Raw genomic sequence first — 70883 nt, 5'->3', positions numbered from 1 at the left:
CTTCCCTTCCTTCCCTTCCCTTCCCTTTCCTTTCCCTTCTGGCTTCTAGAAACCTTAGAGCTGGGTATATGGGCCATGTCTAGAAACTCAGAGTTATTTTTATAGCATATTTATTTTTTTATTTTTAATATTTTATTTTTTAAGTAATCTCTAAACCCAGTGTGGGGCTCAAACTCACAGCCCCAAGATCAAGAGTTACATCCTCCACCAAGTGAGCCAGCCAAGTGCCCCTGTAGCATATTTCTTTTGACTAATTTTTTCTTGGTAGCCAGCCACCTTCTAGGATATGTCCAAATGGCAGTGGTTTTGTAATGATCCCCCACCTTCCAAGTACCCTTGAGTGCATTTGATTTTGTGCATCTTTACAGAGCAATCTTCCCATAGGTGCCAGCAAAGGGCCAGCACATCCTTGTGGGATACTTCAATGGCTCTCTACCCATTAAACACCCAAGTCCTCAGTGGCATTCAATTTCCTCCATGATCTGACCCCTGTAATAATTACATATGGGATGATGTAGTCTCAGCAATTGCCACCTCATAAAAATAACATTCCAGGGGAGCCTGGGTGACTCAGTCGGTTAAGTGTCTGACTTGATTTTGGCTCAGGTCATGATCTCACAGTTCATGGGATGGAGCCCTGCATCAGGCTCAGCACTGACAGTGTGAAGCCTGCTTGGAATTCTCTCTCCTTCTTTCTCTGCCCCTCCCCTGCATTCTTGAGTCCTCTCTATCTGAAGGGAAAAAAAAAAAAAAAAAAGAGTGAATAATTCTAGGAGCTGGTATGCAAATACATTATTGATAAAAATGTATCATTTTCTGCTTTAATCAAAACCAAACCATCTCAGGATGTGAATTTGGAAGGATACATATTCATAATGGAAGTGGAGGGAGGGTGGAATGCATGGAGTCTTGAGAGAACAAAGGAGGTGACTGAGCATTTTTTCCTCTGCCCTCACACTGGCCTAAGTGGGGGGAGAGAATTGTTGAACCAGCTAATGCTAACATCAAGGCCACTTGACAGAATTGCAGTCCACAGGATGGTTAATGGAGCAAGGGTAGGAGGACATTAGTCTAGTCATGAAAGGGAGAAGTGGAGCAAAGGTCAAGGGACCTTTATGTCCTTCAAATGAATAGGATGCTCTATGCAGTAAACAAGATAGAAGGGGCACCTGGGTGGCTCAGTCAGTTGAGCATCCAACTTCAACTCAGGTCATGATCTCATGGTTTGTGAGTTTGAGCCCCGTGTGGGGCTCTCTGCTGTCAGCACTGACCCTGCTTCACATCCTCTGTTCCCCCCTTTCTCTGCCCCTCCCTCTCTCTCTCTCCCTCTCAAAAACAAATACACTTTAAAAAGAAAAGAAAAGGTCTCAGTGCTACAGACATACTCTAGAAATATTGGCTGTACTTACTGCTGTTATTATTTTTATTAATAACAGTATAGTTGTTGTACTAGCCTTTATACTTGATCTTAGCCAAAAGACCTAGAAACAGTGTGGTAGTCTTTATGAAAGAGAAAATATTCAGCTTGGTTTAGGATGTTCCCTTTCCCTTGATTTCCTGATACACAGGCTGTTAGCTTTTTCAATAGTCACTATTGCAGAAATATGAATGGAGGTTATACATTTGGAATTTTTTCTTAAATGTTTTAATTAAAAAAATTTTTTTATTGTTTATTATTTCTGAGAGGGAGAGAGAGAGACTGAGAGCAAGCAGGGAAGAGGCAGAGAGAGAGGGAGACACAGACTCGGAAGCAGGCTCCAGGCTCTGAGCTGTCAGCACAGAGCCTGACGTGGGGCTCGAACTCACAGACCGTGAGATCATGACCTGAATTTCTGGAAATGGATGGTGGATCCCCACCACACTGCCTGACAATGTGGATGTACTTAGTACTACCAAACTGGACACTGGAAAATGGTTAAAATGGTACATTTTATGTTATGCATATTTCACTATGATTTAAAAATTAATTAATAAATAAAAAATGTTGAAGAAACTTGCTGATTTGTTTTTTTATGCTCCTGTCCTTCGTGGTGGTTTGAGAAATCAATTGCCCCTCATTTTTCACACTTCATGGGTGGTTCTTAGGGAACAGAACTCAAGAAGCAGACGGATGAAATAGGTGAAGGGGAGTAAGAAGTACAAACGTCCAGTTATAAAAGAAATAAACCATAAGGATGAAAAGTACAGCAAAGGGAACATAGTCAATAATATTGTAATAACTTTGTATGGTGAAAGATGGTAACTACACGTGTCATGGTGAGCATTTTTTATTGTTATTATTTTTATTTTTTAATGTTTATTTTTGAGAGAGAGACAGAGTGTGAGTGGGGGAGGAGCAGAGAGAGAGGGAGACACAGAATTCGAAGCAGGCTCCAGGCTCTGAGCTGTCAGCACAGAGCCCAACATGGGGCTCGAACCCACAAGCTGTGAGATCATGACCTGAGCTGAGGTCGGACGCTTAACCGACTGACTGAGACACCCAGGCGTCCCCACGGTGAGCATTTTTTAATGTATATAATTGGCAAATCACTTTGTCGTACACCTGAAACCAATATAATATTGTATGTCAACAACTGTATGTTTCATCTTTAAAAAAAACCCCACAGATGTCTGTGTTCTACCCAAGAATTTCCTGTTGAATACGTCCAGTATTTGCATTTCTAACATGTTCCCAGGTGATGCTGATATAGCTGTGTGGAGGGGACCACACTTTGAAAACCATTGCTGTAGAAGTTTCTAAAGTATGGTGTAGAATGAGCCCAGCTGGATTCAAATCCTGTATAAAGCCAATGAAGGAGGGGTGCCTGGGTGGCTCAGTCGGTTAAGCGTCCGACTTAGGCTCAGGTCATGATCTCGCGGTCTGTGAGTTCAAGCCCCATGTCGGGCTCTGTGCTGACTGCTCAGAGCCTGGAACCTGTTTCAGATTCTGTGTCTCCCTCTCTCTCTGACCCTCCCCCGTTCATGCTCTGTCTCAAAAATAAATAAACGTTAAAAAAATAAATAAAAAAAAAAAGCCAATGAAGGAAATCCATGAACACGCTTGAGCTTTTGCTTGTTATCTGGGTAATGGAAATGAGAATGTAATATCTACATTCCAGGAATGCATATGAAAAGGAAAAATAAAGCACACAGCAGAGTATGTACTCACTGTTCATATTATTAATATCAGCATCACTGGAATTTGAGAAGATCCTGACACGATTCTTCCTTCTGAGTGGCATGTGTTGGAGGGTGTAGGGGGAAAGGACAGGAAGAATGAGGAAGTGGGAAGGAGAGAGAGAATAGCCATAGGGCAACATCGGTGAGTTGTAAGGAAGACCAACTTGAAAATTCTACTAGGACCCTTGGTTACATTTAGGGGCAAGCTGACTGGGGAGACTGGTCTCCTTTCCTTAAATCTCAGTGCCTCCTTCAAAGGATTGGATTTAGCATTAACAATGTGACCCTAGAGCAGACAGTTTCCCTTCTGTCATACCTGGGAAATAAAGTGGTGCATTGGAGCAGCCTGGAATCCTTAGAGAACTTTAGAAAGTTTCAGTTCCTTTAAGTAGGGCATCAGTCGCTGCAAACTTTGGGTGAGGAAAAGGTGTCCACAGAGTCAGCGGCAATTGTGAATCCAGTGCCAGGGGACTTGGGAATATGCCAAGCAGTTAATAAAAATCCGGAGTTCCTTTAGACAACTATTCTCAATCTTGACCGTGGATCAGACTCACCTGAAGGGTTTCTTAAAACACTGGTTGCTGGATGCCAGCCCAGAGTTTCAGCATGTCTAAGTGAGGACTGAGAAAGTGCATTTTAGGGACACCTAGGTTCAGCTAGTTGAACGTCCCAATTTCAGCTCAGGTCATGATCTCGCTGTTCGTGAGTTGGATCCCTGTATCAGGCTCAGGGCTATCAGCGTGGAGTCCACTTCGGATCCTCTTTTCCTCTCTCTGCCCTTCCCCTGCTCATGCTCTCAATCTCAAAAATAAATAAACATTAAAAAAAAAGCACTTTTAAAAAAGAGTGTATTTCAAAGAACTCTCCAGGTGATGATACTTCAGGTAAAAATGGCTGCATCATTTTCAGGTCCCAAGGCAAAATGAAAATGGGGGGCCCTTAGCTCATAAATTTCAGAAGGTGACAGCAAAGCATTAAAGCAAGAGTGGGGTTCTCTGTGACTGCCCAGGCTGTACACACATGAACCCAGCTCTGGCTGCTGGGCTGGAGACAACATTTTGAGAACCACTACCCTAGACTTCCTACTTATTTAACCTAGGACTAACTCTACATGGGAATAATAATAATAATAATAATAATAATAATAATAGTAGTAGTAAATTGTCCCTTTTCTCCAGAACTTACAAGCGATTTCTGTATCTCCAGGATGACCCCACAGAAGACCACAGGTGTTGATGGAAGATGTGGATGTGGAAGACAAATTGACTTTTGAGAATTTCAAGGAGACAGTTATGTGTAGAGTTTCTGGACAAGACACATTTTCTAAGAAGTGACACGGTGTCTTCCTTCCTGGTCTGGTAGGTGTGGGATTGTGTGGATAGGGGAGAGGCGGTCTATTTACAGTTTTTTCTGCCCCTAGAGGTTTTGTCTCCAAAGCTCATTAGCCGATCTTCATTCCAATCCAATTCCTACTTGCCTCGAAGGGAGGAAACTACTGGCTTGCTAATTACCTGGCTGGGACAAAAGGCATTTGTCCTTTCCCTCTCCTGCCTCCTCTGTCCCAGAGTTCAAGCTCACAGTCCGGGTCTGATGAAGATGCCCACAGCAGACACCGTCACCATTCACCATGTACCACTCGCTTTTCCAGGAGGCAATTTGCCAAAACTCAGCCATTTCTGATTGTCTTCATGGTTGTTGCCAATCAACTCTTTTTTTTTAATTTTTAAAATCTTTTTTTTATTTTTGAGGGGGGGAGGGGCAGAGAGAGAGGGAAACACAGAATCTGAAGCAGGCTCCAGTCTGAGCTGTGGGCACAGAGCCCGACGCGAGGCTTGAACCCGCAAACCGTGAGATCATGACCTGAGCCAAAGTTGGTCACGTAACTGACTGAGCCACCCAGATGCCCCACCAGGTGCCCCAATTAAGCAATTATTAATTGGCATAAGTTTAAGTCATCACAATCCTTTTTTTTTTTAAGTTTATTTCTTTATTTTGAGAGAGAGAGAGAGAGAGAGAGTGGGGGAAAGGCAGAGAGAGAGGAAGAGAGAATCCTAAGTAGGCTCTGTATGATCAGTGCAAAGGGCTTGAGCTTCCGAACTGTTGAATTCATGCCCTGTGCTGAAACCAAGAGTCGGAGGCTTAACCAACTGAGCCACCCAGGTGCCCTGGTAAAATTTTTTTTAAGGGGCACTTCAAAGTTAGTAAGGAAAGATTTTCTTAAGGGGGACTCTTGCAACGGGAAGATCTGCAAAGAATATGCAGAACAGGGGAGGGGTGGGTGAACAAAGCTTTCATATGCAGAGGCCGGTGGCTTGGGAAAGGGACAGGGGTGTGTCTTGAAACTCAGCAGACTGCGTTAAATACGGCACTAACAGGAAAGACGAGGCTGGAATGTTCACTTGGAGGCTTGTCGAGGAGGGGTGGGGAATCTGGGCCTGACTTGGAGCAAACAAGTTATAGGGGGGAAGTTCTCATAAAATTTAAGGTCCAGCCTTCTCAGTCGATTTATCCTAAATTATGTCAAGCTCAGAGTTTGATCAGTTTCAGCAAGGTCTCAGCTGGAACCTTAGCTCCTCAAAGGGTGCCTGTGTTGTCTCAACTACAGGTCAATTAAAAAAAAAAAAAAGCCTGCAATCGCTAGTTAGGCAGGAAAAAGAAAAGTTCCTGTGCTCACCAGCATCAATTACTCACTATCCCTTTACGATTTACTTCTCTTGTCCTCTGTGCAGCTTTCTTACTTGATTTTTCTGTATAATTATTAGTTGTTTCTTCCACATTCCCGACATTTAGAATAGTGCATGGTATACAGTAGGCACTCAATAAATATTTATTCAGTGAATGAGCGCTTGATAAAATACCCTGCAAAGAGGTGCAACGACTTAGACTCTCACAGGCAGCGAATCACTCTATTGAAATTTCTGAGTCGTTGTATCTTTCTGGATATTTAGGAAGTACCAAGTAAGCAGGAATTAGGTTAATTAGGGCGTATTCTTTGTTTTACCAATAAAGGCACCAATAAAGTGCCCTGTGAAAGTGTAGTCAAGGAGAATAGGGCGTGTCTTTTAATCCTTTAGCTCTTTCAGTTGCATTACCAGATAAAAGTCAGTGACCTTGGGAGTTTCTTCAGCCAGAAAGCACGCCGTAGCCTAGAAGTACGTGAACATCAGCCTGGCTCAAGCCCTTACCTTGACGACCTATGGATTTCTGTGTCTTGGTGAGTAATGGAACTTGCGGCAGGGTTCCCCACTACCCTTCACTTTGTAAGGGCATTTTTAATTTGCAGAACGTTTGCTCTTGACTGAGGGCATCAGGGTGAACTTTGAGGTTGGGGTACCTTGTGAGATGGAATTTTCCAATTATTTATGTTGGTTAGGTTTTGTCCACAGGGTATCAGGATGGGCAGTATATTATCTTTTAATCATGAGTTCTATTATCCAGGTCAGCTTTGTCCTTTTCAAGGGAGCTCAACTAAAATTACAATTCCCAGTGCTTGAAAATCAAGAGATTGTAAAAAAAATAATGTAACTTCACTAAGATGTTATCTGAAAGCAGAACTGAATTGACTACCTGAGATGAGTTTTGCCCAGTGTTAATGAAATAAAATTTATTTCCCAGATAAAACATAACAGGAAAATTAGGTAGTAGCTTTGGTTTTAAATGGAAGGGATTTGGTTATAAAAAGAGTACTCTTACAGAATTTGAAGCTGTTTACCTAGATAGAATTCATCTTATTTCAAAAACTCAATATATCTTTTATTGTTGCATATATTTTAGCATTTTTTATCTTTTAGTATGTTCACACTAAAAAGTTACTGGAGTGAGTTTTTGTTGCCCGTGAGTGGTCCACAAACAGTTATTACTTGCCTACACTGACCTTGTTACTACTGATAGCTCAGTCCCACAGATTTAATGACAAAAAAAAATTACTAAGTGTCAGGTCCCCTGGAGTTTATAGTCCAGCTATTAAGTGTGATAAATGAGAGTTGATTGTGAATTATTGTAAATGAAAGGATTTCAGGGGAGGACTTGCTTGAAGGGTTCTTCTTGGAAAGAAAAGACCTTAAAGCCGCCATCTTAGAAATGACTACAGGACAGCTAGGGAGGGGCTGGGGCCCTCGGGGGGCTGGGAATGGGAAAAGCATTGTAGCAAGACAGCTTGTGCAAAATCCCTGGAGCAGCTAGGAGCCTGGAGTGCTCAGGGAACTGAGCAAGACAGGACAGGGCTGAAAACAAAGCAAGAGAGGAGGAAGGTGAGCTAGATATGGAACCTTGAAAGCAAGATAGGGATTTAATTCTAAGGGTGGGAGGAAGCCATTGTGAGTAGGTAGGGGTGGCCCATGATTAGATTATCTTTTTTTTATGTTTTTCTTTTTCAAATTTTTTTTCATTTAAATTGTAGTTAGTTAACATAGTGTAATACTAGTTTCAGGAGTAGAATTGAGTGATTCATCACTTCCACAGATTTGTGTTTAGAAGAGCTAGCTCTTGGAGGAAGTGAGGATGGAGGGCAGGAAGAACAAGCTTGAGGGGATGGAGATGGGATTAAGGCTTAGTCCTAAGCATTTAGGAATGAATGACAGCGATCTAGATGCTTGGTTTCAAAGTAGAATGAGGGATGGGGACAGATGGTGGAATGGATTCTTTGGAGACTCATTTCTTTACCCAGGATTCTGGGCACTTGATGTGGCTAGTGATGTGCCAGTGACTAGGTATAGTGTTTAAATAAGAAAAGGCCACTCTTGTATTTTTGAACATTAGAGCCTAGTGGAAGAGAAAGAATGTAAGTAAGCAAAGAACTAAATATGTAATTATCAATTGTGAAGAAGGCTACTCTTAGTAGAATAGCAGCTCTTAGTAAGAGGAGACTAGCTTTACATGGGGGGCTCACAAAGGTGATTCTGAAAAAATGACATTAAAGAGACCGAAAAACAACAGAAAAGAATTATACATGTAGTTGGGGAGATTTTTCTCTAGAGAAAGCACCATTATATGATTGATAGGATTTGGGGGTTGAGAGGGGAGGGGGAGGGGGTGTGGTTTGGATTAGTGTGGGTTTTGACCAATTTCCCCTATCCGGAGTAGTTTTAGTTTCAAGGGATTTGTTGCTGTCTTTGGGGGTGGGGGAGAGAGTGTGACTATATTTTTATTTTATTTTATTTTATTTTATTTTATTTTATTTTATTTTATTTTATTTTATTTTGTTTTGTTTTACATTTTTTTTAAATGTTTATTTCCAAAGGAGAGAGAGAGAGAGAGCGCGAGAGCGTGAGTGGAGGAGGGGCAGAGAGAGAGACACAGAATCCAAAGCAGGCTCCAGGCTCTGAGCCATCAGCACACAGCCTGATGCAGGGCTCAAACCCAGAAACCGTGAGATCATAACCTGAGACGAAGTCGAACGCCCAACCAACTGACCACCTGAGCGCCCCAGAGTGTGCCTATATTTTAAATTTTCAACTGCTGTTGTGGGCTGAGGGAGAGGAATGGAGGGTGCTGTTAGGTTTTAATTGATTCCAGCCCATGGGGGACCAGAAGTGCTTGTCAAATGGTTAATCTTGTTTCAGTTAACTACAGCTGTGGGATGGGGGAAGGATGTGATGCCAATAATCCTTTCTGCCTACTTTGAGTAGCCAGGGAACTCATGCCTTACTGAGAGTGCAAATGTTTGAAATAAAACTTTCTTTTTTTAAAGTTTATTTATTTGAGAGAGAGAGAGCACAAGTGGGGGAGGGGCAGAGAGGGAGGGAGAAAGAGAGAATTCCAAGCAGGCACCACATGGTCAGTGAGGAGCCCAATGTGGGGCTTGAACTCACAAACCTCGAGATCATGACCTGAGCCAAAATCAAGAGTCGGATGCTTAACTGACTGAGTCACCCAGGCGCCCCAAAACAGTTTTCTGAAACAGATAGGAAGTTCAGTTTTTAAGTTTCATCAGAGGAGTCTATGAAAATTTTAGATGACAGTAGTTGAAAAGTAGCAGGATATGGGGTCTCAAGCATAAATTTGAGATCCCAAACTGGACATTTGCATGTTATCAACTTAGAGATGAAACTTAAGTTCAAGGGGATGGATGGGTAGATACAGAAGGCACAGAATAAGGCAAGAAACAGAGGCCAGGACTGATCCTGAAGGACAGTCAGCAGTGGGAGAAGAGGCTGAAAGAGAGTAGCCAGGGCAGTAAGATGACCACTGGGAGGTTGTGGTCACAAAAGCCCAGGGAAGAAAATAACTTACAGAGGAGAGCAGTGATAGAGTTTTTCCAAGGGACCAACTTAGTCAAAAACAGAAATCCATTCACTGGATTAGTTCTCATTAATTCTCTTCAATCGTTGGCCATCTTGGCAGAATAGTGTCAGTGGACCGGTGGTGGTGAAGGTGGTGGTGCGAACCAGGTTGGAGCATATTAAGGGAGGTGAGGAAATGGGGAGAATATGAGGGTAGACTGCCCTTCCAAGAAGTTTGGTGGTGAAGAAGAGTGAGCGGTAACCAGAGGGCTAAGTGGGACATGAGGCATAAATTTGTTTCAAGATGGGAGTTAATTATGCTTAAATATTAAAGGTATAAGTACCCTGAAACAGAAGTTGATGGTGTTACCCAAAACTGGGTTCACCTTGTGGTGGGTATTGAGTCAAAGGACACAAGTAAGCCAAAGAATAGGAAAAGGAAGGGTTTTACTTACAACGAATAAAGGAGAACATGGGCCATTTCCCAAAGCAGTGTCTCCTCCAACAACAAAACTGGAAGTTTAAGCTAAGGGCACATACACATTCATGAAGGGGCCTGTGCAGTGGGGAATTGTGCGTGGAATTGGGGTGAAAGTCACCTGAAGGTGATAGAGTCCTTGTCTTAGTTGACGGAATTCACAAGGCCGGCGAAGGTCAACATCATCAGTTCTTAGGCTTCAGTTTGTTGTCTGAGTGATCAAAGGAGTTTAAATCCTGCAAAGATAATTCAAGAATGTGGTTTGGGCAAGTAGTACTGGTCAGGCATAGATCGCAAGGTGGCCTGGGGCCTAAAATGGCTTCTTATGTCAAGAAAGCTATGTCTCACTTTTTCCTGGGGACCCCTAACTCTTTCTGCTTACAGTGGTGATGGAAAAGAAGAACCAAGGAATAATCAATAGAGTAAGCTTTCTGAGAAGATATGAAGGGGTAAGACCAATGATTCTTAATGAGGGCAATCTTGCACCCTAGAGTACATTTGGCAATATCTGGAGACAAGGGGAGACAGGGGATACTACTGACATGTACTGGGTAGAGTCTAGAGATGCTGCTAAGCATATGGGCGCCCCCATAACAAAGTATCCAGTCCCAAATGTCAGTAGTGCCAAGGATGAGAAACCCTGGCATAGAAAGGTAAGAGATATTGGCTTTTGGTAAGAAGGAAGAGAGGTGCCTGGCTGGCTCAGTCAGAAGAGCATGGGACTCTTGATCTCAGGATTATGAGTTTGAGCTCCATGTTGGATGTAAAGATTACTTAAAATGTTCATTTATTTATTTATTATTATTATTTTTTAATGTTTATTTATTTTTGAGACAGAGAGAGACAGAGCATAAGCAAGGAAGGGGCAGAGAGAGAGAGACCCAGAATGTGAAGCAGGCTCCAGGCTCTGAGCTGTCAGCACAGAGCCCGACGCGAGGCTCAAACTCACGAACTGTGAGACCATGACCTGAGCCAAAGTCGGCTGCTTAACCGACTGAGCCACCCAGGCGCCCCTAAAATGTTTTTTTTTTAATAAGTTTTTTTTTAACGTTTATCCATTTTTGAGACAGAGAGAGACAGAGCATGAACGGGGGAGGGTCAGAGAGAGACACACACACAGAATCTGAAACAGGCTCCAGGCTCTGAGCTGTCAGCACAGAGCCCCATGTGGGGCTCCAACTCACGGACCACGAGATCATGACCTGAGCTGAAGTCGGCTGCTTAACCGACTGAGTCACCCAGGCGCCCCATAATGTTTTTTTTTTTTAATGTTTATTTTTGAGAGAGAGAGGCAGAGCACAAGAGGAGGAGTGGCAGAGAGAGAAAGAGACACAGAATTGAAAGCAGGTTCCAGCCACTGAGCTCTCAGCCTAGAGCTCCATGTGGGACTCGAACTCACAAACCATGAGATCACGACCTGAGCTAAAGTGGGACACTAAACTGACTGAGCCACCCTGGCGCCCCTAAAATCTTTCCTTTTTTTTTTTTTTTAAGGGAGACATCTTGTCTGGAAAGTGAAGTCATGATGGTGTCAGACTACTTTTGAATTCGTGGCAAAGAGAGGAGCAATCCTTCTCATCACTGTCACTATTCCTCTGTGAAGTAAGATATCAGATCATTTGTTGTGGAAGAGGGAAAGTGGAGACCATGTGAAATTCAAAATCCCGAACAAATTGTGAAAAGAGTTTTGGATAACTAGAGGGTTAAATTGCCAGTGGAGCTTTTCCTTTAGTGTTGAAGGCCTGTTTAGAGTAGACAAGGCCTCAAATTTTTAGGGCTTCCCATATAACTGGTTAGGTGGGAATCATCCAGGTAGGATAGACAGATGGCTGGAATTATCCAGAGCAGGGGTTACAGCAGGACAGAGAAAGGAACTGGAGGTTTTGGGAAATATATTATTGAAATGATGGGCCATGGCGTTTTCTATGTAGTGTCAAGGAAATGGGGGTTATAAATAGCAACGTAATTGGAGGATGGACAGCTTGGATGCCTCTCTGAGGTAAGAGAGCAGGTGCAATACAGATTAAAAAGTGAACAGGGTAGAAATATAGCTACTATGTTCAGGGAGTTCAGGGATGCCCGACTTTTTGCTCTGGAGAGGTTAAGAGTCTTAGTGACGATAAATTCAAGGTTTGTAACTGATATGCCGAAGCCATGGATGTTTGCTAGTTTATGCCCAAGAACATAGAATCCTCTTGAATCAAGGCAGAGAGTCAAAGAGTAGGAGTCAGGTACCTAGTTTATGCCCAAGAACCTAGAATCCTCTTGAATCAAGGCAGAGAGTCAAAGAGTAGGAGTCAGGTACCTAGTTTATGCCCAAGAACATAGAATCCTCTTGAATCAAGGCAGAGAGTCAAAGAGTAGGAGTCAGGTGCCGGTGACTTTAATGAGTCAGGTCTATGTGTTGGTGCCATTGCAGATGACAAACCAGTATAGTTACTCAACGGAGATGGGATTTTTGACAAATGATGGGTAATGTGGTTTGATAATAGGGTAGATTTGCCTTAGGGATGAGGAAGATCAAGAACCCCTACCATATTGCTTTGAGGTTGTCCAAGGCAAGGAAAACAAAGACCCAGGATCAAATTGCAAGTTTACAGGTTCTTTTTTTAATTTTTTTTTTCAACGTTTATTTATTTTTGGGACAGAGAGAGACAGAGCATGAACAGGGGAGGGGCAGAGAGAGAGGGAGACACAGAATCGGAAACAGGCTCCAGGCTCTGAGCCATCAGCCCAGAGCCCGACGCGGGGCTCGAACTCACGGACCGCGAGATCGTGACCTGGCTGAAGTCGGACGCTTAACCGACTGTGCCACCCAGGTGCCCCTGTTAATGTTTCTTTATTTCAGAGCCCTGACTGCAGTGGACCATAGATGCAAGAAAAAGAGCATCCTGGGCATGTTTATTCCAAGACTTGCAAAATGGCAGCCACACATCTGTCTTCTGGATTTGGTAAGTTCCTAGGATAGATGCTCTTCACTAGAATTACGTGGTCTCTCCACCCCAGGTGGGTACAGAAGCAGGGAGCTGAGTAGCCACAGAGGAGAACTGGGAAGGCAAGGCTGAAATGCGAGGAGGTGGTGTGAAACTCTACAAAGTCTTGGAGCCTCATAATTTGCTTATGTATGATTCAGTGCCCTTTGGGATTTTGGAGGAAAGACAATGCAAATCTTGGGGAGATGGAAGAATATTTAAGGGTGGCACTTCATTATCCCATCCTTTTGTTCTGTAAAGTTGGGAAAGATAACTCCATCTTTCTGAGTTTCAGTTTCTGTGCCTAGGAAAATTGAGACTAAATCCATTCCTCGTGGGTATTAAGGCACCCTAGTTTCTGGCTCTGGGGGACAGGGCAGGTTGCTCTGGATAATATGCTTTGTGTGTGTTGTGTGTGTGAATGTGTGTGTGTGGGGGGTGACTCAACTGATGTGGGGCAATTTCTAGGCTCGTGAGTATCAACAATATTGGATGTGCTTAGACTCCCATGTCACCTTGTCTTTTATCTCTGCCTGTTCTAGACCCTGCTCATGCCCATGCGAGGGTCACAGAGGTGGAAAACATCCACTCTGTGTTACAGGTGAGTCAGGAATCTTTTTCTTTCTCCTACAATACAATTCTTTCCTGGAGTGAATGTGTTTCCTGCCAACACTGCGGAGTGTTAGCCTTAAAGATAAAACTTGTCAGTGATTTTACCAGCAGAAATGGGTTTATTCAGGAATAGCAGAGCATTGCAGTTTGGGACAAGAAAGCTATAGCAAAACTATAGGCAAGTCTGGAGAACAGAGAAGAGGAACCTCTTTCAAAGAGGAATGGAGGGAGTTGGAAGGCTCCTATAAGCAAACTATCTATTGAATAAATTGGGAGTTCAATGTAGAGTGGCTTTCCATTGGCTAAGTTGAGGCAGTCTCATTCCCTGGGCTGTTGCTTAAGGAGGAGAAAATCTTTTTTCCTCCTGCTGGGGTAGTAAAGGAAGGATTTACAAGATCTGACTCTTCCTGTTGGGTCTGCAATGACCACTAGTGGTAGGGGGCGAGAGCTCCCCCTGCTGGCTTCCCAACACCACGTCAGTGAGGTTTCCCTTTGAATTTTCGTAGGAGCCTTACAACCCATCCATGATCTTGAGACCTGATGGCGGCTCAGGGACTTCCAACAAAGTTCTTCCGCTATTCTACTATTTACAAATTTTTTTTCAGTCATCTTTGCTGCCTAATGATGTTAGGGGAAGTAAAAGGATATAAAATGTATGGTCATTCTGTATGGAAAAATGTATTCATTTAGCAAGTGCTTTACCGGCAGTGTGTTCAAGCCTGTGGTGGATCCTGGAGATAGAAAGGGTAAGACTGTAGGGAAGCCTGGGTGGTTCAGTCAGTTAAGTGTGCAACTCTTGATTTCGGCTCAGGTCATGATCTCACAGTTCGTGAGTTCGAGCCCTGTGTCGGGCTCTGTGCTGACAGCTCGGAGCCTGGAGGCTGTTTTGGATTCTGTGTCTCCCTCTCTCTCTGCCCCTCCACTGCTATGCTCTCTCTCTCTCTCTCTCTCTCTCAAAAGTAAATAAACATTAAAAACATTTTTTTTAAGAGAAGTGAGAGGGAAGAGGACTGAGTCCTAGGATTTTGAAATTACTATGAAAGAGGTCTTTCATTCTCAGTGAGGTCACCATGACCCTCTTCCCAAAAATGCTGGTGGGGTTGATTGCTGGTTGAGACAAAATACGTTAATTATTTTAGAACTCAATAACCTTTGAGGATGTGGCCATGGACTTCACCGAGGAGGAATGGGTGTTGTTGAATCCACGTCAGAGAAAACTGTACAGAGATGTGATGCTGGAGAACTACAGAAACTTGGCATCGCTGGGTAAGGCTGACACAATTCCTTCCTTTATTTATTGAGTTTGAGCATGGATTTCTGGCATGCGTAAGTCCCAGTTACCTTGTGGTATAGGCTCTAGGTTTCTTGTAGGTTTTGTTTTGTTTTGTTTAAAGTTGGCTTTTTATTTTTTTTTTTATGCTTATTTATTTTTTCAGTGAGGGAGAGACAGAGCGTGAAGAGCAGAGAGAGAGGGAGACACAGAATCGAAAGCGGGCTCTAGGCTCCGAGCTGTCAGCTCAGAGCCCGATGCGGGGCTTGAAGTCACAGGCCATGAAATCATGACCTGAGCCAAAGTTGGATGCCCAACTGAGTCAGCCACCCAGGCACCCTTCTTGTAGGCTTTTGTAGATTTTTACATTTAAGAAAAATAGCTTGTATTAAGATATCATTTACCTACCCTAGCTTAGCCATTTAGAGAATACAAAGCAATGTGTTGCATATGTGTGTCTGTTTTGTGTTTTTAGCACATGCAGAGTTATACCACCATCACCGCTGTCTAATCCCAGAACATTTCCATTGCCTTGCCTACAGGGCATTTCATTCCTCCTCAGTTTCCAGATCATTGCAATAACTTATAGATTTGTCTATTCTGAATATTTCATATTAATGGAGTCATACCACATGTGGTCTTTTGTGATGTGCTTCTTTCCCATAGCATCATATCTAAGTTCATCCATGTTATAGCATATATCGCTACCTAACTCTTACTTATTGCTGAATAATATTCTGTTGTGTAAACATAACACATTTTGTTTGTCCATTCACCAGTTGATGGACATTTAGGTTTTTGGCACTTGCTGCCATGAATAGTGCTGCTACAAACATTCATGTAATACAAGTTTTTCTGTGGACATATGTTTTCATTTGTCTTTGGTATGTGCCTGGGAGTGGAATTGCTGGGTCATTTGGTAACTCTCTGCTTAACATTTTGAAGAACTGCCAGTTTTCCAAGTTGGCTGTGTTATTTTACATTCTCTCCAGCAATGTATAAATGTTCCAAAACCTCTACATTCTTGCCAACACTTATTTCTGCCTGTCTTTTTGTTTATAGCTATCTTAATGTTTTTAGAATGGTATCTCATTGTGCTTTTGGTTTGCATTTGCTTAATGACTGATGATATTAGGCAACTTTTCATGTGCTTATTGGGCATTTATATATCTTTTTTGGAGAAATATCCTTTTAAATCCTTTGCCCATTTAAGAATTAGATTGCCATTTTTTTTTCTGTTGAGTTGTGAATGTTCTTTATGTATTCAGGATACTGTTCCCTTATCAGATATATAATTTTGCGAACATTTTCTTACATTCTGTGTGTTGCCTTTTCACTTTTTTCGTGGTATCATTTGTGGCATAAAGGTTTAATTTTAATAAAGTCCAACTTATTTTCTGGACTCTCAATTCTATTCCAATGGTTTATATATTTTTTAAAAGTTGGTTTATTTATTTTGAGAGAGAGAGCACAAATGGGGAAGGGGCAGAGGGAGAGAAAGGGAGAGAGAGAATCCCAAGCAGGCCCGCCTGCACCACCAGTGCAGAGCCTGATGTGGGACTCGAACTCACAAATTGTGAGATCATGACCTAGCCGAAGCTGGATGCTTAACCAACTAAACTACCCAGGTGCCTCTCCAATGGTTTATATTTCTATCTTATGCCAGTTCCATGCTGTTGGTTGCTGCCATAGCTTTGAAGTAAGATTTGAATTGGGAAATGTATGTTCTCCAACTTTGTCTTTGTTAAGATTGTTTTGACTATTCTGGATCCCTTGCATTTTCATATGAATTTTAGAGTAAGCTTGTCAATTTCCACAGAGAATCCAGGTGGGATTCCAATGTGGGAAGCCACATTGAATCTGTAGATCAATCTGGAGAGTTGCTAATTTAGCATTATTAATTATTCCAGTCCATGACCATGGGATGTTCTCTCATTCATAGAGGTCTTTATAAATTTTAATTAATTAATTATATTTAAAACTGAAGTATAATTAACATATATTATATTAGTCTCGGGTGCACAATAGAATGATTCCACAGTTTCATACATACAGTGCTCATTAAGATAAGTGCACATATGCTTAATCTCCTTTACTATTTCACTCATCCACCCATCTCCCCTCTGGTAACCATCTGTTCTCTGTAGTTAAGAATTTGTTTTGGTTTTGGTTTGTCTTTTTTTCTTTGTTTTGTTTCTTAAATTCTACACATGGGTGAAATCATATGGTATTTGTGTTCCTCTGGCTTACTTCATTTAGCATTATACTATCTAGATCTACCCATGTTGTTGCAAGTGGCAAGATTTCATGCTTTTTTATGGTTAATATTCCATTGTATATATATACCACATCTTACTTATTATCCATTTATTTAGTCAACGGACACATGGGTTGCTTCCGTATTTTTGCTATTGTAAATAAGGCTGCAAAAAACATAGAGGTGCAGATATCTTCTTGAATTAGTGTTTTCATTTTCTTTGAGTAAATACCTAGTAGTGGAATTATTGGATCATACGGTAATTCTATTTTTAATGTTTTGAGGAAACTCCATACTGTTTTCCACAGTGGCTGCACCAGTTTACATTCCCACCAACAGTGCAACCCTCTTTTTCCTCACATTCTGACAGATGTGAGGTGATAGCTCATTGTGGTTCTGAATTGCATTTTCTTGATGATTAGTGAAGTTAAGCATCTTTTCATGTGCCTGTTGGCCATCTGTATGTCTTTGGGGAAAAAATATCTATTGGAATGTTTGTTTGTTTGTTTGTTTGTTTGTTTAGGTAGACTCCTTGCCCAATGTGGTCAAGAGTCACATGCTCTACCAACTGAGCCAGCCAGGCACTACTGTAGTGTCTATCTGGTTTTGGAATCGAATGAATTTGGAATTTTGAATTTGGAAAATTTCCTTCCTCTTCAATTTTTTTTTAATAGTTTCAGAAGAATAGATAATCACTCTTTAAATGTTTGGTAGTGCTTTAAGTGTTTGCTGAGCTATCAGCACAGAGCCCGATGCAGGGCTTGAACCCATGAATCGTGAGATCATGACCTGAGCCAAAGTCAGATGCTCAACCGACTGAGCCACCGAGGCGCCACCCCTCTAGTGTACGTTTAATTTAAATTATTGGGTTCTTGGGGCGCCTGGGTGGCGCAGTCGGTTAAGAGTCCGACTTCAGCCAGGTCACGATCTTGCGGTCCATGAGTTCGAGCCCCGCGTCAGGCTCTGGGCTGATGGCTCGGAGCCTGGAACCTGTTTCCGATTCTGTGTCTCCCTCTCTCTCTGCCCCTCCCCCATTCATGCTCTGTCTCTCTGTGTCCCAAAAATAAATAAAAATGTTGGAAAAAAAATAAATTATTGGGTTCTTCATCTCTGATTGGTCATTTTTATATTTTCTACCCATAGAGATCTGTAGGTTCTGTTAACAATGTATTGTAATTCTCAATGCCTAAGTCTTCTGTGAAATTTATCCTTAAACATTTTCTTTCTGATGCTATTATCAATGGAATTGTTTTCTTAATTTCATTTCCATGATATTCATTGCTAGTATATAGAAATAAAATTGATACATTGTATATGATTTTTTATCTTGTAACCTAATAGTTTTGTGTGTGTGTGTGTGTGTGTGTGTGTGTGTGTGTGTGTATTCTGAAGTCACACTTACCTATCTTCAGAACCTCAAAGATGAAGTTGTTACCACAGTTTTGTGGTGGTTTTTGTTGTATACCGCATGGGTCTCTCACGTGCATTGTTCCCCATTATAGAAAAGCAGCTCAGCAGACCTGCTCTGATCACCCAGATGCAGCAGGAAGATGAAATGAAATCAGAGACAAGAAATCACCAAGATACTTGTTCAAGTGAGCAGTGGACATATATGAATGTTTTGTACCAGATCTGGTGGGGCTGAGAGGGAGGTATGTTATGAAAAGTCAAACAGGAAACTTAAACCAAATGCCCTTTAAATTTGAGGAGAAAGCAGAGACCGTTTGGTGTGGGCTTATTTGTGTAACTTCAGCATTCTCTAGTATTTGGCTTTTAACCTGTCATACTTTCTTATGTTCTGAAAGAAAGACCTGTCTTGCCTTTTAATATTTACATTTAGAATCACTGTCTAATTCTTCCCATTTTGCATATATAGCCTTGGTCTTTGCCTGTTAACATAATTTTCAATCATGGTAGAACATTCCTCAGTAAATTATATAAAACACTAAGGCATGTAAATATCATTCCTTTGATCAAGAATGTATTTTTCTTGCACATTGTCTTCCTAAGGTTAGGGTATATTTGAAGAGAAGTCCACACGGGTCTTAGTTGTGTCCTAAACATCTCATCATTTAAATTTTTTCTAATGTTTTATTTTATTTTTGAGACAGAGAGAGACAGAGCATGAACGGGGGAGGGGCAGAGAGAGAGGGAGACACAGAATCTGAATCAGGCTCCAGGCTCTGAGCTGTCAGCACAGAGCCCGACGCGGGGCTCGAACCCACGAACCGCGAGATCGTGACCGGGCTGAAGTCGGACTCTTAACCGACTGAGCCACCCAGGCGCCCCCATCCCATCATTTTATATTCTAGGTTGTTTCTTACTTGTCTCAGATTGGACTTGGGGTTTACCTGCTTTTGCCAACATATTGTCACCACTTCTTTCCCAAAACTTACTTTCCCCCCAATTTGTTCAGATGGGATAGTTCTCCCTAAAACCACACAATCACAACACAAACAAGATGTTTTGGAGAAAGAAGCACTACATGGCAAGAAGGTAAGAGTCATATGAGAATTTCTTGCTCTCTATTAGAAGTCCAGAGTTCCATGTAATGGAAAAGGAACTCATGAACTAAGGGGTAATTTGAGGTCCTTATTTTAACAATAGAAAATGGAAAATTCTATAAATCATGCGTTGGAAGGAAACTCACATCCTAGCTCTAAAAATGGTTTCAGAGAATCCCCAAAGTAAATACATTCATAATGGAAGTTAGACATTAACTATTTAAGACCTAATTCACTCCAAAGCAATTATACGTTAAACACTAAAGAGACCCTGTTGGGAGCCATCTGGTATAACATTCCTCTTATTCATGCTGATAAACTCAGACAGGAGCTGTGTATATTCTCTAAGAAAATACTAAGTAAACTCTTATTCTAAGTGTATGTCAGAATTTATGTTGGGGGGGATTCTCAAATCAATACGATTGATGTGATAAATCTTGTGATCATAACTCATTTTAACCAATAGGAACAAACTCATGGAGGCAGACCCATTGAACGGAATAAAATTGCCTTGTGCATGAAATCTAGCATTGCTCAGAATCAGAGAATTCATCCCAGAGAGAAACCCCATCAACGCCTTCACCCTGGGAAACCCTTCAGAGATTGTTCTCACCTTAACCCACATGACAGTGTTCATTCTGGGGAGAAATTCTATGAATGTAAAAAAGATAAAAATACCTTTATCAGGAGTTCTTTCTTAGGTGCACATGAGAGAGAACATACAAGAGAGAAATCCTATGAATTCAGTGACTCTGGCAAAGTCTTGAATTCAACCTTCTACGTTAAGAAGCATGAAAAAACTCACATTAGAGACAACTCTGTTCAAGGTAGGCAGTGTAGTAAAGTATTACAGAGCCGCTCATCTATTACATTGCACATGAGAACCCACAGTGGAGAAAAACCTTTTAAATGTAACCAGTGTGGGAAAGCCTACAGTTCAAGCTCTTATCTTAATCGGCACAAGAGAATTCACTCTGGGGAGAAGCCCTATGGATGCCGTGACTGTAGAAAAACTTTCAGAGATAGTTCACTTCTTAGACAACATGAAGAGATTCATTCCAAGGACAAACCCTACAAGTGTGATCAGTGCAACAAAACATTCAGTAGAAGGTCTAGGCTTAACACACACAAGATATTACATACTGGAGAGAAGCCCTATGCCTGCAATGATTGTGGGAAAACCTTCAGTATTCTCCCGTACCTTAAAAGACATAAGAGAATCCATACTGGAGAGAAATCCGTTGAGTGTAACCTCTGTGGAAAAGCACTAAGTAGTGAGTCATACCTGAAGACACACCTGAGGATACATACTGGAGAGAGACCTTACAAGTGTGGTCAGTGTGGGAAAACTTTTAGAATGAGCTGTAATCTCATAGTGCACAAGAAGATGCATGCTGGAGAGAAACCGTGTATATGCAAGGACTGTGGGAAATCCTTCAGGGACCACTCGTGCCTGAAAGAACACATGAGAATTCACACTGGAGAGAAACCCTTTGCATGCCATCAGTGTGGGAAAACCTTCAGAGTGAATTATTTCCTCATTTTGCACAAGAAAATTCACATGAGGATGAAACAATATGAGTGTAAGGAATGTGGGAAAGCCTTCAGTGGTGTCTTATCTCATAGGAGGCATATGAAAAAGCACACCAGGGAGAAGAAACCCTTCAACTGTAGTGAGTGTGGAAAAGCTTTTAGGAGGAATGCATCCCTTACAATACACATGAGAACCCACACTGGGGAGAAACCCTACAAGTGTGATCAGTGTGGGAAAACCTTCAATGTAAGGGGTAATCTTACCGTGCACAAGAGAGTGCATACTGGCGAAAAACCCTATCAGTGCAATGTCTGTGGTCGTGCTTTCAGTAAGCTCATATCTCTTCGGAGGCATCATGAGAGCACTCATGCTGGACAAAACTCCTAGCAATGTCCCTTTGGAATAGTTCTTGAACTCTCGATCTTTACGGCATACAAGCAAATGCAGAGAAAAACTGGATGTAAAGAATGGGACAAAGCCTCTGAATAATCTGTGGGAGAAATCTAAGTTATGTAATGATTGTGATCAATCCTTTATTCATCCCATAGATAGGTGACCGCTTGACAACTGAAAGGAAAAAATTTTAGTATCTCCAAGGCTTGTTACTTGAGAAAAATAAATGCCTAATGTTTTGAGCCACCATGTTTACAGTGTCTGTTAATGTGTGTCTTGGGAGGAAGGTTGTTTTATTTACAAATGACTGTTGTCACTAACCAATATAACCCACATCAGGTTTAAAAAACTTTTTATATATATAATTTAAAAGTTGAATTATTATAGGGTTAATAATAGGGATATAGGTGTGTTTATCTATTATTATCTTTATCTATTTGATAAAGACTTTAAGTTGCATTTGTAGTTCATCCAGATCATGTCTCTTAACCTACCATTTCCTGACACAAGGTCTGAAATGAATCCTCCCACCAAAATTGTGAATGGTTGAATCTTTGAAATTCTATACTTTTCACAGCACACTGTTTCTACTTAAGACAAGTGTTAAAAAATTTACAACCCAATGAATATCTGACAAGGTAGAGTACATCTCTATTAACTACTACACACACTGGGCAAGAATTAGAACATTATCAGCACTAGAATCCTCCTTCACTGCTTCCTTCCACTCACTAATCACTCTAATTCCTGCCACCAGAATATATGTACTCTATGGAATCATGCATTTTTTAAGAAAGATTTAATTTTATTAAAAAAATTTTTTTCACATTTATTTTTGAGAGACAGAGCGAGACAGGGCTTGAGCAGGGGAGGGGCAGAGAGAGAGGGAGACACAGAATCCGAAGCAGGCTCCAGGCTCTGAGCTGTCAGCACAGAGCCCGACATGGGGCTCCAACTCATGAACCACGAGATCATGACCTGAGCTGAAGTTGGACGCTTAACCAACTGAGCCGCCCAGGTGCCCCTGGAATCATGCATTTTAAGAGCTTCATTGAGATATACTTTACATGTTGTAAATTTCACCCATTTGAAGTATAAAATTCAGTGGTTTTTAGTATGTTTATGGAGTTATTTGCACTATTTGTACCTGATACGTTATCATTTGTGCCTGGCTTCTGCTCAATGTTGTCTTTATGAGATGCATCTATATTCTTCATTTAGCAGAATTTTATTCTCATCAATACATAGCTTTTCCATTGTACGAATACACACAATTTATTCATTCAACTGTTCTGGATGTTTGGGTTGTTTATAGATGGGATATTTTACCTGCTATGAACATTCTTGCACATGTTTTAGTTCACAGTTGTACCTGTTTTTGTTGGGCTAATATTTTAGGAGTGCAGTTTGTGGGTCATAGGGAATACACACAATCACATTTATTCAATACTACCAGACAGTTTTACAAAGTAGTTGTGACAATATATATGTCTGTAACCTTGCTAGTATTTTATATTGTCTTTTTCATTTTGGTTATTTTGATGTGTATGCCATAGATAGGACCGGTTTTGATTTTTAACTTTTTAAAAATTTTGAACTAGTTTTGCACTTCCTAGAAAAGTTGAAAAGAGGGGCGCCTGGGTGGCGCAGTCGGTTAAGCGTCCGACTTCAGCCAGGTCACGATCTCGCGGTCCGTGAGTTCGAGCCCCGGGTCAGGCTCTGGGCTGATGGCTCGGAGCCTGGAGCCTGTTTCCGATTCTGTGTCTCCCTCTCTCTCTGCCCCTCCCCTGTTCATGCTCTGTCTCTCTCTGTCCCAAAAATAAATTAAAAAAAAAAAGTTGAAAAGACTGTACAGAGTTCCTGTATATTCCTTTTTCCTAATGTTAATGCAATTAATTTTTAGTTTTTTTTTGGGGGGGGTGGTTTGTTTTGTTTTAGAGAGTGAGCTCAAGCAGGGGAGAGGGGCAGAGAAAGAGAATCTTGAGCACTGTCCACGCTCAGCAGCAGAGCCCGATGTAGGAATAGATTCCACTACCGTGGGATCATGATCTAAGCTGAAATCAAGAGTCACGTGCCCAACCAACTGAGCCACCCAGGTGCCCTATGATTGTTGGTTTTGATGTCTGTTTTTTAGGCAACCTCCAAAAGTCCTTCTCAAGTAACTAGAAAATTGGTTTCTCTGAACTCTTTACTATAATAGAACTAACCTCATTCACAAAGGAACTTCAGTTAAAAACAAAATTCTTAGAATGACGAGATGATCCGGTGAGATATGCTCTGTATCCCCAGTCTCTGTCCTTGTGGCGACTTACACACCACTCTGATTCTTCCAGTGATAATATCTGACTTGGAGAAAGCCGGGAATTGGTTTAATGAAAAACTCATCAGCTCTCTTAAGGTCAGACCCAAGAAATCCAAGAATTAAGTTTCCTGCCTGGAGGTGAGAGGAAACGTGGGAAAAGAATGATGTATGTCTGCCCTCTCAGGGTCAGGAAATCAGTCACCCAGGAGTTCTTTATTTTTTAAAAAAATTTTTTAATGTTTATTTTTGAGAGACAGAGTGTGAGTGGGTGAGGGGCAGAGAGAGAGGGAGACACAGAACCTGAAACAGGCTCCAGGCTCTGAACTGTCAGCACATAGCCCAACGTGGAGCTTGAACTCACAAGCCATGAGATCATGACCTGAGCTGAAGTCAGACTCTTAACTGAGCCACCCAGGTGCCCCCAGGATTTCTTTCTATGAGCTGTGCTCCATAGGGATTTGAATTGTCTTGCGGAAGAAATGACAGTACACATTTGGCTAATGAGGAGCTTTGGAAATTGAGCCCCCAGGGCCACAGAAACTGTAGAGTCTACCTGTGACCATTGGCCTCAAAGACCTGCTCAGGTCAGGAAACAGCACACCTGGGTCTCCTTCTGAGATGCTCCCTCGTGCCCAGGAGCCCAATTGACTTGGCCCACCTGCCCTTCCTGGGGACAGATTTCCCATCTCTATCCTTCAGTATCTAGAGGAAGGGTGAATTACCCATTGATGACTTCAAGGTAATCTGATGTGTTCTAATAAATTCTGTGCGAAATTGAACAGTTATTTAAAATCAGTCCATCTGGAGGACATCCGGGAAGTCAGAGAAGGATTAAGGATTAAGTAAGATTAGGTTACATTGAATTTGCAATTAGCTTGCATTTCTGGCTCCTACTTTGCCTTTTAAATTCCAGGGACTCTGTCTTTTACCACCTGAGCATGAATTCGCCCCTTCAAAAATTGGACAGATGACTCTACAATTCTCTGGTTTCCATCATTTTTTCTCTTTCTTTCTTTCTTTCTTTCTTTCTTTCTTTCTTCTTTCTTTCTTTCTTTCTTTCTTTCTTTCTTTCTTTCTTTCTTTTTTTTGGCTGTAAGACTGGGATGGGTGAGTTTGGCTTCTCAATTTTCCCATATCTGGTTTCAGATTTTATCCTTAGAGGAGAACTCAAGTCTTGTCCCTACCTCTTAACTGTGAGGACCTTGCGAGAGGAGGTTGAGACACATTAGTCTACCTTTCCAGTCTTTGAAAATCCCTGCAAAAAATATGGAATATTTTAAATCTTCAGAACAGCACAGTGAGCATTAAATACAACGACTGGCAATATAATATACTATTATATTACCATATAGTAGTAAAGTATTATACATACACATGAGGTCCTATTATTATATTTTAAACTGAGTTTTAGATCCAAGACCCACACAGAAAGACCTTTCTTCGCCCTCAGACAGGGATAACTGTATCATTATGGACAAATCCTCTCTATTATTTATTTCCCTCTTCCTGTCCCAGAGGTTACCACTAGGGAATTTGGTGGATATTTGCTATGCGTAGTTTAACACTATCAGTACGTGTGAACGTGCCTCATAGATCTCTACTATAGGAAAAAATTGTAATAAACCCAAATGCCCATTGATGTGAGAATGTATGTTAAATTTGATAAACCGGATCTGCTTGTGTCAGTTTTGATAAATATAGAAAAGACCATGATTAAGCCAAAATAGTTGCTAAATTGAATAGTTGATACTATGTCTAACAGATAGGAGCATGTAATACATAGAGTAACATAAGCATACGATGCTTGTGGATACATCATTACTCATATGAGATATTCCAGGGGAATGATACAGGCAAGACTTCAGGATCCTGTTTAACTGTGGGGAAGGGAGGTCAGTATTGAGATTGTGTAGGAATATGCGGGGGCTTCACGGAGATCTGCATTGTTTTATTAATAAAGAACACTGGGGGTGCCTTTGCGGCTCAATTAAGCATCTGACTCTTGATTTCTGATCAGGTCATGATCTCATGGTTCGTGGGATCCCTGCTAACAGTGTGGAGCCTGCTTGGGATTCTCTCTTCTCTCTCTGCCCCTCCCCTGCTCATGCACGTGCTCTCTCTCCCTCTCAAATGAACTTTAAAACTTAAAGCAAAAAGAAAACTACAGCAGATGTGGCACAATTTTGAATTTGATCATGCTGGCTGGTGGGCTTGAGCCCTTCATTGTCACTTTGTCCTTATTTGGATACTTAAATAGAACATAAAACATGAAAAACTGGTTTATTTATATTTATATAAATTTCATCCTGCTATAGCTATCATATAGACTATTCTCCTTTAATGATTTAAAACCATTTTTAAAGATTTAAATTTAAGTTAGCTAACATACAGTGTAGTCTTGGTTTTAGGAGTAGAATCCACGGATTCATCCCCTACATATAACACCCAGTGCTCATCCCCAAAAGTGCCCTCCTTAATGCCCATTGCCCATTTCACACATTTCCCCCCCCCCCCACCCCTTCAGCAGCCCTCAAGTTTGTTCTCTATATATGAGAGTCTTTTAGGGTTTGCCTCCCTCTTTATTTTTCTTCCCTTCTCCTATGTTCATCTGTGTTGTGTTTCTTAAATTCCACATGAGTGAAATCATATATTTTATTTTTTAAAATACTTATTTTGAGAGAACAAGCGTGTATGTCTGTGCAAGCTGCAGAGGGGCAGAGAGAGAGAGAGAGAGAGAGAGAGAGAAACCCAAGCAGGCTGTCACCATGACCCTGGGATCGTGACCTGAGTTGAAATCGAGAGTTGGACACTCAACCGACTGAGCCACCCAGGTGCCCTCCTTTAATAAATTTTTATTTAATTTTATACAGCTAGCACTAATGTAAATATTTTGATTTTGCATATTTAAAATAATGAACATTTAAAAAATTAAGGATGATATACTATAAAATAATATTAAATTAACAAGGTGTACCATGACTTTGCCATAACTTATGTATGTATTCCTATAAAGATGTTTATTTATGGGGTGCCTGGGTGGCTCAGTGAGTTAAGTGTCCGACTTCAGCTCAGGTCATGATCTCATGGTTCACGGGTTTGAGCCCCGTGTCAGGCTCTATGCTGACAGTTCAGAACCTGGAGCCTGCTTCCGATTCTATGTCTCCCTCTCTCTGCCCCTCCCCCACTTGCACTCTCTCTCTCTCAAAAGTAAATAAACATTAAAAATTTTTTAAAAAGTTGTTTATGTAGATGATTTCTTTCCTCTATTTCATTATACTGAAGGCTCCCAGTGGGGATTTGAGCAAATCCTACTACCAGCCTTGAGATTATATTCTCGAGGTGTCCTTCCTTGTCTCTCTCGCTTACTCTCAGCTTCCCTTCTAGACATCGGAACTTGTCCATAGCTAAAACCAAAAGTGATAGGAAAAGCCGTTGCAAGGCCCCATACTGCTCGGTGCTTTTCATCTATTCATTTTTCATCCGCACAATGAATAACCTTTATGTATTTTTTTTAAGCAGTTGCCATTATAAACATGAGAAAATTGAATCTGCTCAGAGAGGTCCAGGGGCTTTCCCATGTCACAGATCCATGTTACAATTGGGGGATTCATGATTAAGCCAAGGAGTGTCTGGGTTCAAGTCTTATTCCTAACATGGTTGATGGTTGTTTTATGATCCCTTGTCTTTGTCTTTGCTCAGGACCTCAATTTGTTAAACAAAGGGCTCAGTTTACATGGACTCACTGTACCATTCAACTGTACACATCTTGTGATTCTACAGTATATTTGAGGTACGGTTACAGAAATTCTTTCAGCTCATTACTTCATAAGAATGGTAGGCAGATGCTTAGACACTGTCAGCCCATGACAATCCTTTATTGCCTCTTTTGTGGGCATCAGGATTCAATTTCTCAGGAATCTGGATAAGGCAGATGAGACAGGAGAGGCTTGGAGCTGCTCCTGTGTTGGCCCACATGGGACTCCTCCCCTGGAGCAGGCACTAAGGTGACCAAACAAGGAATAATAGGAAGGGGGGGGGGGGTGTCTGATCTATGGCTTACTCTTAAATTTTTCTTTATTTTAATTGAGATATAACTGAGATATAACATTGTAATAGTTCCAGGAGTACAACATAATGGCTTGACATATGTAAGTATTGCAAAAATGATTACCAAAATAAGTTCCAATAACATCCATCCTCACACATGGTTACACATTTTTTTTCCTGTGATGAGAACTTTAAAGATAACATTTTTATATTATCTATGATATAAATGAAAGACCTGGATTAAGGCAAAAATAGGAGGGATCTTTGCTACTGGATAAACAGGGTTAATTTCCATTTCCAGAAACTGCAGTAAGAAAGGAAAAATTATGGGAGAGAAAGACACTGATGGGATATGCATTAAGGAAGTAAATAAAAGGGGAAATGGATCTATCTATAATCTAAGCACAGAGCCTCACTATAATGACTTCCATGGACAATTGAAAAATTTTAGGAATTAATTATGCCCTTTCTTTTTACTCATGTGTTCAAAGAGTGTTAAGCAGAAAAGATCACGTATGTATATTTTATCTTTATTTTTTGCTATTTATTTTTAAAATTTTTTAATTTAATTTATTTTTTAAATTTACATCCAAGTTAGTTAGCATATAGTACAACAATGATTTCAGGAGTAGATTCCTTAATGCCCCTTACCCATTTAGCCAATCACCCCTCCCACAACCCTCCAGCAACCCTCTGTTTGTTCTCTATATTTAAGAGTCTCTTATGTTTTGGCCCTCTCCCTGTTTTTAAATTATTTTTGCTTCCCTTTCCTTATGTGCATCTGTTTTGTCTTTTATTTTTTTATTAAAAAATTTTTTTTAATATTTATTTATTTTTGAGACAGAGAGAGACAGAGGATGAGCAGGGGAGGGTCAGAGAGAGAGGGAGACACAGAATCCGAAATAGGTTTCAGGCTCTGAGTGGTCAGCCCAGAGCCCGACGCGGGGCTCGAACTCACGGACCGCGAGATCATGACCTGAGCCAAAGTCGGACGCCCAACCTACTGAGCCACCCAGGCGCCCCTGTTTTGTCTTTTAAAGTCCTCATATGAGTGAAGTCATATGACTTTTGTCTTCCTCTGACTAATTTCACTTAGCATAAGTGATACCCTGCATCCCAGGGTATAAATCCTGCATCCCAGGATACCCTGCATCCCAGGGTATAAATCCCACTTGGTCGTGGTGAATAATTTTTTTTTTAATGTATTGTTGAATCTGGTTGGCTAATATCTTGTTGAGGAGTTTTGCGTCCATGTTCATCTAGTTCCATCTACGTAGTTACAAATGTCAAGATTTCATTCTTTTTGATGGTTGAGTAATACTCCATTGTACATCTTTTTTGTACATCTTCTTTATCCATTCATCCATGGATGGACATTTGGGCTCTTTCCATACTTTGGCTATTGTTGATAGCACTGCTATAAACATGGGGGTGCATGTGCCCCTTCAAAACAGCATATCTGTATCCCTTGGATAAATAGCTAGTAGTGCAATAGCTAGATCAAAGGGTAGTTCTAGTTTTAATTTTTTGAGGAACCTCCATACAGTTTTCCAGAGTGGCTGCACCAGTTTGCATTCCCACCAGTAGTGCAAAAAATACCCTCTTTCTCCGCATCCTCGCCAACCTCTGTTGTTGCCTGAGTTGTTAATGTAAGCCATTCTGACAGGTATGAGGTGGTATCTCATTTGTGGTTTTGATTTGTATTTCCCTGATGATGAGTGACGTTGAACATCTTTTCATGTGTCTGTTAGCCATCTGGATGTCTTCTTTCAAAAGTGTTTGTTCATGTCCTTTGCCCATTTCTTCACTGGGTCATTTGTTTTTTGGGGTGTTGTGTTGGTAAGTTCTTTATAGATTTTGGATACTAACCCTTTATCCGATATGTCATTTGCAAATATCTTCTTCCGTTCCATTGGTTGCCTTTTAGTTTTGTTCATGATTTCCTTCACTGTGCAGAAGCTTTTTATTTTGATGAGGTCCTCATAGTTCATTTTTATTTTTGTTTCTCTTGCCTCTGGAGATGTGTTAAGTAAGATTGCTGTGGCCAAGGTCAAAGAGGTTTTTACCGGCTTTCTCCTCGAGAATTTTGATGGCTTCCTGTCTTATGTTTAGGTCTTTCATCCATTTTGAGTTTATTTTTGTGTATGGTGCAAGAAAGTGGTCCAAGTTCATTTTTCTGCATGTCGCTGTCCAGTTTTCCCAGCACCACTTGCTGAAGATACTGTCTTTTTTCCATTGGGTATTCTTTCCTGCTTTGTCAAAGATTAGTTGGCCATACATTTGTGGGTCCATTTCAGGGTTCTCTATTCTGTTCCATTGATCTGAGTGTCTGTTCTTGTGCCAGTACCATACTGTCTTGATGAATACAGCTTTGTAGTATAGCTTGAAGTCTGGGATTGTGTTGCCTCCTGCTTTGGTTTTCTTTTTCAAGATTGCTTTGGCTATTCGGGGTCATTTGTGGTTCCATACAAATTTTAGGATTGTTTGTTCTAGCTCTGTGAAGAATGCTGGTGTAATTTTGATACGTATTGCATTGAATATGTAGATTGCTTTCGGTAGTATCAACGTTTTAACAATATTTGTTATTCCTATCCAGGAGCATGGAATATTTTTCCTTTTTTTGTGTCTTCTTCAATTTGTCATAAGCTTTCTATAGTTTAAGTGTATAGATTTTTCACCTCTTTGGTTAGACTTATTCCTACGTATTTTATGGTTTTTGGTGCAATGGCAAATGGGATCGATTCCTGGATTTCTCTTTCTGTTGCTTCATTGTTGGTGTATAGGAATGCAACTGATTTCTGTGCATTGATTTTATATCCTGCAACTTTGCTGAATTCATGGATCAGTTCTAGCAGATTTTTGGTGGAATCTTTTGGGTTTTCCATATAGAGTATCACGTCATCTGCGAAAAGTGAAAGTTTGACCTCCTCCTGGCTGATTTGGATGCCTTTTATTTCCTTGTGTTGTCTGATTACTGAGGCTAAGACTTCCAATATAATGTTGAATAACAGTGGTGAGAGGGACATCCCTGTCTTGTTCCTGACCTTAGGGGGGAAGCTCTCAGTTTTTCCCCATTGAGGATGGTATTAGCGTTGGGTCTTTCATTTATGGTTTTATAATCTTGAGGTATGATCCTTCTATCCCTACTTTCTTAAGGGTTTTTGATCAAGAAAAGATGCTATATTTTGTCAAGTTCTTTCTCTGCATCTATTGAGAGGATCATGTGGTTCTTGTCCTTTCTTTTATTGATTTGATGAATCACATTGATTGCTTTGTGGATATTGAACCAGCCCTGCATCCCAGGGTATAAATCCCACTTGGTCGTGGTGAATAATTTTTTTTTTAATGTATTGTTGAATCTGGTTGGCTAATATCTTGTTGAGGAGTTTTGTGTCCATGTTCATCAGTGAAATTGCTCTATAGTTCTCCTTTTAGTGGGGTCTTTGGTTTTGGAATCAAGGTAATGCTGGCTTCATAGAAAGAGTTGGAAGTTTTCCTTCCATTTCTATTTTTTGGAACAGCTTCAAGAGAATAGGTGTGAACTCTTCCTTAAACGTTTGGTAGAATTCCCCTGGAAAGCCATCTGGTCCTGGACTCTGTTTTAGGGAGAGATTTTTGATTACTAATTAGATTTCGTTACTGGTTATGGGTCTGTTCAAATTTTCTATTTCTTCCTATTTCAGTTTTGGTAGTTTATATGTTTCTAGGAATTTGTCCATTTCTTCCAGATGGCCCATTTTAATGGCATATAATGGGTCATAATATTCTCTTATTACTGTTTGTATTTCTGCAGTGTTGGTTGTGATCTCTCCTCTTTCATTCTTGATTTTATTTATCTGGGGCCTTTCCTTTTTCTTTTGAACAAACTGGCTAGGGGTTTATCAATTTTGTTAATTCTTTCAAAGAACAAGCTTTTGGTTTCATTGGTCTGTTCTACTTTTTTTGGTTTTGATAGCATTGATTTCTGCTCTAATCTTTATTATTTCCTGTCTTCTGCTGGTTTGGGGGGTTTATTTGCTGTTCTTTTTCCAGCTCTTTAGGTGTAAGTTTAGGTTGTGTATCTGAGACCTTTCTTCCTTCTTAGGAAGGCCTGGATTGCTATATACTTCCCTCTTATGACCGCCTTTGCTGCATTCTAGAGGTTTTGGACTGTGATGTTATCATTTTCATTGGCCTCCATGTACTTTTTATTTTCCTCTTTAACTTCTTGGTTAGCCCATTCATTCTTTAGTAGAATGTTCTTGAGTCTCCAAGCATTTGTTACCTTTCCAATTTTTTTCTTGTGGTTGATTTCGAGTTTCATAGCGTCGTGGTCTGAAAATATGCATGGTATAATCTTGATCTTTTTATACCTGTGTAGGGCTGATTTGTGTCCTGGTATGTGATCTATTCTGGAGAATGTTCCATGTGCACTGCAGAAGAATGTATATTCTGCTGCTTTAGTATGAAATGTTCTGAATATATCTGTTAAGTCCTTTTGGTCCAGTGTGTCATTCAAAGCCATTGTTTCCTTGTTGATTTTCTGTTTAGATGATCTGTCCATTGTTGTAAGTGGGGTGTTGAAGTCCCCCACTATTATGGTATTATTATCAATGAGTTTCTTTATGTTTGTGATGCATTTATTTATATATTTGGGTGCTTCATATTTGGAGCATAAATGTTTACAATCGTTAGGTCTTCTTGGTGAATAGACCCCTTAATTATGATATAATGTCCTTCCTCATCTCTTGTTACAGGCTTTATTTTAAAGTCCAGATTGTTTGATATAAGTATCGCTACTTTGGCTTTCTTTTGTCTACCATTAGCATGATAGATGGTTCTCCATCCCCTTACTTTCAATCTGAAGGTGTCTTTAGGTCTAAAATGGGTCTCTTGTAAACAGCATATAGATGGGTCTTGTTTTCTTGTCCATTCTGTTACTCTATGTATTTTGATTGGATCATTTAGTCCATTGATGGTAAGAGTGAGTACTGAAAGACATGAGTTTATTGCCATTATGTTGCTTGTAGAGTTGGAATTTCTGGTGGTGTTCTCTGGTCCTTTCTAGTCTTTCCTGCTCTTGGTCTTTTTTTTTTTTTTTTTTTTTTTTTTGGTTTGTTTCATCTTTTCTCCCCTCAGAGAGTCCCTCTTAAAATTTCTTGCAGGGCTGGTTTAGTGGTCACGAACTCCTTTAATTTTTGTTTGTCTGCAAAACTTTTTATCTCTCTTTCTATTTTGAATGACAACCTTGCTGGATAAAGAATTCTTGGCTCCATATTTTTCCAATTCAGCACACTCAATATATCCTGCCACCCCTTTCTGGCCTGCCAAGTTTCTGTGGACAGGGCTGCTACAAACCTGATTTGCCTTACCCTGTAGGTTAAGGACTTTTTTTTCCCCTTGCTGCTTTCATGATTCTTTCCTTGCTTGAGTATTTTGTGAATTTGACTATGATATGCCTTGCTGATGGTCGGTTTTTGTTGAATCTTATGGGAGTCCTCTGTGCTTCCTGGATTTTGATGTCTATGTCTTTCCCCAGGTTAGGAAAGTTTTCTGTATGATTTACTCACATAACTCTTCTACCCCTTTTTCCCTCTCTTCATCTTCTGGGACCCCTACGATTCTGATGTTGTTCATCATCATTTTTAATGAGTCACTGATTTCTCTGAATCTTAAATCATGCTCTTTTGCCTTAGTCTCCCTCTTTTTTTCTGCTTCATTATTCTCCATAAGTTTGTCCTCTATATTGCTGGTTTGCTGCTCTGCCTTATCCATCCTTGCCACTGTGGCATGCATTGGAGTTGCAGCTCAGTTATAGCATTTTTTATTTCATCCTGACTAGCTTTTACTTCTTTTATCTCTGCAGAAAAGGATTCTAATCTGTTTTCGACTCCAGCTAGTATTCTTATTATTGTGATTCTAAATTCTGGTTCAGACATCTTGCTTGTATCTATGTTGATTAATTCCCTACCTGTCGTTTCTTCCTGCTCTTTCTTTTGGGGTGAATTCCTTCATTTCGTCATTTTGAAGGAGAAAAGGAACTAATAAGGTAAAAAACTAAAATTAAAAAATTAAAAACACACACACAGAAAAAAATCAAATAAATGTTACTAGATCCTGGGTGGTTTTGGTCTGGTTATTGGAAGGAGCTTGATAGAGAAAAAAGGGGGAAAAACAGAAAAAAAAGAAAAACAAGAAAAAAAAGGAAAACATTTGAAAATTTGAGAAAATGAATACAATAAAATAGAATAAAATGAAATGATGGAAGTAAAATAGAATTTGAAAATTTACAAAAAAGTAAAAAATATGGTAGAAAAAATAAAGAAAATATTTTAATAAAAATTGAAAATAAAAATAAATTTTTTCTCTTTCTGTATTCAAGAAAAAGAAATGAAAAGAAAAAAAGAAAATTGAATAGATGGACCAAGACTAAAATATGATTGAAATTGCATCATTGTCTCCTGAAAGTCAAACTATGAAGTACTTTATAGCCTGTAAACTAAGCAGGTGGAGAGACTTGTGGTTCCTGAAGAGTGAGGTTGACTCAGTTGGGCGGGGCTTAATGTAACGGCTCTGTTCTCCACTAGGTGGCGCTGCTTAGTTTACTGGGGCGAATTGTGGCACTCGTAGGTGTGTATGCGCATGCGCGGGAGGGGTGAAAATGGCATCTACCCAGGCTCTAGTATCGGAATTCTGTGTCTTCCCGAGCAGCAATTGCACACCTGTCCTTTGTCTTCGGCTTCCATCCACTCCCCGCTCTTACCCTGTCCGTGAGCAAGCCATCAGGCTGCAGGCGGTACCTCCCTGCTGAGTTTTATCTCAGATGCGGCTTTGTTTCCGGACCCCTCACTTCTGAGGGGCTGCGGTTTTGTCCGGCTCACACCTTCTGGGGGAGGGTCTCACCGAGCAATGGCGGTGCCGGCCGCACCCAGGACCCTCCGCGGGACTGTGCTGCCTCCGATGCCCAGAGACTGCGGCTGGGCGCCACCCCGCCCCGGAAAAAGCTCCCATGATCTGTAGCAGCAGCGTTTCAGGGATTATGGAAAATCGCGACACGCGTCTGGCACCAGGTTTCCCCTTAACGCCCTTGTTCCAGCACCAGCGAATGTGGTTGTTCTCCGGTCTGCTGGCACCTTTGCCTGTGTGGGGGCCGCACAGCCTCTACCGGCTGTCCTCCCAGCAGGGGAACCGCCTCTCCCCGTGTGGCCCGAAGCCCCCCGGACTCCACTCTGCTCCTGGGGATTCACCCTTCCCACCAGAGCACCCCCAGGTATGGAACTGGAGAGTTTCAGACTCCGCTCCCCGTTTGTAGATTCGTAATGGCATTTAAGCCCTCTCCTTTCTCCCTTTTTAGTTCGGCCCCTGCGGCTGTTTCCACTTTTCCACTTTCTCTCCAGCTGCTTTGGGGGGAGGGGTGCTTTTCCCATACTCTCCCCCCAACTCTGTCCTCTCTGCACAAGCAAAAACAACTCCCTGCCCTCTGCGGCTTCTCTCTCCCCCAGTTCACTTCTCCACGTGGTGTACCTGCCGAGTTCTGTGGTTCAGGTCGTGCAGATGGTTGTGTTAATCCTCGAGTCAGTTTTCTAGGTGTGCAGGATGGTTCAGTGTTGATCTGGCTGTGTTTCATGAACACAAGATGCAAAAAAACCTTTCATGCTGTCTTTTATTTTTATTTATTATTTTTTTGGTGCAAAAAAGTGATTAAAAAATTCTTTTAATGTTTATTTATTTTTGAGAGAGAGAGAGTGTGAGCATGGGAGGGGCAGAGTGGGAGGGAGACAGAGGATCTGAAGCAGGCTCCAGGCTCTGTGCTGACAGCAGAGAGCCCGATGTGGGCTTGAACTCATGAACCATAATATCATGACCTGAACTGAAGTCAGATGCTTAACACTGGCTGAGCTACCCAGGTGCCCCAAAAGGTGATTTTATTAAAGCATGGAGACAGGACCTGTGGGCAGAAAGAGCTGCCCATGTGTGTTTATTTTAGAAATTATCAGTGAGGAAGAGGTAAGAAGCTTCTATAATTGTCATTTTTTTTCTCCTGAATATAAAGATAATTAGATAAAACACACTCAAATGTTATCTTTTACATGTACCGTGTCAAACATTTTGCATTTATTATTTTAAATCCCAACATTACCCTGAAAGTGTAATTATCCAGGTGTATTTGCTTCTATTTCCTTCTTTTTCTTCACCAGCATTTCTGGGGGCTCGAATGTTCAGAGGCCTCCATATCAGGCAGGGTTAGCTAATTAAGAGATACTTTCTCTTTAGGACTATGAGGATGCACATTTAACAATTTTATTTATTTGCATAAGACCCCTTATATATCATTCTCTCTCCCACTATTCTGTTTAAAAAAAAAAAAGGGGGCGCCTGGGTGGCTCAGTCGGTTAAGCGGCCGACTTCGGCTCAGGTCATGATTTCGCGGTCCGTGAGTTTGAGCCTCGCGTCAGGCTCTGTGCCGACAGCTCAGAGCCTGGAGCCTGTTTCCGATTCTGTGTCTCCCTCTCTCTCTGACCCTCCCCTGCACGCGCTCTGTCTGTCTGTCTCTCTCTCAAAAATAAACATAGGGGCGCCTGGGTGGCGCAGTCGGTTAAGCGTCCGACTTCAGCCAGGTCACGATCTCGTGGTCCGTGAGTTCGAGCCCCGCGTCAGGCTCTGGGCTGATGGCTCAGAGCCTGGAGCTTGTTTCCGATTCTGTGTCTCCCTCTCTCTCTGCCCCTCCCCCGTTCATGCTCTGTCTCTCTCTGTCCCAAAAATAAATAAACGTTAAAAAAAAAAAAAAAAAGCTTCACTCTAGCTTCAGAGAGGAACATTTGAGAAAATTGCAGCAACGTATTTTCCCGGCATACTTATTTTTCTGTCTCCTGTAGGCTAAGAGTCAAGGAATTTGTGAAACATTTTAAACCCACCACTACCATGAGTAGCAAGGTCACATATTCCAAACGAGACAACTGCAAGACTGTGGGCCCCCAGCAGCCTGGTTCCCTGAGTGAGTGTGGCACGGGACCCCTGTGCCCAGTGTCTGTGAAAATCAATGACATATGGGCAGCTGTCTAATTCGTGACAGATTCACACAAGCCTCCCTTTGATCTGGCAGCATTTTCTTTTTTTTTTTTTTTTAATTTTTTTTTTCAACGTTTATTTATTTTTGGGACAGAGAGAGAGCATGAACGGGTGAGGGGCAGAGAGAGAGGGAGACACAGAATCGGAAACAGGCTCCAGGCTCTGAGCCATCAGCCCAGAGCCCGACGCAGGGCTCGAACTCACGGACCGCGAGATCGTGACCTGGCTGAAGTCGGACGCTTAACCGACTGCGCCACCCAGGCGCCCCTGGCAGCATTTTCTAAACTTGATTTCAGGCCCTACAGATGTGCTCTGTTTTGATGTCAGTCAATACACCCTACGAGGGAGCACACAGGCATGGGAAACTGAAGATCAAGGCATTGACGAGTATAGACCAACTTTCACGCCTCACCCGTTAAGGGAGGCCTGAATCTGTGAGGTTCATTTCGAAAGGACTCAGGAGGCAAGATGAGGAGTGTTGACTGACCAAAGATGGTACGTGATATACAATGTTCATTTTTGGATAATGCTGAAAAACAGTTTATTGTTTGAACAAGTGATGAATGCAGGACTCAAGATGTATCCTGCCTTCTAAGAACACAACCCTCAGGGGACCACCTATTTAATTAGGGAGCGTTACTCTTTATGGAAGTATTTTAGCCAATAAATGAAGACAATAAAGCCAAGAAAAGACGGAAGTATTTTAGCCAATAAATGTCAGCCAATAAAAGCTGACAATAAATAGAATGTCAGCTTTCTGTAACTCCCAGCGGATTAGTGGATCCAGACAATAGTTATTTCAAGAAGCAAGACAGTATATATGTAAAGACATACTTTAAAATGTTTGCACCCCCCCTCAAAAAAAATTGAGCCTAAATCTAATTAGGCTTCTAGACAAGAGGTAGGCAGACTTTTTCAGGAAAGAGCCAGATGGTAAATATTTTAGATTTGTAAGCCTCTGTCACAAGTACTCAACTCAGAGGTAGCATACAAGCTGCATGGATGAGGTATAAATGAAGGTTATGTTCCAATAAACCTTTATTTACTGTATCTTGTCCATAGGGCTGTATTTTCTCAAACTGTATTCCAGAGTACAACCTCAATGATTTTATTCTAATTTTTTTTAACGTTTGTTTATTTTTGAGACAGAGAGAGACAGAGCATGAACGGGGGAGGGTCAGAGAGAGAGGGAGACACAGAATCTGAAACAGGCTCCAGGCTCTGAGCTGTCAGCACAGAGCCCGACACGAGGCTCAAACTCACGGACCGCGAAATCATGACCTGAGCCGAAGTCGGCCGCTTAACCGACAGCCACCCAGGCGCCCCGTCAATGATTTTATTCTAGAATTATTTACTTGGAGGCATCTTAACAGGGCTTTTCAGTCCTCTTTTCTACTCGTTAAGTACCTCTACTTGACAAAGAATTGATAGAATATAAGAACTTGGGACAGGATGGTGTGTGTGTGTGTGTGTGTGTGTGTGTGTGTAGGTAAGTGTTGAGGGAAATGCAAAGCAAGAAAGGGAGAGGAAAAGAGATGGGAGACAGGGATGCAGGAGAAAAAGATAGATGTATTTAAGAAAGTTTCTCTTAAGGTTTTTCTTGTCACCTCCATCTTTTCTATCAAACCCCTCAGGAACGTGAAATCAGGAAACTTCTCAGCTACTACAGAATTCCTCCTCCTGGGACTGTCAGAGGATCCACAACTGCAGCCCCTGCTATTCTGTCTGTTCCTGTCTATGTACCTGGTCTCTGTGTTCGGGAACCTACTCATCATCCTGGCCATTGTGTATGACTCCCACCTCCACACCCCCATGTACTTCTTCCTCTCCAACCTGTCTTTTGTTGACATCTGTCTCACCTCCACTACCATCCCAAAGATGCTTGTGAACATCCAGACACAGAGCAAATCCATCAGTTACCCAGGCTGCCTCACCCAAATCTGCTTCGTCCTGACTTTTGCTGGATTAGAAAATGGAATTCTGGTAATGATGGCCTTTGATCGATTTGTGGCCATCTGTCACCCATTGAGGTACAAGGCCATCATGAACCCCAAGCTCTGTAGGCTGTTGGTTCTGCTGTCTTTCCTCATTAGTGTTCTGGATGCCCTTCTCCACACTTTGATGGCACTGAGTCTGTCCTTCTGCACAGACCTGGAAATTCCCCACTTTTTCTGTGAATTAGCTCATGTCCTCAAGCTTGCCTGTTCTGATATCTTCATCAATAACATCCTTGTGTACTTAGTGACCAGCCTGTTGGGTGTTGTACCTCTCTCTGGGATAATTATCTCTTACACTCAAATTGTCTCCTCTGTTCTGAAAATCCCATCAGCTGGTGGAAAGTATAAGGCATTTTCCATCTGTGGGTCACACTTAATAGTTGTTTTCTTGTTCTATGGGACAGGTTTTGGGGTCTACCTGAGTTCTGCAGCTACTCACTCCTCCCGGAAGAGTGCAATAGTATCAGTGATGTATACCGTGGTCACCCCCATGATGAACCCTTTTATCTATAGTCTGAGGAACAAGGACATGATGGGGGCTTTGAGGAAGCTCATCTCTAGACTATCAGCCTCTCATTAATGTGTCAGCTGCTTTGGGCTTACACACACTGCTGCAATTTGACAAAGAGAAATAATGTGCGATCCAGAAAGCCTGACCAACATTGAATATATGAAACCAGAGGTCAAGTGGTGAGGGTAAGAATTTTGGAATCAGACCAGCTGGGTTTGAATCCTACCTCTGCTGAAACAGCCATGTGACCTTTGACAATTTATTTTAACTCTCTAAACTCGGTTTCCTCGTCCATAAAATTGGCATGATTATATTAGTTTATATTTGGAGGGGGTGTGAGATACTTCAACTCAATCAGTGAGGATGCATGCCTTCAACTATAATAAAGCAAAATTCTCAACTCCAATAGGGTCAGATGATAAAAACAATTATCTTTCCTTACAAAAACTTCAGGGATGGGGCGCCTGGGTGGCTCAGTCTGTTAGGTGTCTGACTTCGGCTCAGGCCATGATCTCCCTGCTTGTGAGTTTGAGCCCCGTTGAGTTCGAGTCCCGGGTCGGGCTCTGTGCTAACAGCTCGGAGCTTAAAGCCTGCTTCAGATTCTGTCTCCGTTTGTCTGCCCCTGCCCTGCTCTCTCTCTCTCTCTCTCCTCAAATATAAAAATAAATAAATAGATAAAACTTCAGGGATATTGTAGGTCCAGGTGGAGAACCACAGGGCTGCATTTCACTCTGCCATGGGTTGGCTTTTGCCTACAGTCGTCTTCCTGGTGGTCCCTGATGCCTGCAACAGTGCAGAGATCTTTCAGACCCAGAAACGAAAACCAACAGCCTCTCCTTGGGTTTCTTTTCAACACAAACATAATCGTTCCAAGGAGACATCCAGAAGGCATTGTTTTTATCATGAGCCCACATTGAGATAAGTGTCCTGTATTGGTTTCCTATTGCCATTGTAACACCTTACCACAAGCTTAGCAGCTTAAAACAACACAAATGAATTCTGTTGCTGTCTGAAACCAGCTACATGAGCTAAAGTCAAAGTGTTAGGTGCCTTTTGAAAGCTCTTTTGAGAAAAAGCTATCATTTAATTGGTACAGAATTTCTGCTTGGGATGCTGTTCTGCTGTTCAGGAGAAAGATAGTGGTAATAGTCATACAACATTGTGAATATTCTTAATGCCATGGACTTGCACATTAAAATGGCTGAAATAGTAAATTTTATGCTCTACATATTATACTACTACTCCTCCCCCCCCCCCAAAATTCATTCTAATGTACCAAAGCGTTAAACACAAGAATCAGAGGGATTAAATATTTCAGAAGATGATATAAGAAAATATTTTTTATTACCACAGAGAAATTAAGCATTTCTTAAAAGAATGAGCACAATCCAAAAGGTAAAGACTAAGAAATTCAAGCACTTTGGGGCACCTGGGAGGCTCAGTTGGTTAAGCATCCTACTTCGGCTCAGGTCATGATCTCGCGGTTCGTGGGTTCGAGCCCTGCGTCGGGCCCTGTGCTGACAGCTCAGAGCCCGAAGCCTGCTTCAGATTCTGTGTCTCCCTCTCTCTCTGCCCCTCCCCGACTCACGCTCTGTCTCTGTCTCTCAAAAATAAATAAATGTTAAAAAAAAATGTTTAAAAAGAAATTCAAGCACTTTACAAATGAGCCACTAAAACAAATGACTCATTAAGTGAAAATTCAGAAATGTTCTTTCAATATCACAAGAATAAAAAAGCAGGGAAAATAAACTTCCCCGAAATATTTCCTGATGAGATCTTGCTCACCCTGCCAATATCAATATGATTTTAATAGCACAGACACACCTATTAATATATTCCAGCACAATAAAAAATCAATCCTTTTTTCCCCTCCATTGGTAACCACATTCTACTTTCTGTCTTTATGAATTTGCCTATTCAAAGTACCTTAAACTAAAATTATACAATATTTGTCCTTTTTTATCTGGCTCATTTCACTAATGTTTTCAGGGTTCATCCGTATTGTAGCACCTGTCAGGATTTCATTCCTTCTAATGGCTGAATTATGTATATATGGTTCACACCTACAATTCTCAGGCTTCCTGATATCATTGATTACATACAGATGCCATTGGTTCTATCTTAAAATTTTTTTTAATGTTTTTTCATTTTTGAGAGACAGAGACAGATTGTGAGCAGGGGAGGGACAGGGAGAGAGGGAGACAGAGAATCTGAAACAGGCTCCAGACTCCAAGCTGTCAGCAGAGAGCCCCATGCGGGGCTTGAACTCACAAACTGTGAGATCATGACCTCAGCCAAAGTGGACCCTTAAGCAACTGAGCCACCCAGGTGCCCCCATTGGTTCTATCTTTAAAAAAAAAAGAACACTGGAACTCAGCCAAGGAGGGCATGTCCACATTGGCAAGCTCTGTGATATAGATGTGAGCAGAAACAGGTAGAGAAATGAGTGGTGAACACCTAGACTCATAAGATCAACCATCTGGAATTCCTCATTTCTATTGTTTTAGTCTTAAGAGAATTTGCACTGCCTTGGGATCAGAATGACAATATAATTGTTTGGCTAATGAAGAGCTTTGGGTATTGATCCTCCAGAGGCACAGAGACTATAAATTGTGACATCCTCACTCAACAGCCCTGCCCCAGTAAAGACACAGCATACCTGTGTCTCATCCCAGCAATGATCCCTTTTGCCCAGGGGCCTGGTGCTTCAATTGGTCCCTTTCCTCTTCCTATGGATAGAGCTCTGGTCTCTATCATTCAACACCTAGCAGAGATGACCTGCATTATTCCACAGTGATGTCACCTAGGTAAACTGATGTCCCATAGTGTTTGGAAATGAGGGCATGTATTTTACTACGTTTATCCAGCAGAAACTTCGAGAAGAGTACATACATAAAAGGATTAAAATCAAGATATCTGTTTGCCTCCTTCCTGTCTTCTATCTTGTTGACATGTTCCCTTGTATCTTTCCTCCAATCCCCAAATAGTTATCATTCTGCCAGTCCCCTACTCTCTCTCTATAAGGAAATACTATTTTCCTTCTCAGTAAGAACATGCTCATTTGCAAATACGGTGATTGTTACCAAGAGGTAGCTTGGGCATTTTCCCTCTTGTAATTCCTTATCTCTTTGCCAGGCTGTGAGGTCTCTGTGGAAGGAGCTGGAGATCCAGATAGACTTATCAGTCTGATGACCTGTTTCTTGTAATAAAGCTATCAAATGGTTTTGTATTTTATTTTACTTTTTTTTTTTTTTTAACATTTTTTCATTTTTGAGAGACAGAGAAAGAGCATGAGCGGGGAAGGGTCAGAGAGAGAAGGAGACACAGAATCCAAAGCAGGCTTCAGGCTCTGAGTTGTCAGGACAGAACCCAACGTGGAGCTTGAACTCATGAATTGTGAGATCACGACCTGAGCCAAAGTCAGATGCTTAACCGACTGAGCCACCCAGGTGCCCCCAGATGTTTCAAATGATCAAAACAGAATGAGTAGTGTAATTTTAAAAACGACAACTCCTCAACTCTTTCCAGAATTAACAAATGTTGACTCGTTGCTTTACTAACTTTAAATCTTTCTTCAAAATAACAAAATAATATGCATAAAGAGGGTATCTCTCCATTTAAGTCTTTCCTTTCGCAACATGGTGCTTGCATTTGGTGATACTCCTGCTTGCCCAGGAATCAACATTTCATTGCCTTGTTACCACATCATTTCCATCAGATTCATCAACAATATGGAACTCGGAAATGAAACAAGCATTCTAGAATTTCTTCTCATGGAAGTGACAGAGAATCCAGAACTGCAGTCCCTCATCTTCAGCCTGTTCCTGTCCATGTATCTGGTCACCATCTTGGGAAATCTGCTCATCATCTTGGCTGTTAACTTGGACTCCCACCTCCACACCCCCATGTACTTCTTCCTCTCCAACCTGTCTTTTGTTGACATCTGTCTCACCTCCACTACCATCCCAAAGATGCTTGTGAACATCCAGACACAGAGCAAATCCATCAGTTACCCAGGCTGCCTCACCCAAATCTGCTTTGTTTTGGTTTTTGCAAGTTTGGACGGTTGTATTCTTTCAGCAATGGCCTATGACCGCTATGTGGCCATTTGTCATCCACTGAGGTACAATGTCATTATGAACTCCCACTTCTGTGGCCTGCTGATTCTGGTCTCCTTGTGCATTAGCACTGTGGATGCCCTGATGCACAGTCTGATGGTGTTGCAGCTGACCTTCTGCACAGACGTTGAAATCCCTCTCTTCTTCTGTGAAGTTGTTCAGGTCATCAAGCTCGCCTGTTCTGACACCCTCGTCAATAACATCCTGATATATTTTGCAGCTAGCCTATTCGGTGGTATCCCTGTGTGTGGAATCATTTTCTCTTACACTCAGATAGTGTCCTCTGTTTTGAGGATGCCACCAGCAGGTGGAAAGTATAAAGTACGTGTGGGTCTCACCTCTCAGTTGTCTTTGTTCTATGGGACAGGTTTTGGAGTCTACATCAGTTCTGCCCTTGCTGACTCTTCCAGAAATGCTGCAATGCTTTCAATGATGTACACTGTTGTCCCTCAAATGATGAACCCTTTCATCTACAACCTGAGGAACAGGGCGTGAAGGGAGCCTTGAGGAAACTGATAAGTAGAACTTCTCTTCTGTGACTGTGTTATCTGCGTGGACTGGGGTTTCTAGAATGAGTCAAGGTGACAGAAATATTGGGTGAGCCAGAATGCCTGATTCTTGCATCCCCAAGTTCTTCTAAAATGACTATAGAACACGATGGGTAGTTTCATCTTAACTTTGGGTTGAAACTTTATTTGTTCTTTGTACAATTCTGTGATGTTTCAAGAATGAGTTCCATTGTCAAACTCAGTTTCTTTGGTCAGGTCCGTAAAGCTGAACCCAAGGTAGGGCATTTAGTGATTTTGTTTGAACACTCAAAGAAAAGAAGTTGGATGGATCATGGAGAGGATCCAAATAAGTCTGTTGTCATGGAGACAAAATTCTGCCAATTCCATAGATTATTATACTTTTTGAACTGCACCTTGAAAATAAGCCTATTACACACAGGAGGAGCTTATCTTTTATACCTAATTTGGCAATTGCCTGAGTGATCACTGGTAAACTGTATCTGTGCAAAGACACTATCAGCATCTGTTACTACACTCAATTTCATCATCTGTAAAATTGCTATAATCTGATTATCTCAGTGGCTTGAGATGATAGTGAAATGATTTATCTTAATTAGTAAACAAAACAAAACCCTTTGTTCCTGCTAAAAGAAAGTGTGCCTCTAAAAGACACAAGCAATAAAGAATGTTATATATATATTTTTAAGTTTTTATTTTAATTCCAGTTAGTTAACATATAGGGTTATATTAGTTTCAGGCGTACAATATAGTGATTCAACACTTCCATGCATTACCTGGTGCTCATCATGAGAAGTGTCCTCCTAACCCCATCACTCATTTCACCCATCCTCGCCCCCCCACCTCCCCTCTGGTAATCATCAGTTTGTTCTCTATAGTTAATCTATTTCTTAGTTTGCCTCTCTCTCTTTTTTTCCCTTTGCTTGTTTGTTTTGTTTCTTCAATTTCACATATGAGTGAAATCATATTTATTTTTTTTTGACTGAGTTATGTCACTTAGCATAATATTCAAGTGCTCTGAATGGCAAGATTTCATTCCTCTGAAGCAGGCTCCAGGCTCCAGGCTCCGAGCTGTCAGCACAGAGCCTAATGTGGAGCTCGAACCCATGAACTGCAAGATCATGACCTGAGCCAAAGTCGAAATTGTGAATCTGGCCATTCATGGAGCCCTTGAATATATGATATGATATGATATGATATGATATGATATGATATGATATGCTATAAAAATAATAATATATATAATATACCATGCCTTTATCCATTAGTCTATCAATGGACACTTAGGCTGTTTTCATAATTTGGCTATTACAAATAATGCTGCAATAAACATCAGGGTGCATGCGTGTATCTCTTTAAATTAGTGTTTTTGGGGGCACCTGGGTGGCGCAGTCGCTTAAGCGTCCGACTTCAGCCAGGTCACGATCTCGCGGTCCGTGAGTTCGAGCCCCACGTCAGGCTCTGGGCTGATGGCTCGGAGCCTGGAGCCTGGTTCCGATTCTGTGTCTCCCTCTCTCTCTGCCCCTCCCCCGTTCATGCTCTGTCTCTCTCTGTCCCAAAAATAAATAAACGTTGAAAAAAAAAATTTTAAATTAGTGTTTTTGTATTTTTTCGGTAAATATCCCGTAGCACAATTACTGGATCATGGGGTAGTTCTATTCTTAACTTTTTGAGGAATCTTCATACTGTTATCCACAGTGGCTGTATCAGTTTGCATTCCCACCAACAGTGCATGACGGTTTCTTTTTCTCCACATCCATGTCAATGCCTATGGTTTCTTGTGTTGATTTTAGCCAAGGAATGTTATATTATTTTTTTTTTAATGTCTATTTTTGAGAGAGAGAGACTGAGCATAAGTGGGGGAGGGGCAGAGAGAGGGAGACACAGAATCCGAAGCAGGCTCTAGGCTCTGAGCTGTCAGCACAGGGCCCGACGCAGGGCTCGAACCCACAAACTGTGAGATCATGACCTGAGCCGAAGTTGGACACTTAACCGACTGAGCCATCCAGGTGCCCCTGGAATGTTATATATTCTTAAAAATTTTTTTTAATGTTTATTTATTTTTGAGAGAGATACAGACAGAATGCGAGTGGGTTAGGGGCAGAGAGAGAGGGAGACACAGAATCCAAAGCAGGCTCCGGGCTCTGAGCTGTCAGCACAGAGCCCGACGCGGAGCTCAAACCCACAAACCGTGAGATCATGACCTGAGCCGAAGTCGGATGCTTAACTGACTGAGCCACCCAGGCGCCCCAGAAATGTTATATATTCTTGATAACTACTTAAGAGGTAGGGAATATAGAGGAAAAATTATTCATTTTTCCATGCGGTGATTGTGTCTAGGGCTTGTTTCCATCACGGGCACTGATGGCTGCAACAGATACAGGCATCTTATCCAGATATGATGCCCGAAGACAGACGTCTGTCGAACTCTGGCTCTATTGTTACTTGACATTGCCTGGAATCATCCTGAATATATCCCCTTTAATCTATTCCCTGAGAATAGGATTGTATGCCATCCACTTAATGTAACCTTGGTGTGGCAAAAATAATTACTGATTGTATGAAATGTAACTCCTGCTGATGAGTCTACCCTCAAAAGCATTGTAAACACTTAGGACAACGCATGACAGGTAGCAAGTACTCCACAAGATTTAACTGTTATCATTGTGTTCCATATTTTACATGGGTTAATATAGCCTATATATTCTTAAGTCTTCTCACATATTTTTGCCGCTGGCTTCAGCAATTTGCTTCATTTTGTTATAGTTATTGTTTTTTTTTTTAATGTTTTTTAAATTTATTTTTGAGACAGAGAGAGACAGAGCATGAGCAGGGGAGGGGCAGAGAGAGAGGGAGACACAGAACCCAAAGCAGGCTCCAGGCTCTGAGCTGTCAGCGCAGAGCCTGATGTGGGGCTTGAACTCACGGACTGTGAGATCATGACCTGAGCTGAAGTCGGATGCTCAACTGACTGAGCCACCCAGGCGCCCCTATAGTTATTGTTTTTTAATGTTTTTTTATTTTTGAGAGAGAGAGAGAGAGAGAGAGAGAGAGAGAGAGAGAGAGAGAATGAATGAATGAATGAATCTGAAGCAGGCTCCAGACCCTGAGCTGTAGCACAGAGCCTGATGTGGGGTTCGAACCCACGGACCATGAGATCATGACCTGAGCCAAAGTCGGACACTTAACCGACCGAGCCACTCAGGCACCCCTCTTTAGTTTCTTTCATAAGTGTTCTATAGTTTCAGAGTACAGATCTTTTACCTCTTTGGTTAGCATCACTCCTAGGTATCTTACTGTTTTTGGTTTTAAATGTATTATTTATATCAATATATACAAACTATACTTTCACAACTAAAATTGGTATCAGACTTACTGATGTCATTCTTTGGATAGAGATCCCTTCATTAATAGCTAAAAAAAAAGAAGACTGCATTTCAATTAGTGAAGGATGGTGTACCGACATTTGCAAAGGATTGAAATGGAGATGAACAGACCCAGATGGACACGGTGTACACCTGGTCTTATGGGGTCAAGAAAGCACCACCTGTAATTCCAGCGTTCTAGAGTCTTGGTCTTTAAGGATTTACACTGCCCTGGGATCTCTGTGACAATAAAATTTCTTGGTTAATGAGGAGCTTTGGAAATTAAACCTCCAGGGACACAGAGACTGCAATCTGCCTGTGCCCATCTTGTTCAACAATTCCTCCCATGAAAAGTAGTAGCATAGCTGAGTCTCCTCCCATAGATGATCTGTCTTGTTAGGAGCTTGGGTCTCACTCAATCCCTCTGCCCTTCCTGGGGGCAGATCTTCCATATGGTACATCAGAGATGGCAGTCATCCTTCCACTATGATGCCAACCAGGTAACCTAACACCCCTTACTCAATGTTTGGAAATGAGGGCAGGTGTCTGACTACAGGTTCATCCAGGGGAAGCTGTGAAGAGAGCACACACACCACATGATTGAAACCAACTCACCCAGGGTCCTCCCATTTGTCCGTTGTCTTCTTCACGTGTTTCCTCATGCTTTTTATTAATGCTCCATTTACTAATATCATATTCACTCTCGAGTGTGGCCAGGACCATTTCTTCCTGAATAGAAATCTGTCTTTCAAAAAACATGATGACTGCTATAAAATTTTCTGACATTTACTTGCAGTTTAGAAGTGGTAAGAGGGCAGGAAGTTTGGAAAAGTTCACCTTGACATATGTATGTATTATCTCAGTTGCCTGCCTATGACATCTCTGGGGATCCAGACAGACTCTTAAGCTGCCTCACCAGTTTGTTTCTTTTTATAAAATCACCAAATGTTTTAATAAACAGAACATCATAAACAATGTAGTTGTAAAAAATGACTACCTAGTCACCCTTTCCAGACTTAACAATTGTTGATGCTCTACTATACCAGCTTCAGTCTTTTTCATTTTTAAAGAAACAGAATAATACACATACAGAAGGCACCCGTATCTTATTCCTCTCTATTAGTCTCCATCCCATCCCAAGATGGTTTTTGCCTCCAGTGATGCTCCTCCTGCCAATCTCGGAAACACACATTTGATTAAATCTATCTTTTCCATCAGATTAATCACCAGTATGGAACCTAGAAATGACACACATGTTTCAGATTTCCTTCTCATGAAAGTGACAGAGGATCCAGAACTGCAGTCCCTCCTATTCAGCCTGTTCCTGTCCATGTACCTGGTCACCATCCTGGGAAACCTGCTCATCATCCTGGCTGTCACCTCGGACTCCCACCTCCACACGCCCATGTACTTCTTCCTCTCCAACCTGTCCTTTACTGACATCTGCTTAAGCACAACCACGATCCCAAAGATGCTGGTGAACATCCAGGCCCAGAGTCAGAGCATCACTTATGCAGGCTGCCTCACCCAGATCTACTTTGTTCTAGTTTTTGCTAGTTTAGAAAGTAGTCTCCTTGCAGTAATGGCCTATGACCGCTATGTGGCCGTTTGTCATCCACTAAGGTACACAGTCATCATGAAGCCCTGCCTCTGTAGCCTGCTGATTCTACTCCCCCTGTTCATTATCATCGTGGATGCCCTGGTGCACAGTCTGATGGTGTTGCAGCTGACCTTCTGCACAGACGTCGAAATCCCTCTCTTCTTCTGTGAAGTTGTTCAGGTCATCAAGCTCGCCTGTTCTGACACCCTCATCAATAACATCCTGATATATTTTGCAACTAGCGTATTTGGTGGTATTCCTTTATGTGGAATCATTTTCTCTTACACTCAGATAGTGTCCTCTGTTTTGAGGATGCCATCCGTGGGCAGAAAGTATAAAGCGTTTTCTACGTGTGGGTCTCACCTGTCAGTTGTGTCTTTGTTCTATGGGACAGGTTTGGGAGTGTACATTAGTTCTGCTTTTACTAACTCTTCCAGAAACACTGCAGTGCTTTCAATGATGTACACTGTTGTCCCTCAAATGATGAACCCTTTTATCTACAGCCTGAGGAACAGGGACATGAAGGGAGCCTTGAGGAAACTGATAAGTAGAACTTCTCTTCTGTGACTGTGTTATCTGTGTGGACTGGGGTTTCTAGAATGAATCAAAGTGACAGAAATATTGGGTGATTCCAAATGTCTGATTCTTGCATCACCAACTTCTTCTAAATTGACTAGGTAACATCATGGGCAACTTGATTGTAATTTTGGGTTGAAATTTGATTTGTTCTTTGTATAGCTCTGTTGTATTTCAAAAATAAGTTTTCATTCCTAAGCTTGGTGTTTTTGGTAGGTTCCTCACAAGCTGTCCCAAGGCAAGGGTTATACTGAAATGTTAAAAGAGAAGTGGGAGAAGTTGGATAGGTCAGGAAAAGGATCAAGCAAGCTTGTGTTTTATAGCAGAGATTTGATTCTGCCTAATCTCATGGTTAGGGCCATGTGGATTATACTCCAGAGACAAACCAATTGTGAGACATGGGAGGAGCTGTTCTTTCATACTCCAGTAATTCCTGATACCTGTCACTGGTAAACTGTGTCAGTGCAGGGTAGCATCAACATTCACTATACTCAGTTTTATTGTCTACAAAACTGTTATTATGTGATTATCTCAGTGGTTCGAGATTTTGGTTACACCTTTGATCCTGATCAATGAGGAAGCCATCGTTTCTACTAAGACAAAGTAATGCTGATTGTAAAATGCCAAAATAATAAAGATATTTGTATTTCCCTGATGATGAATGATATTAAGAAATTTTTCATATGTCTGTTAGCCATCTGGATTACTTCTTTGGAAAAATGTCTATTCATGTCTTCTGCACATTAAAAAAATTTTTAAATTTATTTAAATTCAAGTTAACATACAGCATAGTATTGGTTTTAGGAGTAGAACCTAGTGATTCATCACTTACATGTGTCACCCAGGACTCATCCTAACAGGTGCCCTCCTTAATGCCCATCACCCATTTAGCCCATCCTCCCACCCACCTCCCCTCCAGCAACCTTCAGTTTGTCCTTTGTATTTAACTTCTCTTATGGTTTGTCTCCCTCTCTGTTTTTATCTTAGTTTTCTTTCCTTTCCCCTATGTTCATCTGTTATGTTTCTTAAATTCCACATACAAGTGAAATCATGATATTTGTCTTTCTCTAACTTATTTCACCTAGCATATTTTTAAATTGGATTATTTTGGGGGGGTTGGAGTTTTAGAAATTCTTTACATATTTTGTATACTATCTCTTTATCAGATATGTCCTTTGTAAATATCTTCCCCCATTCCATAGGTTCCCTTTTAGTTTAATTGATTGTTTCCTTCACTGTGCGGAAGCTTTTTATTTTGACAAAGTCCCAATAGTTTATTTTTGCTTCTTTTTCCCTTGTCCAAGGAGACATATCTAGAAAGAAGTTGCTACAGCCAGTGTCAAAGAGGTTGCTGCCTGTGTTTTCCTCTAGAATTTTTATGGTTTCAGGTCTCATATTCAGGTCTTTAGTAATTTTGAATTTATTTTTGTTTATGGTATAAGGAAGTGGTCTAGTTTCATTTTTTTGCACGTTGCCATCCAGTTTTCCCAACACCATTTGTTTTTTCCATTGGATATTCTTTCCTGCTTTGTGAAAGATTAATTCACCATATTGTTGTGGATTCATTTCTGGGTTTTCTATTCTTTTCCATTGATCTTTGTATCTTTTTGTGCTAGTACTGTATTGTTTTGATTACTACAGCTTTGTAATGTAACTTGAAGTATGGAAATGTGATACCACTGGTGTTGCTTTTCTTTCTTTTTTTTTTCATTTTACAATCAAAAAGAATGAAATCTTGCCATTTGCAACTACATGGATGGTACTGGAGGGTATTATGGTAAGTGAAATTAGTTAGAGAAAGACAAAAATCATATGACTTCACTCATATGAGAACTTTAAGAGACAAAACAGGTGAACATAAGGGAAGGGAAACAAAAATAAAAATGGAGGGGGACGAAACAGAAGAGACTCATAAATATGGCGAACAAACAGGGTTGCTAGAGGGGTTGTGGGAGGGGGGATGGGCTAAATGGGTAAGGGGCACTAAGGAATCTACTGCTGAAATCATTGTTTCACTCTATGCTAACTAATTTGGATGTAAATTTTAAAAAATAAAAAATAAAATAAAAAATATTTTAATTAAATCCAAGTTAGTTAAAATATAGTGTCATATTGCTTTCAGTAGTAGAGTTTAGTGATTCATCACTCACATATAACATTCAGTGCTCATCCCAACAAGTGTCCTCCTTAATGCCAATCACCCATCTAATCCATTGCCCTACCCACCACTCCTACAGTAACCTTCAGTTTGTTCTCTGTATTTAAGAGTCTCTTATGATTTGCCTCCCTCTCTGTTTTTAACTTATTTTCAGAATTCCTTTGGGTATATGGGATCTTTTATGGTTCCATACAAATTTTAGGGTTGTTTGTTCTACTTCTGTGAAAAAATGCTGTTGATATATTGATAAGGATTGCATTAAATGAATAGGTTGCTTTGGGTAGTATAGACATTTTAACAATATTTGTTCTAATCCATGAGCATGGAATGTCTTTCCATTTCTTGGTGTCTTCAATTTCTTTCATCAGTATATTATAGTGATAAAAGTCTAGGTCTTTCACCATTTTGGCTAGGTTTATTCCTAGGTATCTTGTTGTTTTTAGTGCAAAACAAAATTGTAAATAGGATCAATTCCTTATTTTCTTTTTATGCTGCTTCATTATTGCTTCATACAAATGCAACTGATTTCTGTACATTGTTTTTGTGTGCTTTACTGAATTTATCAGTTCTAGCACTTTTTTGTTGGAGTCTTTTGGGTTTTTTATTTAGAGTATCATGTCATCTGCAGATAGTGAAAGTTATTTCCTCCTTGCTGACTTGGATACCTTTTATTTCTTTTTGTTTCTGATTGCTGTGGTTAGGACTTCCATCACACACAAAAATAAACTCAAACTGGATTGAAGAACTAAATGTGAGACCTAAACCCATAAAAGTCCTGGAGGAAAACACAGGCGGTAACGTCTTTGACAATGGCTGTAGCAACTTCTTTCTAGGTATGTCTCCTGAGGCATGGGAGACAAAAGCACAAACAAACTATTGAGACTTCATCAAAATAAAAAAGGTTCTTCATAGCAGAGAAAACAACAGAACTAAAAGGCATCCTATGGAATGGGAGAAGAGATTTGCAAATGACACATCTGATAAAAGGTTAGTATCCAAAATATATAAAGAACTTACAAAACTCAACACCCAAGAACTAAATAATCCAAACAAAAATGAGCGGAAGACATGAATAGACATTTTTCCAAGGAAGACATCCAGATGGCCAACAGACACATGAAAAGGTGCTCAATATCACTGACCTTCAGGGAAATACAAGTCAAAACAACAATGAGATATCACCTCACACCTGTCACAATAGCTAAAATCAGCAGCACAAGAAACATGTGTTGGTGAGGATGTGGCGAAAGAGGAACCCTCTTGCACTGTTGGTGGGAATGCAAACTTTTGCAGCTTCTGTGGAGAACAGTGTGGAGGTTCTCAAAAAGTTAAAAATAGAACTACCATATAATTCAGCAATTGTACTACTAACAAAAAATACAAAAAATACTAAACCAAAGGGATTCATGCACCCCAATGTTTATAGCAGCATTATCTACAATAGCCAAATTATGGAAACAGCCCAAGCGTGCATTGATTGACGAGTGAATAAAGAATACAATGAAATATTACTCAGTCATAAAAAGGAATGAAGCATTGCCATTTGCAACAATAGGGATGGAGCTAGAGAACATTATACTAAAGGAAATAGAGAAAAATACCATATAATTTCACTCATGTGGTTTAAGAAATAAAACAAATGATGGGGCACCTGGGTGGCTCAGTCAGTTGAGTGTCTGACTTCAGCTCAGGTCATGATCTCGCAGTCCGTGAGTTTGAGCCCCACATCAGGCTCTGTGCTGTCAGTTTGGACTCTGGAGCCTGCTTCGGGTTCTGTGTCTCCCTCTCTCTCTGATCCTCCCCCCACTTGTGCTCTGTCTCTCTCTTAAAAATAAAAACATTAGGGGCGCCTGGGTGGCGCAGTCGGTTAAGCGTCCGACTTCAGCCAGGTCACAATCTCGTGGTCTGTGAGCTCGAGCCCCGCGTCAGGCTCTGGGCTGATGGCTCGGAGCCTGGAGCCTGTTTCCGATTCTGTGTCTCCCTCTCTCTCTGCCCCTCCCCCGTTCATGCTCTGTCTCTCTCTGTCCCAAAAATAAATAAAAAAAAAAAACGTTGAAAAAAAAATTAAAAAAAAATAAAAATAAAAACATTAAAAAAATAATAAAACAAATGAGCAAAGGGAAAAAGGAGAGAGGTCAAACAAAAAACAAACTCATTTATTCTGTTTTACTTTTCTTCTTTTAAAAATTTAAATCCCAGTTAGTTAACATATAGTGTAATAATGATTTCAGGAATAGAATTTAATGATTCGTCACTTACATATAACACCCAGTGCTCATCCCAGCAAGTGCCCTCCTTAATGCCCATTGCCCATTTACAAAGAACAAACCTTCAATTTGTTCTCTGTATTTTAGAGTCTTTTATGGTTTGTCTCCCTGTTTTTATCTTATTTTTGCTTCCCTTCCCCTTTGTTCATCTGTTTTGAAGAAACAGACTCTTAACTATGGAGAAGAAACTGGTAGTTACCAGAGAGGTGGTGGGTGGGTGGGGATGGGTTAACTAGGTGATGAGGACCATGATGAGCACCAGGTGATACATGGAATTATTGAATCACTGTATTGTGAACCTGAATCTAATATAGTACTATATGTTAACTAACTGAAATTTAAATAAAAACTTAAAAAAAAAAAAGGGAAAAAAAGAGTCTCTTCAACAAATGGTCTTGGGAAAACTGGGCAGCCACGTGCAAAAGAATGAAACTGGACCACTTGGTACACCATACACAACTTTCATGATTTTTAAGTATGCAATTTAATGGCAAAATTACATTCACAATATTGGGCAACCATTGTGTCTATTTTCACAGCTTTTCAGAATCAAACAGAAAATCTGTAGCCATTTAGCAATAACTCATTCTAATGTCACACAACCAGCCCTTGACAACCTCTAGTCTACTTTCTGTCTCTTATGATTTCTCCTACTCTAGATATTTCATATAAGACACATCATAAAATACATGTACTTTTGCATCTGACTTATTTCACTTAGCATGATGTGTTCAAGGTTTGTCCATGTTTTAGCGTGTTTCAGAACTGCATTCCTTTTTTTTGTTGCTATATTTGTTTTATTTTTTTTTTTAATTTATATTCAAGTTAACATACTTGGGGAGTAGATAAAGAAGATGTGGTATATATACACAATGGAATACTACTCAATGATGAAAAAGAATGAAAGCTTGCCTTTTGAAACAACATGGTTGGAACTAGAAGGTACTACGCTAAGTGAAATAAGTCAGCCAGAGAAAGACGTATATCATATGATTTCACTCATATATGGAGTTTGAGAAACACAACAGATAAACATACGAGAAGGGAAAGAAAAATAAGATAAAAACACAGAGGGAGAAAAACCATAAGAGACTCTTAAATACAGAGAACAAACTGAGGGTTTCTGGAGAGGAGTTGGGTGGGGGGATGGGTTAAATGGGTGATGGGCAGTAAGGAGGGCACTTGTTGGGATGAGCACTGGGTGTCTTATGTACGAGATGAATCACTGGGTTCTACTCCTGAAGCCATCGTAACACTGTATGTTAAATAACTTGAATTTAAATCTAAAAATCTTATTTAAATATATACATATAATATAGCATAAAATATATAATACTTAAGATATATTAAAATATATATAATAGATATATGAACTTGCACACTGTATTCTTACATCCCAAATAGGTACCAAAATTCTTGATGTCATTGATTAGAGAGCAATGTCTTTGTCCACAACTAAGACAAGAAGACTCTTATCCAATTAGAGAAGGATGGTGTGTCATTTACCAAGCATTTGAAATGGAGATGAGCAGACATAGGTGAGGAAAATTACATGGTGTGCACCTGGACACACAGGGTCAGGGAAGTCCTTCCTTCCAGAGTTTTGGTCTTGAAGGATTTGCACTGCCCTGGGATCTCAGTGACAATAAAATTGTTTGACTAATGAGGAGCTTTGGAAGTTGAATCTCTAGGGATACAGAGACTGCACTGTGCATGTGACCACTTAACTTATTTCAGCAATCCTTCCTATGAAAAGTAGTGGCATATCTGAGCCTCCTCCCATAGATGATGCATCTTGCTCAGGAGCTTAGGTCTCATTCAGTCCCTCTGCCCTTTCTGAGTACAAATCTCCCAGATGGTGCATTCGAGGGTAATGTCAATCATTATTACACTGTGATACCAGCCAGGTAACCTACATCAATGTTTGTAAATGAAGGCAGATATTTTACTACAGGTTCATCCAAGGGAAGCCATGAAGAGAGTACATGTATTAGATGATTAGAACCAACTTATCCAAGGTCCTTCTGCCTATGACATTCTTCATATGTTTCCTTGTACTTTGCACCAATACTCAGGTGTCTCCATTAATTAATGTTGTATCCACTCTCTAGTATGGCCAGGACCATTTCTTCCTAAGTAGAAATCTGCTTTTTAAAAAAAACAAAACAGGATGACTTGTTTTTTTTTTTAATTTTTTTTCAACGTTTATTTATTTTTGGGACAGAGAGAGACAGAGCATGAACGGGGGAGGGGCAGAGAGAGAGGGAGACACAGAATCAGAAACAGGTTCCAGGCTCTGAGCCATCAGCCCAGAGCCTGACGCGGGGCTCGAACTCACAGACCGCGAGATCGTGACCTGGCTGAAGTCGGACGCTTAACTGACTGCGCCACCCAGGCGCCCCCAGGATGACTGTTAAACAAGTCTGTGGCATTTACTTACAGTTTTGTGGCAGTGAGAGGACAGGAAATTTGGTAAAGTTTACCTAATCTTCCTATTCCTGGTTCTCTACATAATTGTATATTATCTGAGTTGCCTGCCTCCGAGGTCTCTGGGGATCCAGACAGAATCTTCAGCTGCCTCCCCAGTCTGTTTCTCTTCATAAAATTACCAAATGTTTCTAATAATCAAAATGGTATATTTAGTGCAATATTTGAATTGGCCTCCTCTTGATCCTTGTGGGAGTTAACAATGGATGACACTCTGGTGTATCAGCTTCAGGTTTTGTTAAAGGAACAGAATCCCATGCATACAGACGGCACCTTCTTCTTAATCCTCTCTGTTAGTCTCTGTCCCATCCTAAGACAGTGTCTGTCACTGGTGATGCTCCTCCTGCTGGTCTAGAAAACACACATGTGATTGTGTTGTCACTCCACCTTCTCCATCAGATTCATCGACAACATGGGACCCAGCAACAAAACAGCAGTTTCCGAATTCCTTCTTATGCAAGTGACAGAGGATCCAGAACTGAAGCCCTTTCTCTTTATTCTGTTTCTGTCCATATACCTGGTCACCATCCTGGGAAACCTGCTCATCGTCCTGGCCGTCAGCTCGGACTCCCACCTCCACACCCCCATGTACTTCTTCCTCTCCAACCTGTCCTTTACTGACATCTGTTTAAGCACAACCACGATCCCAAAGATGCTGGTGAACATCCAGGCACAGAGTCAGAGCATCACTTATGCAGGCTGCCTCACCCAGATCTACTTTGTCCTGGCTTTTGGTGGTTTGGAAAGTTTTCTTCTTGCGGCAATGGCCTATGATCGCTATGTGGCCATTTGTCACCCACTGAGGTACACAGTCATCATGAACTCCCACTTCTGTGGCCTGCTGATTCTAGTCTCCTTGTGCATTAGCACTGTGGATGCCCTGATGCACAGTCTGATGGTGTTGCAGCTGACCTTCTGCACAGACGTCGAAATCCCTCTCTTCTTCTGTGAAGTTGTTCAGGTCATCAAGCTCGCCTGTTCTGACACCCTCGTCAATAACATCCTGATATATTTTGCAGCTAGCCTATTCGGTGGTATCCCTGTGTGTGGAATCATTTTCTCTTACACTCAGATAGTGTCCTCTGTTTTGAGGATGCCATCCGTGGGCAGAAAGTATAAAGCGTTTTCTACGTGTGGGTCTCACCTGTCAGTTGTGTCTTTGTTCTATGGGACAGGTTTGGGGGTGTACATTAGTTCTGCTTTTACTAACTCTTCCAGAAACACTGCAGTGCTTTCAGTGATGTACACTGTTGTCCCTCAAGTGATGAACCCTTTCATCTACAGCTGAGGAACAGGGATATGAAGGGAGCCTTGAGAAAACTCATGGGTAAGATACCATTGTTTTTTCAGGAGTGTGTTGTTTAATTTCCATATACTTGTTAGTTGCCATTTGTCCTTCTTACTTATTTCTAGCTTCACACTGTGATGGTCAGAAAAGACACTGTATGATTTCAATATTTTAAATTTATTGAAACTTGCTTTGTGGCCTTGATATTATCTATCCTGGAGAAGAATGGGTCTTGTACTGTGGTTGGATGGAATGTTTACATATATTGGTTTTGTTTGTTTATACTGTTTTTCAAGTTCTCTCTTGTTGATCTATCCAAGGGCACTAACCTTTGTGGAAAGTGATGTATTGAAGTCTCTAAGTATTATTGTGGAAATGTGTATTTCTTACCTCACATCTGTCATGTTTGCTTCATGTATTTTGAGGCCCTGTTGTTTAGTGTATGTATGTTTATAATTGTTATATCATCTTGATTATAGACCTTTTAATCCCTGTCTCTGTGTATCTATTTATTTTCCATCTTATTTTCTTTGTTAATTTTAATATTTTTGACTTAAAGTCTATTTTTCTTCTCTGATATTAGTTCTTTTTTGGCAACGAATTGGCTGGAGTCTATTTTTCTATTTTTTCATTTAAAACCTATTACTGTTTGTGGATCCATAGTGAGTGTCATAAACAACCTATATTCACATCATGTTTCCTTTTTTTTTAAATTTTTATGTTTATTTCTTTATTTTGAGAGAGAGACAGAAAGAATCGGGGGAGGGCCAGAGAGAGGGGGAGAGAGAGAATCCCAAAGAGGCTCTGTACTGTCAGTTCAGAGCTCGATGTGGGGCTGGAACTCACAAAGCATGAGATCATGACCTGAGCAGAAACCAAGAGTCTAATGCTAACCAACTGAGCTACCCAGATGCCCCATTCACATCTTGTTTCCTTTATCTTTCTTCCAATCTCTACCTTTTGATCGGAGAGTTTAATTACTTACTTTTAACATACTTATTGATAAGGAGATACTTAATTTTTCCTTGAAAAATTTTATTTTATTTATGTCTGATACCTTTTTATGTTCTCTATTTCTTCCATGATTGCCCTCCTTTCTTCCTTGTTGATTTATTGTAGAAATATTTTGGGATCCATTCTCGTTGTCTTTTTGGAACATATCCAAGTAATTGTCTTTATGGTTATCATGGGCATTACATTTTATATGCTAAATTTATAAAAATATAGTTTGAATTCATGCCAGTTTTATTTCAATAGCATGCAAAACCTCTGCTCAAAACCTCTGCTCTTATATTGCTTGGTCCTTTCTTCTTTGTGTCACAAATTAAATATCCATTGTTGCCAATAGTATAGATTTAAAATGTTTGTTTTTTTTTTAATTTTTTTTTCCAACATTTATTTATTTTTGGGACAGAGAGAGACAGAGCATGAACGGGGAGGGGCAGAGAGAGAGGGAGACACAGAATCGGAAACAGGCTCCAGGCTCTGAGCCATCAGCCCAGAGTCCGACGTGGGGCTCGAACTCACGGACCGCGAGATTGTGACCTGGCTGAAGTCAGACGCTCAACCGACTGTGCCACCCAGGCGCCCCTAGATTTAAAATGTTTTACATTTTTTTTTACAACCAATGGGAAATAAAAACTGGAATTATTAACCAAAAATACAGTACTGTTTTTTATTTGTCCATGCATTTATCTTTATCAGAAATCTTTATTTTTTTCATACAGCATTGAATTACTGTGTAGTGTCTTTTCATTTTAACCTGAAAGAATCTGTTAGATATTTTTGTAGAGCAGGCTTAGGGGTAATGAACTCTTTCAGCTTCATTATTCTGAAAATGTTTTACTTCTCCCTCATTTTTGGAAGAAAAATTTTGTTAGATATGAAGTTGTTGGTTGACAGTTTTTTTCAGCACTTTAAATATGTCATCCCAATGCCATCTGGCCTCCATGGTTCTGATGATAAATTGGCTGTTCATCTTATTGAGGCTCTATTGTATGTGCAGAGTTGATTTTCTCGTAAGTTCTTGTACGTGATGAGCTCCTTTCAAGATTCTCTTTTTCCCTTTGGCTTTGTCAGTTTGATGATAATGAGTCTTGGTGTTAGTATCTTTGAATGATCCTCCTCGGAGCTCACTGGGTCTCCTAGATTTGTGGGTTCATTTATTTCATCATGTTTGGGAAGTTTTTATTCATTTTATCTTCAAATAGTCTTTTCACTTTCTCTTCTCCTTCTGGGACTCCCATAATGCATATATTTTTTCACTTGATGATGTCCTATAGGTCCCTTAGGATCTGCTCACTTTTCTTCATTCTTTTTTCTTTTTGCTTTTCAGAGTCAATAGTATAATAATAGCTCCGGCTATCCGAATCTCCTCTTTTTCACAGTTTTATTGAGAAATAATTGACATACCTCACTGTATAAGTTTAAGGTATACAGCAGGATGGAGTGCTTTATGTATATTGTGAAATGATTAGCACAGTAGGTTTAGTTAACATCCATCATCTTATACAGACATAATAAAAAGGAAAGAAAAATATTTTCTCCTTGGGATGATACTTCTAAGGATCTACTCTCTTAACAACTTTCCTATATATCATATAGCAGTGTTAACTATAGTCATCATGTTGTGCATTACATTTTTCACACTTATTTATCTCATAACCAGAAGTTTGTACTTTTTGACTGCCTTGCTCCAATTTTCCTCCACCCCCACCTCTCACCTCTGGTGACCACAAATATGATTTCTTCTTCAATGAGTTTGGTGTTTTGTTTAATTTTTTAGATTCTACATATAAGCGAGATCATACTGTATTTGGCTTTCTCTGTCTGACTTATTTCATTTAGCTTAATACCTTCAAGGTCCATCCATGTGTGTCCATTAATGGATGAATGGATTAAGAAGTTATAAGATACATATATATGACACACACACACACACACACACACACACACACACTGGAATATTACTCAGCCATAAAAATGAGGAAATCCTACTATGCTCTTTAAAAAATTGTTGAAAGTGGCAGTAGTCTTTATAGGGACTTTCCCAGAGTGTATTTGCAAAGACTTTAATTATTTGTTTTAATTAAAAGATTAAAAAAATTTAATGTTCCTTTTTGAGAGAGGAGAGAGAGAGAGAGAAAGAGAGAGAGAGAGTGCATGCGCGCAAGAGGGGGAGGGGCAGAGAAAGAGAGGGAGACACAGAATCTGAAACAGGCCCCAGGCTCTGAGCTATCAGTACAGAGCCTGAGCCTGGTGTGGGGCTTGAACTCAGGAATGGTGAGATCATGACCTGAGCTGAAGTCAGATGCTTAATGGACTGAGCTACCCAGGCGCCCCTAAATATTTTTTTTTAGTTTATTTATTTTTGAGAGAGAGACAGAGACAGACACAGACAGAGAGCGAGAGAGCGCATGAGTGGGGGAGGGGCCGAGAGAGCGGGGAAACACAGAATCTGAAGCAAGCTCCAGCCTCCAAGCTGTCAGCACACTACACTGATGTGGGGCTGGAACTTGTGAACCATGAGATCATGACCTAAGCCAAAGATGGATGCTTAATCGATTGAGCCAACCAGGTGGCCCGCAAAGAGTGTAATTCTTACTGTATGTGGTCATTGAAATCTATATTCCTTCTTTTGTTCAGCTAGTGCTTTGACAGATTTCCTTAAATGCCAGGAGTGATACAAACAAACAGCTCTCTCGGTCTTTGTAGATTGGATCTGTGCTGCAGTACTCTTTCAACACTTAACCAGGTTTGCACTGAATGTAGAGATCAATGTGAAAGTTTAGGATCTTCTGGTCTTTCAGAGTACATGTCTTGCCATGGCCAGCATGTGGCTTTCTAAATTCTGCCATATACTTGTTTGCATTAAAAAAAAAATGTTTATTTATTTATTTTTGAGAGAGACAGAGAGAGTGCGAGCAGGGTTGGGGCAGAGAGAGAGGGCCTAAGCAGGCCCTGCACTGTCAGCACAGAGCCTGACACAGGGTTTGAACTCACGAACCATGATTTCATGACCTGAGCTGAAATCAAGAGTCAGACACTTAACCAACTGAGCCACCCAGGTGCCCTACTTAGTTGCTTTTAAACATCCTAGTTTCCTAAAGAAAAATTCTCCTGTTTTGCTCTTGGGCTTAGCAGAACTACATTATGTTTTGACTTTAATCTTTTACCATAGGTGTGTACAGGCTGCTAGTTTGTTTGGTGGTGTTTTTTGTGTTTTTGTTTCTGTTTTTGTTTTTGTTTTTTTAAGCTCAAAGAATTTTATTTTTTAATTTTTTTTTCAATATATGAAATTTATTGTCAAATTGGTTTCCATACAACACCCAGTGCTCATCCCAAAAGGTGCCCTCCTCAATATGTTTGGTGGTGTTTTTGAACCATGCCTACTATTTTTCCAGCCTGAGGTCAGTCCTTGTGTCAGTCCTTCAGGTAGCTCCCAGACCAGTTACAACAGACATACCAAATGATTTGAAAAAAGGTCTACTCTGCCTCTTCACAATACCTGGACCCAGGTCTCATACTGAGAACACAGGCTGGGACCTTTTCTGAACTGACTCTTGTCATGCCTGGGAAGGGGAGGGGCAAGGACAGGTAAAAATGACACAACACTTTTCTCCCAGTTAGAAATTGCTTTTTTCTTCATTGAGCACTCACTTGGTTACCTAATTTTTTTTTTTAGAGGGAGTCCTAGCAGAGAATGGACAGAGAGAGGGAGAAAGAATCTTAAGCAGGCATCATGTCCAACACAGAGCCCAGTATGGGGCTTCATCTCATGACTGTCAGATCATGACCTGAGCCAAAATCAAGAGTTGGACGTTTAACTGACTGGGCTATGCAGGTGACCTAGTTGCTATAAATTTTGACTATTTTCAAGAGCTTTGTCAAAGTTGTGCCAATTCTGCTTGTTTTTTTTTTTTTCCAGTGTTTCTGTGAGAGGACAAGACCTTTGGGCTGCCTAATCTGCCATTTTGCTGAGGTTACTTTTCCATGCATAGTTCATTTTGATTATAGGGAATACATTAGAAACTACTGAATATAACATGTAGAAACAGACTACAATGAGGCATACATGTAGTTAGTCTTTAGAATTTGCTTTTTAGGGTATATATGCTGTATTATCATGCATATTATCTCTTGCATTTTATAGGTTATCTATCTACACATCCATCCATCCATCCATCCATCTTATCTATTCATCTCCATATAATAAACCATATTTTTGAGTTTAAATGTCCTGTCTGTCCTCCTTAGATTGTTGCCATAAAGGGTGCCTTTGAATGTACCTTAGAAAACAAGGCTAGAATCCAATTACAGAAGGGAACTGCATCCATGTATAAAAGAATCTTGAAATGGATGTGAAAAGAAATAGGTGGACAGACAAGAATCACAAACATTTGGCCTCCCGGGATGAGGGAATTAGTCAGTTGTAAGTTGTTCCTTCTCTGAGCCTTGTTCCTTAAGGATTTTTGCTACCCTAGGATCAGCAGAATAGCAAAAGAATTTGATTAAGGAGGAACTTTGGATATTGAACCCTGAAGGGCCACAGAGACTGCAAATTGTCTGCCTGTGGCCACTCTGCTCAGGTCACTAGGTGGCACACGTGAGCCTTTACTCAGGGACCATCACTTTTGCACAACAGTCTAGTTCATTCTGTGTTTTCATTCTCCCTGAAAACAGGGCTTCCAATGATCTCCTTTAGTATCAAAGGGAAAGCAATGCTGAATGCCATTCCTTAGGCCTGGCAGCTAGGTACTCTGAGGTTCCCTAGTCTATGGTTTTCACCTAGGGAGAGGTGTTTGTCTACTAGTCCTTCGGGGCTGTGGGTGGGAATATGCTGAAGATGCCCTGATCATATTCACCTGTGAAGTGACTAATTATTCATCATCTGACATAAATATGTTCTTTTGCAACAATACCTAATAGATCTGCTCATTTTCTACTCTGAACCCTAGGGGCTTTTTTCTATCCTCAGGAGAAAATTTCCCTGGCACAATTTTGTGGAAAGTTCTAGAATTCTCTAAAATGTGTCTTAATTTCGGACACAGAATTGAAGTGGGTGGTCAGCATTTGTTTTTCCTTCCATGTCTGTTTTTTTTATATCCCTTTGTAGGGATGACCATTGGTCTTGACACTGGTGCCTGTCTATGAGGATTCTGACACAGGAGATGGACCAGGATAAATCCTATAAACTACAGTGGTTCACAAGTTCAAGCCCCACGTCCGGCTCTGTGCTGACAGTTCAGAGCCTGGAGCCTGCTTCAGATTCTGTGTCTCCCCTTCTGTCTGCCCCTCCCCCACTCTTTCTGTCTGTCTCTCTTAAAAATAAATAAAAATATTAAATAAGGTTTTTTCAGTTTATTTATTTTGAGAGAGACAGTCTGAGTGGGGGAGGGGCAGGGAAAGAGGGAGAGAGAGAATCCAAAGCAGGCCCTGCACTGTCAGCACAGAGCCCCATGTGGGGCTTGAACCCACGAAGCCCTGAGATCCTGACTTGAGCTGAAACCAAGAGTCAGTTGCTTCACTGACTGAGCCACCCATGCACCCCTGATGAACCTTTTTTAAAAAGTAATCTGCACACCCAGTATGGGGCTGGAACTCACAACCTAGAAATCAAGAGTTGGATGCTCTACCAATTGAGCCATCCAGGCAACCCCTGATGAGTTATTTACCCTGAAAGCATCATTAGAGAATTTTTCTAAATCATTGCCTCATAAGAATTATAGACAATATATGGATGCACCCAGGACTGAGCCAGTTAAGTCTTCCCTGTTTGGAAGAGTCTACCATCAATATCGTAAAAATATCTCATCTTAATCCAGGAAATGGGAGTGTCCTAGAGTTGATGCTGGTGCATATCTTCTGAATACATTCAGGAGGCTCTGCCCAAAGCTGCCTGACCCAAGCTTTAGTGGGGCTCAATCAGAAAGAAAAAGGAGGAGTGCCTGGCTGGCTCAGTTGGTAGAGGATGTGACTCTTGAGGTTGTGAGTTCAAGCCCCACGTTGGGTTGTAGAGATTACTTAAAAATAAAATCTTAAAGAAAAAAAGAAGGATTGAACTTGCATGGATGGGTTTTTTATAGTGTAACCATGACATAATCGACTAATTAATTTCTAAAAGCGCTTTATTTTAGAGATGATTGACATGTAAAAAAGCTATACATACTAACATATACAACTCAATGAGTTTGGGATAAGTGTACACTCATGAAACCATCACCACCATCAAGACCATAAACATACCCATCATTTCCCCAAAGTCTCCTTCCTTCCTCCCTCCCTTCTTTCCTTCCTTCCTTCCTTCCTTCCTTCCTTCCTTCCTTCCTTCCTTCCTTCCTTCCTTGTTCGTTCTTTCTTTCTTTCTTTCTTTCTTTCTTTCTTTCTTTCTTTCTTTCTTTCTTTCTTTCTTTCTTTCTGTAGCTATCCTATCATGTGTAAGGTGATTTCACGTTGTAGTTTTGGTTTGCATTTCTCTAATGATGAGTGATTTTGAGAACCTTTTCTTATACTTGTTGGCCATTTGTATGTCTTTGGGGCAGAAATGTCTTTTTAGGTCTTTTGATCACTTTTAAATGGGATTGCTGTTTTTTGCTATTAGTTTGGTTAGTAACTCCTTAACAAATGTATGATTTGCAAATATTTGTCCAATTTTGTGGGTTGTTAGTTCATTTTGTTCTTTCTTTCCTTTTGCTGTGCACGCTGTTTAGTATGATGTGTCCTAGTTGTTTATTTTTACTTATGTTGCTTGTGCTTTTGGTGCCCACAAACCCATTGCCAAGGCCATGCCAAGGGGCTTTATCCTTATGTTTTATCCCAGAAGTTTTACAATTTTAGGTCCTCTAAGTCTTCATAGTCCATTTGAGTTTTTTTTTTTTTATTAAAAATTTTTTTTTTCAACGTTTATTTATTTTTGGGACAGAGAGAGACAGAGCATGAACAGGGGAGGGGCAGAGAGAGAGGGAGACACAGAATCGGAAACAGGCTCCAGGCTCTGAGCCATCAGCCCAGAGCCCGACATGGGGCTCGAACTCACGGACCGCGAGATCGTGACCTGGCTGAAGTCGGACGCTTAACCGACTGTGCCACCCAGGCGCCCCTTGAGTTTATTTTTTTAATGAAAAAAAATTTTTTAGTGTTTATTTTTGAGAGACAGAGAGAGAGAGACAGAGTGTGAGTGAGAAAGGGGTAGAAAGAGAGAGGGAGACACAGAATCTGAGGCAAGCTTCAGGCTCCAAGCTGTCAGCACAGAGCCCGACACGGGGCTCGAATTCATGAATGGTAAAGATCATGACCTGAGCCGAAGTTGGACGCTTAACCTACTGAGCCACCCAGGTGCTCCAGTTGATTTTTTAAAAAATATGTATCTCTTTAGTTTACTTTTTTTAAATTGGAGTATAGTTGGCACACAATGCTAGGTTAGTTTCAGGCATACAACATAATGATTCAACAAGTTGATAAGTCATGTCATGTTCACCACAAGTGTAGCCACCAGTTATCCTGATACCTTGCTATCAAAATAACATTGACTCTATTCCTTATTCTGTGCCTTTATTCCCATGACTTATTCATTCCATAACTGGATGCTTGTATCTCCCACTCCCTTCTCTCATAAATAGAGGAAAAAAGATAAGGAAGATGTGATATACACTTACAATGGAATATTAGGCAGCCATAAAAAATATGAGATTGTGCCATTTGAGACAACATGGGTGGACCTAGAGGGTATTATGCTAAGTGAAATAAGTCAGACCCAGAAAGACAAATACCATATGATTACATTCATAATTTTTTTGGGGAGGGTTAAGATATGCATCCAATTTCATTCCTGTGCATTTGGATATCCAGTATTCTTAACACCATTTCTTGAAGAGACTACCCTTTCCCTATTGAATATTCTTGGAACCCTTGTCAAAGATTAGCTGACTATATATGTGTGAGTTTATTTATGGGCTCTCTGTTCTGTTCCATTGGCCTCTCTGTCTGTTTTTATGCCAGTATTCTACTGTTTTGATTACTATAGCTTTGAAATATAGCTTGATATAAGGAAGTGTAATGGCTTCAGCTTTGCTTTTCTTGCTCAAGATTGCTTTGATTATTTGGGGTCTTTTGTGGTTCAATATATATTTTAGGATTTTTTTCCCATTTATGTTTATATATTGTATAGTGAATGGTATATATCCAGCCTCAGATTAAAAAAAAAAAAGTCAGTCATCCTGGATTCCTATCTCTGGAGTCTTGGTCTTGAAGGATTTGTACTGCCCTGGATCACAGTGACAGCAAAATTACTTGGCTAATGAGAAGCTTTGGAAATTGCATCTCTAGGGATACAGAGACTGCAATCACCCTGGGACTACCTGCTTCAACAGTTCTTCAGAAAAGAAGTAGCACATCTGAACCTTATCTCATAGATGATCCTTGTTTCTCTGGAGCCTGAGGGTCACTCAGTCCCTGTGCCCTTCCTGAGTATACCTTCCATATGGCACATTCAGAGGAGATGTCATATCATTCCAGTACAATACCCACCAGGTAATCTAATGACCCTTCATCAATGTTTGGAAATGAGGGCAGGTGTTTTACTATAGTTTCATCTGGAGGAAGCTGTGGAGAACACATGCATCAAAGCCACCCATGGTTTTCCTGCCTCTCTGTCATCTTCCTTGTGCTTTGCACCAATATTCAAGGACCGCCGATTTACTAATATCATATGAATGTTTACTACGGCCAGGAACATTTTCGTACTGAGTAGAAATATGCTTTTTTTCTCTAACAGGATGGCTGTTATAAAAGTATCTGCAATTGGTGGTGGTGGGAGGCAGGAAGTTTGGTAAAGGTCACTTTATCTTCCCATTCCTGGTTCTTGACAAAATTACGTTATCTCAGTTGCCTGCCTCTGAGGTCTCTGGGGATCCAGACAGTCTTTAACTGTGACCCCAGTCTGTTTCTCTTTATAAAATTACCAAATGTTTCAAATAATCAAAATGGTATATTTAGTGCAATATTTGAATTGGCCTCCTCTTGATCCTTGTGAGAATTAACAATGGATGACACTCTGGTGTATCAGCTTCAGGTTTTGTTAAAGGAACAGAATCCCATGCATACAGACGGCACCTTCTTCTTAATCCTCTCTGTTAGTCTCTGTCCCATCCTAAGACAGTGTCTGTCACTGGTGATGCTCCTCCTGCTGGTCTAGAAAACACACCTGTGATTGTGTTGTCACTCCACCTTCTCCATCAGATTCATCGACAACATGGGACCCAGCAACAAAACAGCAGTTTCCGAATTCCTTCTTATGCAAGTGACAGAGGATCCAGAACTGAAGCCCTTTCTCTTTATTCTGTTTCTGTCCATATACCTGGTCACCATCCTGGGAAACCTGCTCATCGTCCTGGCCGTCAGCTCGGACTCCCACCTCCACACCCCCATGTACTTCTTCCTCTCCAACCTGTCCTTTACTGACATCTGTTTAAGCACAACCACGATCCCAAAGATGCTGGTGAACATCCAGGCACAGAGTCAGAGCATCACTTATGCAGGCTGCCTCACCCAGATCTACTTTGTCCTGGCTTTTGGTGGTTTGGAAAGTTTTCTTCTTGCGGCAATGGCCTATGATCGCTATGTGGCCATTTGTCACCCACTGAGGTACACAGTCATCATGAACTCCCACTTCTGTGGCCTGCTGATTCTAGTCTCCTTGTGCATTAGCACTGTGGATGCCCTGATGCACAGTCTGATGGTGTTGCAGCTGACCTTCTGCACAGACGTCGAAATCCCTCTCTTCTTCTGTGAAGTTGTTCAGGTCATCAAGCTCGCCTGTTCTGACACCCTCGTCAATAACATCCTGATATATTTTGCAACTAGCCTATTCGGTGGTATCCCTGTGTGTGGAATCATTTTCTCTTACACTCAGATAGTGTCCTCTGTTTTGAGGATGCCATCTGTGGGCAGAAAGTATAAAGCGTTTTCTACGTGTGGGTCTCACCTGTCAGTTGTGTCTTTGTTCTATGGGACAGGTTTGGGGGTGTACATTAGTTCTGCTTTTACTAACTCTTCCAGAAACACTGCGGTGCTTTCAGTGATGTATACTGTTGTCCCTCAAATGATGAACCCTTTCATCTACAGCCTGAGGAACAGGGATATGAAGGGAGCCTTGAGAAAACTCGTAAGTAGGACACCTTCTCCTCTGTGACCATGTCATTGGCATTGGACTGGGATTTCTGGAATGAGTCAAAGTGACCAAAATATAGGGTGAGACAGAATGTCTGAATTTTGCATCATCAACTTCTTCTAGAAATACAAGGTATCGTAGTGGCCATGTGCATTAGGAGAATGAATTTGCACTTTATCCAGCTCTGTTGTGTTTGGCAAGCGATTTCAAATCTCTAATCTCAGTTTCTGAGTTAGATTCCCCAAAAGAAGAACCTGAGTCAGGGGTTCTTGTGGTAGTGATTTTGTGAGGTTTGTTTTCAGAAGAGAAGTGGAATAAGGTGGATAAGGCAGGGCAAGAATCTAAATGAGGATGTGGTGATTCTACCCAATTCCAGAATCATACTGTGAGAACTGAACTTCAGTGTTGGAACTCCTTGGAGGCCACATGTGGAGATTTTTACCCCAGTTCAATGATCACCCAGTCCAGTCACTGGAAACTGTATCTGTGGAGGTCAACATCAGCTTCCACTATGCTCAGTTCCATTAAATATACATTGGCATTATTAGGTTATCTTAGTGGTTTGACGTGATAGGGGATAATTAAACTTTATTAGTGAGGAAGTCTTTGATTGTAATAAGAAAAAGGTCCCCTGATTCTAATATGCTCAAAACATGAAGTTTTTTGAGGTGAAGGACATGTTAATTAACTGTCTTGTGGTAATGAGTACTCAGTGTATAGGTATATCAAGTCACCACCTTGTACACCTTAAATTTACCCAGTTTTGTTAATTATACCTCCATAAAGCTGTACAAAAGAGATGTTTCGTTGTAAGGACTTCAGAAGTAGGAACATGCAGGAACTGGACAATAAGTCTTCATTCATTGCTCCACATGGTGGCTTCCTCTTAGGTCTGGCTCCCCTTGTGGTCCAGATGGTTGTAACAGATTGAAGGGATCTATGGAAGAATGCATTTAGAATCTGGAATATGAGCATGTTTCCTAAAGTTTTCTTGTTAAAATATTTACAAAATAGTATATAAAATGTACCTATAATTAAAAAAAAATAGTAGCCTAGTGAAAGACATATACCTCTCACCCAGGTGAAGAAATAGTGCCACAAAGAATCCACTTGATGGTGTCCCAGCCACATTACCCTCTCTCTCCCCAGTGACAAACACTGTATTACATTTTGTATTTATTGTTTTGTTTGATGTTCTTCTATGAGGTTGAATCCTATGAAGTTGTCAGTATTTGATCATATTTGCCCTGTAAAATGGGCGATGGGATTCAATGTTATTATCACCCATATGTATCCCTATCCATTTTGTCAATTTTCTTCTTTTTGAACAAGTTAAAAGTTAAATTTTAATGTATGCATTTTGTGTCTTGATTCCTTTTCTATCTTTGTGTTTTCAAAGTGATTTTAGCAGTAATTTATTTTCACCTCTGTTATTAAGTGTCTGACAAGATAGGTATTCTTGTGAGGTTGAAAGATGTTTTGGTTGGTATTGTCTTCATCTATAAAGAAAATTGCTTTTCAAATCAGTTTGAATATTATCATAAACTTTTTTTTTAAATGTTTATTTTTGAGAGACAGAGACAGAGAGACATAGCATGAGCAGGGGAGAGGCCAAGGAAGGGAGACACAGAATCCAAAGCAGGCTCCAGGCTCTGACCTGTCAGCACAGAGCCCAACACAGGCTGGAACTCACAAACCATGAGATCATGACCTGACTTGAGCTGAAGTCAGACGTTTAACTGATTAAACCACACAGGTGCCCCTGAATATTATCGTAAACATTTAATGGAGGAGAAAAGAATGTCTTATATTTGGAATAGATTATTATGTATATGAATATACTTCTTCTCCTTTAGATATTTCTTTTTTTTAAGTTTATTTATTTTTTTTGGGGGGGGGGAAGGGCAGAGAGAGAGGGAGAGAGAGAGAATCCCAAGCAGGCTCCTTATGGTCAGTGCAGAGCCCAATACAGGGCTTGATCCCATGAACCATGAGATCATGACCTGAGCTGAAATCAAGAGTCAG

General features: G+C 40.8%; 6 protein-coding genes across 7 annotated transcripts; all 6 read left to right on the top strand.

Annotated features, from left to right (window-relative positions):
- The first annotated feature begins 6238 nt into the window (after positions 1-6238).
- On the top strand, positions 6239-21649 carry LOC101084602 (zinc finger protein 260-like). 2 transcript variants are annotated; one of them, XM_019824907.2, is made up of 8 exons: positions 6239-6373; positions 11353-11460; positions 12707-12809; positions 13373-13431; positions 14582-14708; positions 18472-18564; positions 19386-19465; positions 19940-21649. In XM_019824907.2, the coding sequence occupies exons 3-8, from the start codon at positions 12731-12733 to the stop codon at positions 21392-21394; spliced, it is 1893 nt and encodes a 630-aa protein (XP_019680466.2). In that variant the 5' UTR covers positions 6239-6373; positions 11353-11460; positions 12707-12730; the 3' UTR covers positions 21395-21649. The 2 variants fall into 2 exon arrangements, with proteins under 2 accessions (XP_019680466.2, XP_044909045.1); XM_045053110.1 differs by lacking the exons at positions 19386-19465; positions 19940-21649 and having other exon boundaries at positions 18472-18818.
- A 16654-nt stretch (positions 21650-38303) lies between these two features.
- Positions 38304-39855, top strand: LOC101084344 (olfactory receptor 7G3-like). Its single transcript, XM_023240954.2, has one exon. The coding sequence runs from the start codon at positions 38346-38348 to the stop codon at positions 39372-39374; it is 1029 nt and encodes a 342-aa protein (XP_023096722.2). The 5' UTR covers positions 38304-38345; the 3' UTR covers positions 39375-39855.
- Positions 39856-42731: 2876 nt separating this feature from the next.
- Positions 42732-44871, top strand: LOC109491371 (olfactory receptor 7G1-like). Its single transcript, XM_019817043.3, has one exon. It carries the CDS (start codon positions 42944-42946, stop codon positions 43916-43918), a length of 975 nt encoding a protein of 324 aa, XP_019672602.2. The 5' UTR covers positions 42732-42943; the 3' UTR covers positions 43919-44871.
- Positions 44872-47215: 2344 nt separating this feature from the next.
- Positions 47216-50124, top strand: LOC105261203 (olfactory receptor 7G1-like). Its single transcript, XM_045053125.1, has one exon. It carries the CDS (start codon positions 48457-48459, stop codon positions 49480-49482), a length of 1026 nt encoding a protein of 341 aa, XP_044909060.1. The 5' UTR covers positions 47216-48456; the 3' UTR covers positions 49483-50124.
- Positions 50125-56314: 6190 nt separating this feature from the next.
- LOC101083828 (olfactory receptor 7G1-like) lies at positions 56315-57928 on the top strand. The gene has a single exon (XM_011289502.3). The coding sequence runs from the start codon at positions 56816-56818 to the stop codon at positions 57689-57691; it is 876 nt and encodes a 291-aa protein (XP_011287804.2). The 5' UTR covers positions 56315-56815; the 3' UTR covers positions 57692-57928.
- An 8962-nt stretch (positions 57929-66890) lies between these two features.
- LOC101083572 (olfactory receptor 7G1-like) lies at positions 66891-69439 on the top strand. The gene has a single exon (XM_003981833.5). It carries the CDS (start codon positions 67941-67943, stop codon positions 68877-68879), a length of 939 nt encoding a protein of 312 aa, XP_003981882.3. The 5' UTR covers positions 66891-67940; the 3' UTR covers positions 68880-69439.
- The last annotated feature ends 1444 nt before the right edge of the window (positions 69440-70883 follow it).

This window comes from Felis catus, chromosome A2 (assembly GCF_018350175.1).
Source record: "Felis catus isolate Fca126 chromosome A2, F.catus_Fca126_mat1.0, whole genome shotgun sequence".
Classification (NCBI taxonomy): Eukaryota; Metazoa; Chordata; class Mammalia; order Carnivora; family Felidae; genus Felis; species Felis catus.
This window is presented reverse-complemented; position numbering and strand designations above follow the sequence as displayed.

Excerpts from the sequence above, each read along its gene's own strand:
- LOC109491371 (XM_019817043.3), top strand. The coding sequence starts at position 42,944 with ATGGTGCTTGCATTTGGTGATACTCCTGCTTGCCCAGGAATCAACATT.
- LOC101083572 (XM_003981833.5), top strand. The coding sequence starts at position 67,941 with ATGGGACCCAGCAACAAAACAGCAGTTTCCGAATTCCTTCTTATGCAA.
- LOC101084602 (XM_019824907.2), top strand. The coding sequence starts at position 12,731 with ATGCAAGAAAAAGAGCATCCTGGGCATGTTTATTCCAAGACTTGCAAA. Across the intron at positions 14,709-18,471 it reads CAGAAACTTGGCATCGCTGG|AAAAGCAGCTCAGCAGACCT; the intron begins GTAAGGCTGACA and ends TCCCCATTATAG. Across the intron at positions 18,565-19,385 it reads TCACCAAGATACTTGTTCAA|ATGGGATAGTTCTCCCTAAA; the intron begins GTGAGCAGTGGA and ends CAATTTGTTCAG.
- LOC105261203 (XM_045053125.1), top strand. The coding sequence starts at position 48,457 with ATGGTTTTTGCCTCCAGTGATGCTCCTCCTGCCAATCTCGGAAACACA.
- LOC101084344 (XM_023240954.2), top strand. The coding sequence starts at position 38,346 with ATGCAGGAGAAAAAGATAGATGTATTTAAGAAAGTTTCTCTTAAGGTT.
- LOC101083828 (XM_011289502.3), top strand. The coding sequence starts at position 56,816 with ATGGGACCCAGCAACAAAACAGCAGTTTCCGAATTCCTTCTTATGCAA.